Source organism: Leopardus geoffroyi, chromosome A2, assembly GCF_018350155.1.
Source record: "Leopardus geoffroyi isolate Oge1 chromosome A2, O.geoffroyi_Oge1_pat1.0, whole genome shotgun sequence".
Taxonomy (NCBI): Eukaryota; Metazoa; Chordata; class Mammalia; order Carnivora; family Felidae; genus Leopardus; species Leopardus geoffroyi.
The window spans coordinates 55,584,866-55,645,813 of record NC_059331.1 but is presented as its reverse complement, the minus strand read 5'-3'; the positions used below and the strand labels follow the sequence as shown (position 1 = coordinate 55,645,813).

The window sequence follows — 60,948 nt, the reverse complement described above, 5'->3', positions numbered from 1 at the left end:
AGAGAAGTCTGATTCCAGGGCTAGTGCCAGGAAAGTGCAAGATAGGCCTGAAATACCTAGTGCCAGAAAGCAAGGGTATTCTTGAAGGATGATGGGACATGTCAGAAAGACAAAGGGGTCAGTTTAAAAGGCCTCCCACGGGCCAAATCTGAGAAGAATCTGATAATAGTGGATTATAACCCGTTGAATAAAATAAAAACTGATGAGTTTGTTAGATTATCATATAAATAAGCGAGAGAGAAAGAAAAGTCTTCCTTGCAATAGAATGTTAGCTAATAAGTAGAAAAGGAAAGATGGAGTAAGAAAATCATGCATGAATGCTAAAACTAATGGGTGAAAGTTTGAGGAGCAGAATGTTTATGCCTTAAAAGTAACCTCCCCACAAATGACATACAGAAGGGAAGATAGTAACTTTATATGGAGAAACCTGGCAGAGACCACCTTCACCCAACAGTCAAAGTTAACATCACCCATATCGAGACAGTCTGGCACCACATGCTTCCTGCAACAATGCACAGAGGAGGACATGACATTACTTCTGTGGCATTCCTGCCAAAAAGGCATTACCTCAGTCAACTCCTCGAGAATCACTAGGAACCCCAAGAGGAGCGTTCTACAAAATAGCTGGCCTGCACTCATAAGGAATGTCAAAGTCAAGAAAGACAGCAGCTAAGGAATTGTTCCAGATTAAAGGAGACTAAAGAGACATGAGAACTACATGCAGCATGTGATCCTGGACCCAGAAAAATGTATGTAATTTCAAAAGGTTGGAGCGACCAACAAGATTTATACGGATGGTGGTTATGTAAGAGAATGTTCTTATTTCAGGAAATACACACTGAAGTATAGGGTAATGGGGCAGTATGTTTGCATTATGTACTCTCAAACAGTTCTGAAAAAGTATGTGTGTATGTGTAAAAGTATGTGTATATATTATATATTTATATAGAGAGAGGAGAGAGAGTGGGACAAACATAAATAATTGGTGAATCTAGAAGATGAGAGTTCCTTGCACTATTTTGGAATTTCTCTGCAAGTTTGAAATTATGTCAAAAATAAAAGTCCTCCCCCCCCCTTGAAAAAAGACCTGGGGGGGGGGGGTGGGCAGACACCAAAATAAACCAAGGAAGAAGCAGTGTTCCAGAACACTTGCTTCCAAATTTAGTACGACTCTGTCCTTCCTGTCATTCAGGTCTCTGCTCCTCCATTACCTCATCAGAGAGGCCCCAGCTGGTCACCTCATCTAACATAGCCCCCTGCCCCCCCCCCACTGTCAGACCCTGTCTATCACAGTACCTGCTTTCTTATTCTCATAGCATTTTGTTAGCTGTATAATTATCCCAGTTTATGGATTTGTCCTCTCCTTTACTGTCTCCTCCCACTAGAATGTAAATTTTGTAAGTGTAGAGATTTTTTTTTTGGTCTTGATACATCCCCCAGTACAGTGCCTAACATCTACAGGCACCTGGGGGGGCTTGTGTTACACGCATGAACAAGTAAACAGATCTATATATGAGTCCCAGTTTTCACATCTGTAGGGCAAGGGACTCTACAATTCAACACCCAGACTCCTTTCCAGCCCTGACACTCAGAGTCTGGCAATGTAAGAGCTACTGTTTAAGGAGCATCCAAAATGTCCTAGCTTTTATTTACAGTCTCTCATTTAATCTCCACAATAATCCGGCAGCACTGGTGACGGTACCCTTGTTCCATCCATTCATTTAGCGGATGCGGACTGAGTGCCAGGTGTCTACAAGGCACAGAGAAAACACTAACACGTCAGTAACCGCCCCTACTCCCAGTGGAGCTTGCTGCATTAGCAAGAGCTGACTGAGAAAACCAAGGTTCAGAGAGGTTGCCCAAGCTGCTGCCGTCACACAGCCAGCACTGACAGCTGGGAAGGTGAACCAACGTCTCAGTGCAAAGCCCAAGCTCTCACATCGCTGCTGACGAGCTGCCTCAAGGGTGGGAAGCCGCTGTGAGTCCGTCCACTCCTCAAGTGGTTCCCTCAGAGCTGTCACACCGCCTGTGTCCCGTGACCTCGACACTAGTTCTCCCGTTCACCAGCATGGAAACAGAGCGTGCTATATCTCAGTTATTTCTGATTACGTTTTTGATTATTCCATGGCCTCCTGGTCCCATTTACTTCCGATAAGCTAGAGCCGGTTCTGCCTCAACGGGCAAAAGTCAAGTTAAATTCAGCCTGAGAAATAATCTAAGTCTGAGATGTGATCAAATAACCTTGCCAGAAAAATAACTGAAAAAGCAAAAACTGAGAATCAAAATGAAAACCCACTTCAAAAAATGTTTATTGAAGAGACTGAGCATGAAGAATTAAAACAATGTAAGGGAGTTGGGAAAACTTCCTAAAGGATGTTTAATTTTTCCTCAGCTCATTGATCCTTTCCCCCTTGAAAGCTTTCTCTGCCAATTAATCACTCAACTTATTACCAAGGCCTGTTTCCCTGTTTATGATTTTGAGCCTCAAGAATCCCTCTGTAAGACCACAGTAAATTTCCCTGGTTAGCAAGACAAACATTTATCTTAGGGGATCAATTACTATGCTGGGAGGTCTCAGATTCCTGGGATTTAGTGCATGCCTTTGCCCTTGATTTGTTGGGTGACCTTCGCTTCTCTGCCTTGGTTTCTGAAGCTATACAAGGAAAACAATGTTACCCCCTGAGTTGTGTCCTAAAATTGCTCTGGGTTCCCTATTGGAAAGTAGAAGAGGATATTTGGCCAAGGATATGCCCATAAATGCTTCTCCTTCTTCTGGAAGTTAGCTAATTATGTTGAGAATTGAAAATACATTCTCTGTGGGCATCTAAAGTAGATTCCTTACGGGAATGTCTAGCGGGTGGGTGAACAAAAGAGACACATTAACAGACTTTTGTTATTCTAGAGGAAAATGTCATATCTCCACTTTTTTGTGGCCACAAAGTTCAGAGTTGGGGACAGGGGTGGACAAGAAAACAGTATTGTTCTTTGGAACTACGACTCACAAATTGCTTACCCATGAGAAGCTTTTTTGTTGCTGTTGAGTGACCTTTTTTTCTAGTGAGCCAGGCGGCTAATTGACCAGTGGGTGGATGATAAAATTACCCACTTTTGCATTTAGTGAGTTCCCCGTCATTGGAGGCAAGTAAGAATAGACTGGATGTACTCTCAGCAAAGGGTAGGGTGGAGAAATTTCAAGCACCAGAAGAGAGCTTCAACTAAGTAACATTCATTCCCCTCCAACTCTGAGACTCAGGGATTCTGGTTCTCGTCCATGCCACATGCTCTTCTGAATAGACAGTCAGAGCTGTGCAGCAGCACATGGGGACGAAGGTGGTGACAGGTGAGCTAATGGGTAAGTTTCAGGCTCAAATCACGCAAAGAAAGGGTGGCTTTATACTCGCTGAAAAGCAAGAACCAGAATTAGGATCCCAGGAGAAGAGGGTAAGTAGGGTACTGTGTATTTGAGGACACACCTTTCAATAGGGAACACTGCATGGACCATGGACTCCAGCCTAAGAGGAATTTGGTGTGGCCACTGAGCTCCCTCTGGATGTAGCTTTCAGCCATAGAGGCCCCATCACTGATTAAAGATAGGAGGAACCCCGGCATCAAAGACCTAGAGAGGGTGAGCACAGGGGTGGAAATTAGGGGCAGTATCAGCTTTTAATCAGGCACTTATTTGTAGAGTAAATAACATCCACAGTAACAATAAGAGCTGTCAATTATTGATCATCTGCAATGTGCAGGCATGATGCATGGTTTGCCTCACCCGTACAATTCTTCAAGCTAGATGCTATATGCCTGTTTTACAGATGAGGAAACTGAGGCATCTAGAGAGAGAGGAAGTGCCTTGCCTTGCAGATGGCAGTGCCAGTGTTCAAACTCAAGCCTGTCTGACTCAAGATTCATGTTCTTTCTGTTGTGTCCACAGCCTTGATTTAAAGGTAGGAATTATTAACCCCATTTTTGCTGATAGAAAAACAGTTCAGAAAGTGGAGGTAATGTTGGACAATCTGAAGCTTGGTTGGCTCCAAATCTCTGCCAGATGTCCTATGAGAGGAATAGTTGTACTTTGTAGAATGCCAAAACTGGGGGACTGCCCAGGGTTGCCTGATCTCATCCCGTCAGTATGTGAAGGAGAACCTGACTCAGAGGTAGGAAATGAGCAGCTCAGGAGCACGAGGGAAGACAGGCAGGCAGGACAAAGAACCCCTGTCTCCAGACTCCTGGGACGTGCTGAGTGAATTGCTTTCAGGTAGATCTGTGCTGACCACCCTCTGGATGTCTTTGGGCCTGGTAGGGTTGCCCTGCCCCAAGGCTGGGATAGAGGCACGCGTGTTACCTCGGAGGATATCCAAGGGGCTAGAGTAGTGGGGGCTGAATGTCTGACAGGGAATCTGGCTCCCTGTGTGAGGATGTAGACCAGCAGGCAGGGCCCTCGGGTCAAGGTCACCAGCCTAGTAGCTGCCCACACCGGTGAAGCTGGGAAGTCTTGGGGGAATCGGGTGATGGGCAGGCAAAAAAGCAAGACTTTATTTGGGAAGGTGAGCCACTATTCTCAGATGCTCCTGCTCATCCTGCACCTTCTTTAAAGCCTCTGCCTGTAGAATGAAGCCTCCCTGAATCTAACTGAACTCCCTTCTCCCCTTCTGGCTGCAAGAGCCATAATACTGACTGCTCTGTCTAGAAGCCACTTAAGCACCAGACCCTAGGCTTGATGCTCTCCCTGAAAAATCTGACGTTTAGTTTTTCAGCAAGCCTGGAATTATGTGCAATCCTGTGATCATTTTGTCATGAGCTGAGGCTCAGAGAGGTTACGAGACTTGGCCAAGCAGACACAGCTGATAAGTAACAGAGACAGGATGGCAGCACTATTAGGATAGAGATTTCTGACTCCTTTGTTTGCTGCTGTATTCCCAATGCTTGGCACATAGTGGCCACCCAATACACATTCATTGACTAAATGTCTAACTCCAATGTCACATACCTCACTTCCTGTTGAAAACCCTCATGATGGGAAACTTCAGTATGAGTGAAAATAGATTTGGAGGATTTCAGTCAAGAATGAATCCTTGAGGGGGCGCCTGGGTGGCTCAGTCGGTTGAGCGTCCGACTTCGGCTCAGGTCATGATCTCATAGCTCATAAGTTCGAGCCCCAAATCGGGCTCTGTGCTGACAGCTTAGAGCCTGGAGCCTGCTTCAGATTCTGTGTCTCTCTCTCTCTCTCTACCCCTCCCCCACTGTACCATGTCTCTCTCTGTCCATCAAAAATAAATAAACATTAAAAAAAAATTTTTAGGAGCACCTGGGTGGCTCAGTCAGTTGAGCGTCCGATTTCGGCTCAGGTCATGATCTCAAGGTTCGTGGGTTTGAGCCCCATGTTGGGCTCTGTGCTGACAGCTCAGAGACTGGAGCCTGTTTCAGATTCTGTGTCTCCCTCTTTCTCTCTGCCCCTCCCCTTCTCATGCTCTGTCTCTCAAAATAAATACACACACACACACACACACACACACACACACACATACACACACAAAGAATCCACGAAGTCCTTTTCTATGGGTACTTTTTATACTCACCAAAATATGAAAATAAAGAAAGCTCCCTGAAGAGAATGTCAATTGCATTGTGCACAGTTTTAAAATTGCTAATAAGGGCTGTCATGGAATCCATTTCTTCTCCAGGCAGGTTCAGCGAGTTGCTTGTTTGCTCATTTTTATTTGCTTTCCTGCAGACAACATACATGCACACCACCAAACATTTGGTTTTCCTCTCTCCAAAAGTTCAAAGCCATTTTGGTTTTACAACTCAGAGTCTCTAGGTCACTGTCCTCCAGCCATGAAGTTTATGACTTTATATCCAACCCAGAATTTGGTGGTACAGAAATGGTAATCTGTGCATCCTGGAATTTCTAAAAAGGAAACTCATAGCAGGATCTGCTTTCAATATAGCTCCCTCTATTGCCCAGCCTGGTCCAAGTTCATGAATGTTCTGTTTATTGGGTCATTACCATCCATTCCACTCACAAAGTCTCATTTTCAGCAACTGGAATTCTACAAATTACAGCAGAACTCCATCTAGGCTTGACTGACCATAATTGTTTGTTTGTTTGTTTGTTTGTTTTGCTTTCCATGATTCAGGGTGTAGTTTAGCATCCCACAGAGCCCTAAGTCAAAATAATGAATTTTGAATTACAACTTCTCAAAGCTGAAAGAGAATCTTCAGATCCCCTAATCTAACTTTCCTCAAATTCTGTTTCACAAAACAACTCCACCACAAAATAGTGCACCCAGAAAAAATTCCTTCATTAAGTAAATTTGGGAGTTCTGGTGCTCTACCTCCCTGTTTGGGAGAAGTTGCAAGGCACAGGAGCAGAGTGAAGTTTCTGAGAAGTCCTGTGGTAAATATGCTTTTGTTTAAGTTTGTCCTATCCAGTGTTCCCCAAATTCCTGGACCAGGGAAGGGTTGGAGGTGGTGTCTCCTTTTCATAACTTCTGAAAAATAACTACTAGAAAACACTTTGGGATCTATCACTCTAGTCAGACACCCCCTAACACACTTACCCATTTTGTAGGTGTGGAAGGTAAGGTTAAGAGAGGGGTTGAAAATAACCTGAAGTTGTACATAGTTAGGCCTGGAGCCCCTCCATCTCTTCACTCCTAGGCTCACAGTTCTTGTCAGCCACAGTGCCCAGGTTGGACCGGCAAATGGCTGGAACAGAAATAGCCAGGTAATAACGTATGGATTGACCTAGCTCCTATTGTACCAAATAAACTGGTTCTGAAGCTTCATGTATTGAAATAGATAACTAGGGAACAAGACAGCTTCGAGTCCATCCTAAGTGACTCTCTCCATCTGGAAGTCCTAACATGGCTACTTTACCTCTCATCCAACTGTAGATTACTTTTTAAAAGTTTGTTTGTTTGTTTGTTTGTTTGTTTATGTATTTTGAGAGAGGGAGAGAGCAGGGAGGGGCAGAGAGTGAGGAAGAGGGAGAATCCCAAGCAGGCTCCGTGCTGTCAATGCAGAGTCTGATGCAGGGCTTGAACTCACAAATAGTGAGATCATGACCTGAGCCAAAATAAAGAGTGTGACACTCAACTGACTAAGCCACCCACACACCTCCAGCTATAGATTACTTTTTTTTTATAAAATTTTTTTTTTTCCAACGTTTATTTATTTTTGGGACAGAGAGAGACAGAGCATGAACAGGGGAGGGGCAGAGAGAGAGGGAGACACAGAATCGGAAACAGGCTCCAGGCTCTGAGCCATCAGCCCAGAGCCCGACGCGGGGCTCGAACTCACGGACCGCGAGATCGTGACCTGGCTGAAGTCGGACGCTTAACCGACTGCGCCACCCAGGCGCCCCTAGATTACTTTTTATAAAGCAAATTTGGGGCAATTGGAAGATGGGGAAGGGCCAGTGATCAGGGATAAGAAAGCCATCAGGTCATCAGCCTTGTTGGAGTTGATTGTTATTGCTAATAACAGCAATCATGGCCACTTACTGGATGCAGACAGTCTACTTCAGTGTAGACAGTGAGCTGAGGAGCCACATGCCCTGGATTTGAATCCATCATGGATTAACTGTGTGATCTTGGACAAGAAACTTAATCTTTCAGGGTCCCTGTTTCTCACCGTGAAAAGGAGATAATAATAGCACCTACATTTTCCTGGCACTGTACTCAGAGGATTTTATGTCATGATTTCTTCACAGGGAACATTAGGTAACAAACACAATAGTTCCTGTCTTAGAAAAAGAGGTTTTTCCAAAAGACGCACAGAGGCTTGCCTGGCAGCCAATCTCTCATAAACCCTGGAGGAGTTTGAGCAGGTAGCCCAGAAAGTGCCTGTAGGTTGGCATGCAGCATTAATAGTGGGGAGAGGGGTAAATAAATTAGAGCAAAGATAAGTGAAGAGATGCTTAATCTTCATAGAAGATTAAGGACATATTTTAAAATGATAACTGAGGCAGAGAGCAGTTATAGAAAACAAATAGATTATGCTAACCAGGATTTTTTCATTGGAAACTAGCAAAAGAAAAAAAAAGCCACAACTCCCACTGGCTTAGGGGAAAAAATGAGCAGGGAAATGACTGTAGATATGGTTACATCCAGGAGCTCAAGTGATAGCACCCAGAATCTGCCCTGTCCATCCCTGGCTCTGCTTTACTTACTGTTCACTCTGCTCTCAGCCAGGTGCTCCTTTCATGGCAACAAAATGGCCACAGAAGCACCAAGTGGACATTCTACAGTTTAGCTGTCCTGCCTCTTTCCCAAAACTTCAACCCAACTCCCTGGGCCTGGCCCAGCTCATGTGCTCCTTTCAGTTACCGGGCCTGCATGGAATGTGTAGATTGCTTTGGTTAGTATAGATGTTTTAACAATAGTTGCTCTTCCAATGCATGAGCATGGAATGGAATGTTTTTCTATTTCTTTGTGTCTTCTTCAATTTCTTTCATAAGTGTTCTATAGTTTTCACTATACAGATCTTTTACCTATTTGGTTAGGTTTATTCCTTGGCAAGTTATGATTTTGGGTGCAATTGTAAATGGGATTGATTTCTTGGTTTCTCTTTCTGCTGCTTTATTATTGATGTATTGAAATGCAACAGATTTCTGTACATTGATTTTATATCCTGCCATTTTGCTGAATTCATGTGTCAGTGCTAGCAATTTTTTGGTGGAGTCTTTCAGGTTTTCTACATAGAATATCATGTCATCTGCAAAAAGTGAGTTTGACTTCTTCCTTACCGAGTTGGATGCCTTTATTTCTTTTTGTTGTCTGATTGCCGAGGCTAGGACTTCCCAACATTTATAAGCAGCACTATCAACAATAGACAAATTATGGCAAGAGCCCAAATGTCCATTGGCTGATGAATGGATAAGGATGATGTGGTACACACACACACACACACACACACACACACACACACACTGGAATATTACTTACTCATCAAAAAGAATGAAATCTTGCCATTTGCAATGATGTGGATGGAGCTAAAGCATATTCTGCTAAGTGAAATAAGTCAGTCAGAGAAAGAAAAATGGATTTCACTCACATGTGGAATTTAAGAGACAAAACAGATGAACATAGAGGAACATAGGGGCAGGGAAAGAAAACATAAGATAAAAACAGGGAGGCAAGCCATAGGAGACTTAAATACAGAGAACAAACTGAGGATTTCTGGAGGGGAGGTGGGTGGGGAGATGGGCTAAATGAGTGACAGGCACTAAGGAGGGCGCTTGTTGGGATGAGCACTGGGTGTTATATGTAAGTGACGAATTGCTGGGTTCTACTCTTGGAAACAATAATACACTATATGTTAACTTACTTGAATTTAAAGAAAATCTTGGAAAAAAATTACTGGGCCTGACTGGCCAGGCCTGAGTCATTTGCTTCATTCTGGAAGTGAAGCAGATATGGGGCTGGGACCTCGGACATATGCCTTCAGTTCCTCCAATTTCTTTCAGTTTCTTGACCCTTGTCTCTGTCTTCAATTGGTGCCCAGCTTCCCAGTTTCACATCTCGTTCTGGCCCCCCCCCCCCAGGTAAGAAATGGCCACGTTGTCTAGAACAGTCTTCTGGATTGACTTGGACCTCAATGCTGGCTCAAAGTAGACCTCAAAACTGGCTCAGGAGATGCGAGTTCAGATAGAGGGAGTCAGTGTGGTGTGTGATGCTAGGATGACAATGGAGTTTTTATCTTATTTGCCAATTATGATTGAGAATGACTGTCTTGCAGAGGATGGTAAAGCTGAATCCAGACTCAGAGGGAAAGGAAGCCATGATTGATTAATAATGTCTGCCAGGAGCACTAAAATAGGTAATTGTGGTAGACATGTCATGTATTTGCCAAGCCTCATTAAAGAAACATCATGAATCACAGAGTGCAACAGCCCTGTTCACGGTCACCTTTACCTCTTAGTCCTGTGATCACAGTGCAGTGACTTAGCCTTTTAGGCAATAATTCCCACGTTTGCACAGTGAGGATGTTTATCTTGAAGAGCCTCCAAAAGAATCAATGGAGACAGCATACATAAGGTGCTAACCATGTTGCACCACAAATGGAAGCTTTGGTTTTTAACAAAGGCAGAAAGTCATCTCATTTTTCCAGGGATCCCCCCTGTAAAGTGCTAGCATTGCCTAGAGCATCTCAGGAAGATTTTCATGAGTTTGAACTTCTTTTCGGAAAGACGCACTCTTGGTTCCTCATCCTTATCTCAGTAGGCCTTGATAATTCATTGTATGCAGGCACAACTTCTAGCAGCCAGCATCTGCTTCTCATTGACTTTCCTGCCAACAATGCCTCAGTCAGCACCACCGTATGAGATCTTACAAAGGGTCTGACTTATCTTCCTAAGATCCCACATTGTCTTATACCAAGGGACCCACTTGATGGCAAAGGAGGTATGACAGGGGCACCTGGGTGGCTCAGTTGGTCAGGCAGCCGACTCTTGATTTCAGCTCAGGTCATGATCTCATGGTCTGTGAGACTGAGCCCTGCATTAGGCTCAGTGTGGAGCACAAAGCCTGCTTGGGATTCTCTCTCTCCCTCTGTCTCTCTCTCTCTCTCTCTCTCTCTGCCCTTCTCCTGTTTATGCTCTCTACCTCTAAAAATAAATGAATAAACTTAAAAAAAAGATGTATGACAATGGGCACATGATCACAGGACCCATTGATCTTCCCATGGAATGCATCACCAGAAGCTACTATTGGCCTGCTAGAATGTTGGAAGGGTGTCTTAAAAGCAAAGTTAAAATGCCAGCCTAAGAGTGATATCCTGTAGGATTTGGTTGCTGTATTTTTTTATTGAGGTAAATATCACATAACATAAAATTCACCATTTTAGCCTTTTTAAAGTTATAATTCAGTGGTTTTTAGTACATTCATAATACTATGCAGCCATCACCACTATCTAATTCCTGAACATTTTCGTAACCCCCAGAAGAAACCTTGTACCCATTCAACAGTCAGTCCTCATTCTTCTCTTACCCCAGCCCCTAACATCTAATTTGCTATCTGTCTCTGTGTTCATCTATTCTGGATATTACATGTAAATGAAATAACAATAAGACATGTTTTTTTGTGTGTCTGGCTTCTTTCACTTAGCATAATGTTTTCAACATTCATCCGTGTTGAAATGAGGTCAGTGTTTCATTACTTTTTATGGCCAAATAGTATTCCATCGTATGGATATACAACATTTTGTTTATCCATTTACCCTCTGATGAATACTGAGTTGTTACTGCCTTTTAGCTATTGTGAATAGTGCTGCTAAGAAATCTTTGTAGAAGTTTTTGTTTGAACATCTGTTTTCAGTTCTTTTGGGTATATACCTAAGAGATTAGAATTGCTGAATCACATGGTAATTTTATATTTAACTCTTAGAGGAACAGTCAAACTCTTTCCCAGCAGTTACCCTGTTTTACATTCTCATCAGCAATGTATAATAAGAGTTCCAATGTCCTGATGTCTTTTCCAACATTTATTATTTTACATTTTTTAAAATTATAGCAATCCTAGTGGGTGTGAAGTGGTATCTTATTGTGGTTTGGATTAATATTTCTCTAATGACTAATGATGATGAGCATCTTTTCATGTGCTTATTGGCCATTTCTATATCTTCTTTGAAGAAATGTCTATTCAAGTCTTTTGCCCATTTTTTAAATTGAGTTGTTTTGTTATTGTTGTTCTTTACATATGCTAGATATTAATGTCTTATCAGATACGTGGTTTGCAAGTACTCCCATTCCATATGTTGGAATCCACTTTATTTCTTGTACTCTTTGATACACAAAAGTTTTTATTTTGATGAAGTTCAATTTATCTGTCTTTCTTTTGTTGCTCATGCTTTGGTGCCATGTCTAAGAACTTATTGCCAAATCCAAAGTCATGAAGATTAACCCCTGTGTTTCCTTCTAATAATTTTATAGTTTTAGCTCTTATATTTAGGTCTTGGATCCATTTTGAGTTAATTTTGAATATTATCTAACTTCATTCTTTGCATGTGGTTATCTAGTTGCTCCATTGCCACTTGTTGAAAAGACTATTCTTTCTGGAACTAGGGTCTTGGAACCCATGCTGAATATCAGTTGACTGTGGATATATGGATTTATTTCTAGATTCCCAGTTATATTCCATTGGTCTATCCTTATGCCAGTAGGATACTATTTTGATTAATATAGCATTGTATTAAGCTTTAAAATTGAGAAGTGTGAATTCATTAACTTTGTACTTTTCTCAAGATTGTCTTAGCTATTCAGAGTCCCTTGCAATTATATATGATTTCTCTAAATCAGCCATATGGAATTTGGATAGAGATTGCACTGAATCTGTTGATCACTTTGGGGAGTATTGCCATGTTTGGATACCTTTTTTTTCTTGAACAATTGCCCCAGATCGAACTTCCAATACAATGTTGAAAAGAAGTACTGAGTAGACATCCTTGTGTTGTTCATGATTTTAGGGAGAAAGCATCCAGTCTTTCCCCATTAAGTATGATGCTAATGGGTTTTTCATAGATGCCCTTTATTATCTCTTTATAATGTTGAGGTATTTCCCTTCTATTCCTAGTTTGTTGAGTATTTTTTATCATGAAGGTGTGTTGGGTTTTGTCATATTCCTTCTCTGCATCAACTGAAATGATGGCAGTTTTTGTTTTTTCATTCTATGTGGAACTACTCTCCTAATCTTGGGACAAATTCAACTTGTTTGGTATACAATCCTCTGTATATGCTGCTCAAATATTTTTACTGGTATTTTGTTGATGACTTTTTGCATCTATATTCATAGTGATACTGGTCTATAGTTTTCTTTTCCTTGATGTCTGTGTCTGGCTTTGCTATCAGAAGAAGGCTGGCTTCATAAAATGAGTTAAGAAGTGTTTCCTCTTTGGTTGTTTGGAAGAGTTGAGAAGAATTGGTGTTAATTCTTCTTTAAACACTTGGTAGAATTCACCAGTGAAGCCATCTGGTCCTGAGCTTTTCTTTGTTGAAAGCTTTTAATTATGGATTTAATTTTTTATTTGTTATGGCTCTGTTGAGAGTTTCTGTTTCTTCTTGAGTCAGTTTTGGTAGTTTATGTGTTTCTAGGGGTATATAGCATATAGCATATAGCATATAGCATATAGTTAGGAGTGTGTCCATTTAATTTAGATTACCTACTTTGTTGGCATGTAAATGTTCCCAATTTTCCCTTATCATCCTTTTTTCTTTTTTTAATCTCTGTAAAGTTGTTAGTAATGTCCCTACTTTCATTTTGCTTTTGGCAGTCTGGCTCCACAGTCCAGACTCTTAACCACCATGCTATGTTTGTTGTCTCCACCTGCTTTTGGAAATTTGTCTCTCTCTTTCTGTCTCTCTCTCTGTGCTTAGTCTTACTAAAGTTTTGCCATTTTTAAATTTTTTCAAGGAACCTACTTTTGATTTCATTGATTCTATTTTTCTATTCTTGAGTTCATGCATCTCTGCCCTTCATTATTCTTTTCCTTCTTCTTGCTTTGGTTTAGTTTCTCTTCTTTTTCTAGCTGGTTTATAGTATTGTTCAAGTCTTCTATTTCTTTTTTATATTTTCTCTAGTAGTTCTATCCATTATAGAAAGTGAAGTATTGAACTCTCCAATTGTGTAACAGTCTACTTTTCCCTTTACTTCTGTCAGTTTCTCCTTCCTATATTTTGGAGTTCTGTTGTTAGGTGCATATATGTTTATATTGTTTTATATTTTTAATATATTGTCTCTTTTATCATCATATAATTTTCTTCTTTGTCTCTAGTTACAATTTATGTCTTAAAGTCTATTTTGTCCAATATCAGTATAGCCATTCCAACTCTCTTTTGGTTACTGTTTACATACAGTTTTCCATCCTTTCACTTTCAACCTATTTATATCTTTGGATCTAAAGTGGGTCTTTCATAGACATCATATAGTTAGATCATTTTTAAAAATCCACTATGCCAAAGTGTGTCTTTTAATTGTAGAGTTTAAACCATTTACATTTATTGTAATAACTCTTGAGGACAGCCTTACTTAGCCAGTTGTTGAGCCAGTTTGCTATTTTTTTATATGTCATATCTTTTTTATTCCTCAAATTCCTCCATTGCATTACTGCCTTCTTTTATGGTAGATATTTTCTACTGTACCATTTTGATTCTTTTCTTATTTATCTTACTATCTGTATTTTTTAGTTACTGTCTTGGTGGTTGCCTGGGAATGACAACTGACAGCCTATTTCATAACGATCTATGAGTTAATACTAATTTCAATAGTATACTTAACATTGCTCTTATATAGCTCTGCCCTCCTCCCCCACTGATGTTGTTATTGTCACAAATTACATCTTTTTACGTTGTGTGCCCGTTGATATAAGACTTATAACTGTTGTTTTATATATTTGATCTTTAAATTATATAGGAAAAAAGAGGAGTTACAAACCACGAATACCTTAATACTGACTTTTATATTTATCTGTGTAATTACCTTTATTTTTTCATGTTGATGCAAGTAACTATTTAGTGTTTTCTCATTTCAACCTGAAGTATCTCAGTGAGCATTTCTTGTAGAGTGGGTCTACTAGCAAAAATTCTCTGTTTTTGTTTATATGAGAAAGTCTTAATTTCTCTTTGACTTTTGAAGTACAGATTTCTTGGATATAGACTTCTTGGTTGACCATTGTATTCTTTTAGTTCTTAGAATATGTCATGTCACTACCTTCCAGTCTACATGGTTTCTGAGGAGAAAATTATCAGTTAATCTTATTGAGGATGGTTTGTATGTGAAAAGTCATCTCTCTGTTGCTACTTGTGGGATTCTACCTTTGGCTTTCAGCAGGTTGATTATAATGTCTCTCAGTGAGGATCCTGAGGTTTATTAAGATTCTTGAACATGTATATTCATGTTTTGCATCAAATTTGGGAAGTTTTTGGTCATTATTCAAATATTTTTTTCTGTTCATTTCTCTCTGCTTTCTTTCTGGGACTCCCATTATACATATGTTGGTATATTTGATGCTATACCACAGGTCTCTTAGGCTCTGTTCATTGTTGTTTAGTTTTTTCTTTCTGCTCCTTAGACTGAGAAACCTCAATTGACCTATTTTCAAGTTTGCTGATTCTTTCTCCTGGCTGCTCAAATATCCTGTTTATTTTTTCATGAATTTTTCATTTTAGTAATTATACTTTTCAACTTCTCTATCTGTGTATTGATCTGGGTATTGATCTCTTCTTGTTGATCCATCATTCTCATGATTTCCTTTAGCTCTTTGAGGATATTTTAAATAGCTGGTTTATAGACTTTTTTTAGTAAGTACAATGAGTAGTGACACAAGGAAATGATGAACACCAATTGTAACCTTGGAAACAATTGCAGAAGTGGGGCCTGTAGCTTGTCCTGCAAACCCTTTTGTGTTTTTTGTAGAAAATGTAACTGGCAACCACCTCAAAGAATAAGTATCAACAAGGAGTGGAACTTAATGTAGGGCATCAGTGCTTCACCCATACATACCTCTCCAGGTCTTACCATTTTAGTGCAAGCTTCCTTGACTTCCATCTGCCAGCTCCTGCATCTCTACCTGGGGGCTTTTTCTGGCTGCTGGAGACTGCTGTAATCACAAGCATGGTAGTCTAGAAAGTATGAGAGTATAAATACCCTACCCCTAATATCAGCCCGCAGCCAATTCCCCTCCTTGGGTAGGATATCACAGAAGATATCAGGATATCACTGTACTCTATGCTGGCTCCCAGACTCCCTAGTGGAATTAACCTCCAGTTTCCCACAGTGGTAACTTGTGTGGTACCTACTTTATTGGCTCCTTCCCTCTCTATCTCAGTTCCTACTTCCATAGAAGTGCTTCCTGTCATGAAATAAACTACTTGCACTCAAATCCTTGGCTCAAGATCTGCTTCTTGGGGAACCCAGGCTAAGACACACCATGTCTGTCCTTCCCTCAATGAAGCTTAGTATCTTCCTTCTGACTGCTTTCCTTCCCTTTCAAGCATAAAAGTAGTTGGCATTTAGATGGACATGATGTTTTGTTCATTGAGTGGCTGCCCATTGCACTTGGAATAAAAAACCAAAACCAAAAGCCTCTTTAACATAGTCCACAGGACCCCACCACAATCTGACCTTAGCCTCCTTCTAGTCCCTCTTAGGCCTCTGTTCCCCTCACTCACTGGACCCAGCCCCACAGGCCTTCTTCTAGTTTTATAATATGCTCTGCCATGTCCCACCTCAGATTCTTTGCACGTATTATTCTACCTGCAATGATCTTTCCATCATTTGCCGTTTGGTGAATCATTACTTATCCTTCAGATTTTATCTTTAAAGCCACTTTTTTAAAAAAGGCTTTCTCCAAACTCGTAAAATAAGCCATTTCCCTCCATTATTCTCTTTCAGAGGGCATTTTGTCTTTCTATATTCTGCTTGTATTAAATCGTCTTGTATATTTTTGGTGTATTTATCTGATTAATATCTTTCTTTTAACCAAAGCACACAGAACTGTTGAGATGCGCCCTAAAAGTCTCCAAAGCAGATGGGTGGCAGTGATGAGGCTCTGAGTGTTCAGGAGGAGGGAGGGGGATCTGTCAGGGGAACACAGAGCTCTGGGGCATGGCCTTTACTCCCGGTGATGGGGACATTGGGGTGAGGGTAGGATCATCATTTCCAAAAACTTTGTGAGGTATCTTCTGTCTTGACCCTACAACACCCCCCCCCCCCAGCTTGTGCCTCATTTCTCTCATTTCTCTGTTCCTCTTGACGGAAAAAGTCTTCAAAGTAATTTTCTTCACCTCCTGTCTCCAATTGCTCTCCTCTCAGTCTCAAAATAAGGCTTTTGTACCCATTACTTCACTGAAAATGCCCATCAAGGCCAGCAATGACTTCCAAGTTGCTAAATCCCATGGCCAGTGGTCACTACTCAATCTTTCTTGGCTGATCAGCAGCAATGGACAATGTTGTTAACTCCCTCTTTCCTGAAGCACTCTCTTCCTCTTACAAAGCACTCCTCCTTCTCTGACCATGCTTAATACCTCCTCCTGCCTCTTGTAGATTTAAAATGCTTTTTGTAGGGTTCCCAGGTGGCTCAGTCACTAAAGTGTCCAATTCTTGGTTTTGGCTCAGGTCATGATCTCATGGTTTGCGAGTTCAAGCCCCACATCGGGCTCTGTGCTGACAGCACCAAGCCTGCTTGGGAGTCTCTCCCTCCTTCTGTCTCTCTGCCCCTCCCCTGTTCATTCTCTATCTCTCAAAATAAATAAATAAAATAAAAAAATAGAATAGAATAAAATAAAATAAAATAAAATGCTTCTTGTAGGCTGACAACTCCCAAATCACTATCACTATCACTACCTTGGGGCTCCTCCCTTGGGACTCCACACTCCATGTTCAGCTGCCTGCTTGCCATCCCACCTGGATAATTGTAAATGTGTCAACTTCAACATGTCCCAAACCAAACTTACAATTCTCTCTCTACCCTAGCCTGCTCATCCTGTATTTTCTCCACTTCAGCAAATGGCAACCCCATCTGTCCACTCAGATTGGCTCAGGCCAATTCTTGGGGTCCCTCTTGACTTCTCCCTATATCCAGTCCATCAGCACTGTAAGAGTTGCTCCTGCTCTTGCCTTTCTACAGTCCATTCTCAACCATGAAGCCTGAGTGACCTTTAAAAAGGTGAGTCCAGTCATGTCAGTTCTTGGCTCAAAAACTCCAGCTACTCCCATCTACTCAGAATAAATCCAAAGTCCCAACAAGCGTGTACAAGGCCCTGCGTGATCTGCCCCCATCTCTCTCCCTCATCTCCTACCCCTCTTCACCTCTCTCCCTTGGCTCCAGCCCCACTGGTTTCCCTGATGGTCCTAATATATAGCAAGCTCACTCCTGCCTCAGGGTTTTGCACTGTTTCTTTCCTGCCTGTAGTCCTCCCCACAGATACTCCCAAGGCATGCTCCTTTATTTCTTCAGATTTCTGCCCAAATTCGAGCTTCTCTGCAACACCTTCCTCAACAACCTGATCTCAACAGCAACCCCATGTCCTCAGAACTTCCAATGCCTTTAATCTACTTTATTTTTTTAAAGCACTTATCACCATTTAACATTTTCTATATTCAATATTCTATTTTCTCTATATTCAATTAAGTTCTAGGTTCTCTACATGCTGTATTCCTCTTTATTATCCATCCCCCTTGCTGAGTAGAATAGGAGTTCCATGAAAGTGAAAGCTAGATGTCTGGTTCACCTCTGTGGCCCTCTGGAACAGGGCCTGCTAAAGGAGTGAATGAGGCCACAAATATTTATAGAGTAAGTCAACGAGTAAGTGGATTTTTCGTCATTCCCGTGTGGACCTCAGGAATGTATTAAGGAACTCATCTAGTAATTAGAGTTGTGAACTGGGATTCTTTTTTTTTTTATCATTTGTTTTGTCATGAAAATATTTTGTGTTTCATATGTAGCACAGCAGCTCCCTCACACTGATCTATTGAAAGTCAGTCCTCAACACAAGGGTTTGTAAAAGAAAGAAAGAGAGAGGAAGGAAGGAAGGAAGGAAGGAAGGAAGGAAGGAAGGAAGGAAAAGAGAGAAAGAGAGAGAAAAAATGTTTTATCACTCTAACTATGGGGATGTACAAACTTTCGTATATTTACTATTGCAGGTGGTTTTGCAGACAACTATGAAGTATGTGTGTGCCACAATTAATTCTAAGTACATTTTTCTTTAGGATTTTTACTTTACTTATTTTTGTTTAGTAAGAACATGGTTTTATCATGGTGCTGTGCTCCAATTAAAATTTTCACCTGAAAAAGAAATGATGTTTTCTTTAAGAGTTGAATTTTAAACCAAATTTACAATGGCTTCACAAAAATGTTGGACATCGTACCTTTGGCAGAATGAACTTCAATGAGTTGGATTTTCAAAAACCAACATTATTGGAACCAAAGACTTTTCTATTTGAATCATTAATGCCATTAATATAAAACTATCATCATATTGATAGTTCACAATGTTTCTTTTTTTTAAAAGAAGTTTTTGAAAGTAATCTCTATATCCAACGTGGGACTCAAACTCAGAACCCTGAGATCAAGAGTTACACACTCCACCAACTGAGCCAGCTAGGCTTCCCACAATGTTCTTTTTCTCATGGAACCAATAGCAATCATTGTCATTTTCTTTTTCATGTGTACATACATACAAAAAAAAAAACGCTAAAGCTGAAAATGAGTGAATTGTTTTTAAAAATACAGACATATGATGTAAATAACAAGTCATGTTTCAGCTGGGATTCTAAAGAAATAGCTCATCTCTGGCTCCTTGCTTGCCCCTTTTATATGTTTTAAAGGCAGAAAAGCAAAACATTCACATCCTTGAAGATTTTACTCCTCCTCGAAGCCTGTTTTTTTTTTGGGGGGGGGTTGTTTTTTTTTTTTTGTTTTTGTTTTGTTTTTGGTTTTTTTTTTGCAGAGGGCAAAGGGGCCCTTGTTTTTCTTGTAGACCTGAGTCTCTGACACTGTCTCCCTGTAGGATCCTGGGCAAGTGCTGTCCTCTTGCTGGGTCTCGTTTTCTCCCTCTGCAAAGCCTCCAAGGTCTCCCAGCTCTGGTGCTCTATGGTTTCCGCCTGGGAAGATGGCCATGGCACTGATATTTGACCTCACTGGGAAAATATGTCAGATAAGGAGGCCCTGCTATCTCAGCAACCTTCATTTTCACCTCCATTCCGTCACACAAAACCCAATGCCAGAGTTTTGGGACAGCCTCCCTCATTGATAAAGTGTCCCGAAACTTCTCAATGAGCCCACACACTGTAACTGCAATGATAATGGGCTATATCTGGCTCGCCCGGAATCATGCCCATGTTCCACAGAGTGCTATGGCTATCGGTTATCTGCTGAGCATGAATGACCAGAGGCAGAAAAAGCACAAGGAGCCCGTGCTGTCGAGAAGTGGAAGTGATTAATTTATGTCGCATGCTCCAGGGCTGGTCTTAGCAAGTGATAGGCAGAATGTATGTTGACAGCTGCCTTGGAGTTCACACCACACCGTCAGCACTCTGCAGGAAACAGATGACTTTAGGGCAGCTCTCAAGCTTGTTGACAGCTCAAGCTTTCTGATAAGGTTGTCAGAAAATGAAAAGGACAGTCCTAGGAAGTTGAGAGCTTCCTGGCCATGGATGGGATGTAGAAGAGGTTACAGATGCACTGAGTGGAGAGACCGTGTCTGTCTTGTTCTCCATGATGTCACCATAACCTAGCACAGCACCTCTCCTCCCTGCTCAGGGATTTGGGGCCAAGGCTTATCTACCAGGCATCAGTTAGGGCCACAGGAGGCAGAGGAACAAAGAGGAGCTAGGCTAACCCTTAGAAGGAGAGCCAGGACCCAAGTGTCAGAGGAGCGGCCAAATCCAGAGATGATCAGAAAGAGGGAGGAATTCGGGGCAGAAAGAGAAGAATTCACAATAGAGGAGATGAGATACAGTGAAAACAAGTCAAGATCAAGTAAGATTGGAGGACAGAGATACTAGCTGGTCACTTTTATAAGCCTGACAGGATGTGATGCCTGGTGCATTAGCCTGGCTTTAAAAATGCCCAGAAGTGGAGTGCTTACTGTGTCTTGCTATTCACACTGCCCTGTAAGAGCACCAGTGAACGCACCTGTTCAGGAAGGCCAGTTCATAAAAACACAGATGCTTAAAGGTCATGCCCCCTACCACCACCACCACACATACAGAAAATTAAAGTACCTCTGTTAACATCCATGAAAAAAAAAATGAATATTCTTCTAACCTCATTTACCTACTTCATACAACATCAACTGGAGGATCAGAACTACTTTTAGCCACTTTGGTGTTACTCTTTAGGCCCATTTGAGAAGAAGCCATAAAGTGTCGGCTCTCCAATCCTTCATCTCAATATAGCCCAAGCAATAAGGTATATCAGGCCCATGTAGGCCATCCACGTGATCCTGTCTTTCCTGTAGAATTTCAGGTAGTTGAATTGCAGCAGTGAAGAAAGCCTTGTAAACTGTCTGGTTGTGTAAGGAGTCCACAACTCCAATACTGCCCACTCAGCTTGCATATTCTCTTGATGGCTCCGCCCCTAATCTTTTTACTTTGATTTGAATATAGTTTTCAGTCAGGCCAGAAAGAGCACTAAAAGCTCTATGTTCCCCAGTCTTCCCCCACCCCGCCCAAAAGCTCGAGGCCCATTGGGCTTTGGCATCAGTCTGAAAAGATCACGTTCTCTCTTTCTACCCGGAGTGCGACACAGGAGGGAGGCTGACCTGGGTGGGGTGATTTGAGGAAACTGGATGACTTCCCAGCCTCTCATGAGTCAGGTGTTCATGGCCTCATTCTTTTGTTCAAAGTGAATTCCTGGAACATAACCCGTTTTGTGATATCAATGCAAAAACACCTTCAGTGCCAAATGATGTCTTTTGGGGTCACATCAGTGGACCCTCCAGGCAGCCTGTTCTTCACAATGGGAGAGGTGGGTGAGCAAAGGCAGCCGGGAGTCTGTTTTTGCAGGGTCTCCGGGGCAATAGTGAGGAGTGTGGATTTTGAGCAATGGGAAGTTATTAGGGAGTTTAAAGCAGTGACAGGCCATGATCTGGGTACTCATTTTTAGAAGGTGTTTCAGTCAGCTGAGTGGCTAAGGGACTGGAGGGAATGAGCAGATGAGGGAGCCTGGCAAGGAGGCGATTCATTCATTCTCTAAGTCTGTGCTGCACTCCAGCTTTATGGGTGGAAGGCCGTGGGAATAAGGCTCTCTATCCTCCTGGAGCTCAAGGGGCAGAAGGAAAACAAACAAACAAACAAAAGTAAGCACTCAAAAGAGATCAGTTCAAACCGGGATAAATGCTGTGCAGAAAATAAAACACATGCTATGATAGAGTGACTAAGGGGGGAGGTGGTGGTCATGTTGGGGGGTTGCAGGGATGGCCTTTCTGAGGAAGTGCCATTCTCACCAACACCTAAATAAGGGGAATGAGCGAGTCATGTGAAAATGTGAAGTGGGGATGGGGGTGGGGTGTTCTAGGCAGAGGAAACCATGAGTACAAAGACCCATGTGCAACTGGGGGATGGTGAGTGAGGACTGGGGCCCAAACAAGGGTAGAGAGGTAGGCAGGATCCAGCCAGCCCAGGCAGCTCCTTGACACCCGTGGTTAGGAGTTTGAGCTTTGGGGCGCCTGGGTGGCGCAGTCGGTTAAGCGTCCGACTTCAGCCAGGTCACGATCTCGCGGTCCGTGAGTTCGAGCCCCGCGTCAGGCTCTGGGCTGATGGCTCAGAGCCTGGAGCCTGTTTCCGATTCTGTGTCTCCCTCTCTCTCTGCCCCTCCCCCGTTCATGCTCTGTCTCTCTCTGTCCCAAAAATAAAAATAAACGTTGAAAAAAAAAAAAATTTAAAAGGAGTTTGAGCTTTATTCAGTGGCGATGAGGAGCCATTATAGGCTTTCAAACAGAGGCACCAAGGAGCAACAAACTACAGCCCATGGGCCAAATCCAGACTGCTGCCTGTTTTTTTGTAAATAAAGTTTTATTGGAACCCAGTCTCACCGATTTATTTCCATATGGTCCATTGCTGCTTTCATGCTACAAAGGCAGAGCTGTATTGGGGACAGATGGTAAAATCCTGGCCCACAAATAGTAAAATACTTATTCTCTGGCCCTTAACAGAGTAGTTCGCTGACTCCTGATCTAATTGATATTTTAGAAGGTAAATCTGGCTGCCCTCTGAGGTCGTGCCATGGAGTAAGGTTATGAGGACGTGCTGCAGGACACAGAGGAAGGTGGGGGCTTTTCTTAGCATCCGTCCTTGTTGGCTGATGTTCTCTCCGCCATCGGAGAGAGGGAGGATGGTGGACTCCTCTCTCGGGGCGCGCATTGCTCTGAATACAGAGACAATGTCTGTGCAGGGGATGCTGCCTGCCGTACTGTGACCAGCCGAGCAGACTCTGCCTCGCCCGGTGAACTTGGCAAGAGAAGTTAATCACTGCTTGTGGGGCCTCCACCCAAACCATAACCGCCTGTCTTTTGTCTGCGGCACCTCGTCACCAATTTGGGGCTTAGAGACAGCGCAGGCCAAGCAGCTGTTTCCCATTACCTGCTTGTCCCATTTCAGCAGCCCGTCGTGACTGCCAGGCATGCCCACACCACTCCCAACAGAGAGCAAGAGACACTGTGAGAAACGGATCTCGTTTCCAAATTTTAGGGCAGATTGGTTTTGTTTTGTTTCTTGAGAAAAACATCAAATAAGTAAAATAGTTGAGCATTGTGTTAGAAAACTAACCCCAAACATCTGGGTTCTCTGTACCATGGGAGCTTATTTTCATTCCTTTGGTTGTAACTGATAAATATTCACAGGATAATTGAGTTAGTACATTTTTTAGAAGGAAAACCATCCATGTTATATAAAGAAATGGTGGAGATGAAGGCAGGGATAAGAGAAGATTCTGGGTGACAGCAGCAGTCCCTAAGTAGCTCACTATAGGTGGGGTGGGAGGTCAGAATGTACGTCACATTTATTTCAACAAACATTTATTTATTTTTATTTTTTTAAGTTTATTTGCTTACTTTGAGAGACAGAAAGAGAGAGAGAGAGGGAAAGGGGCAGAGAAAGAGGGAGAGAGAATCCCAAGCAGGCTCCACGCTGTCAGCACAGAGCACGATTCAGGGCTTGATCCCACCATTGGAGATCACGACCCAAGCTGTTAGTCTGTTGCTCAACCGACTGAGCCACCCAGGTGCCCCTCAACAAGTGTTTATCGAGCACCTACTCTTTGCCAACCACTGTCAAGTGCTGGGGAATCTGGGTTAAATAAAATGAGGTTCCTGCTGTCCGGGGCCTCACAATCTGGTAACGAATAAAACAGCAGCAATATGATAAGATAACAAAAACAAAGCACTTGTAATAGCTCTTTCATCCCTACAACATCCCTGTCACATGGATATCATCATTCCAATTAAAAATTTTTTTTATGTTTATTATTTATTTTTGAGAGAGAGAGAGTGTGTGTGAACAGGCGAGGGGCAGAGAGAGAGGGAGACACAGAATCGGAAGCAGGCTCTAGGCTCTGAGCTTTCAGTACAGAGCCCAACGCGGGGCTCAAACCCACGAACCGCGAGATCATGACCTGAGCCGAAGTCGGACATTCAACCGACTGAGCCGCCCAGGCGCCCCAATTTTAAATTGAGATTTGAAGGGTAAATGTTGGAGTTGGGATTGGAAACCATATCTGTCTGCCATTAGAGCCTTTTGCTGCCCCTCCGATTGGTAGAACTAGACCAGTCAGTGTAAGTTCAGAAAAGGGAGGTTTCAGTTTAGGAACAAAAGGGGCTACTTTGGAAGGTGATGAGCTGTGTGTGAAGAGTAGTGTGTAAATAGAAGCATATGGAGGCATGGCTGGATCCAGAGTCTCAAAGGATATTGTCAGAAATTAGTCTTTCTCCATATTTTGACTCCACTTTCCCCTAGTTTGGCTTCCATATCCAGTGGGTCCTTCCTCATGGAGTGGCCAGGGTGCCCCCAGCAGCTCCAGGCTAACATTCTATCTGCTGAGAAGCCTCAACAGAAAGAGGGCAATTTTTCCCAATAGTTCCAGCAAAAGTCCCAGGATTAACTCTGGCCTGGCTTGAGTCACATGCCCATCTCTGAGCCAATCCTTATAGCCATGAATGTAGGTGTCTTACTGAGTAAACTTATCCAACCATATGGACTGAGGACAGTCCCCAACCCCATGTTCTGAGGTCCCCCAGTGCAGTTCCTCTCAATGATACAAAGGCACTGGCTCTTTGGGACCTTCATATGGGAGGTCATGGTAGTTCAACAGGCTTGGTTAATCAATCACTCACTGTGTGACTTTGAGTAAATACCATCCTCTCTCTGAGCCTCATCCATAAGCTGGGTATTCATCACATCTTCCTTGCTGGCTGAAGGCATGCTCACCACAGTGCCTGGCCCAGGAGATGATGCCCAACAACCCCAGGGAGGGACTTATGTGAGAAGAGGTGGGGTGGGTTGGGACAAGATAATCTCAGGACCAGGATGCAGGGATGGGTAATATATGGGTGGATGGCCAGTGATTTGGCCAAGTGGACAGTCGTTAGGCCATGTCTGAATGCATGACAGATGCTGAGTTTCCATATTGAGCTCCTGGAATAGAAGCCACTCCGACAAGGGCTGTTTGTAAAGGCCAAGCCAAGCTTGCTTCCCTCTTCGGCTTCTTAAGCTCCAGCCAGATCACCAGAAAGCAGCATTCCCAGAATGAATTGGCTCAGCTCCTTACAGAAATGCTGCCAGAAAAGGACAATTAGCTATGGGCCTTTGGCTTTTATAGGGGTCTGCATTAGACACAGCTGGAGTGGGAGGAAATGCACATTCAGGGTCTTGTTTGTGGCCCCCTTAGAGGAAAGGTGGGGCTGTGTGGCAGAGCAAGCATGAGACTGCAGCCAGCCTGCCTGCACTGAATCCTGGCTCTGCCCATAGCAAGCCATGTGATCCTGGGCAGGACCTCAATTTTCTCATCTGTAGTTTAGGGGAGACAATGATAAAAATCGTAGCTGCCTCAAAGGTTTGTTGTAAGGATCCCACATAATAATTCAAGCCATTTTTACAGGTCAAAAAAATGTTGCTGTCAGCAATTTCTTATGGGTCAACCTGAAATTCTTGACCCAGAGTATGTGTTAACCATTGACATACGCTATCCACAGCCCTCCCAACGATCTTACGATGAGGGTACTGCCAGGCCTGCATTACAGGCCAGAGAGCAGAAGAGCAGCATAGCCACCATCCTGAAGCCTGTACTCTGTGCCAGCCAGTAGGAAAATCAAACGTCAGAGAGGCAGAGTTCTCCACCAGGGGTCGTGCAGACAGAGCTGGGCCTACAACCAGGGGTTGACAAGTTTTCTTTGCTTATAAATTTCTGGCTCCTGCAGCAGGATTGTTTCTAGAAGACATGATCCTTCATTCTATCAGAGTCCCTTATATGAGGATCTAGGTGATAAATTTCTCTCAGAAGTCAGTAGCAAGGAAAACAAACTTGTCCCTTCTGGTGAACTGGTATGTTTCCTTTAATCAGAGAAACCTATGAGAACAGGGCAAGATACCTGGGTTGGGTTTCCAGAGCAGGTGAATTTTTATTATCTTTATTGTGGGGCATTTAATACATAATTGCATAAAGTGCATCACATGAACAATCCCCTTGCTACTCAAAATGTGATCCATGGACCAGCTGCAAAGGCATCACCTGGGAGCATATCAGAAATGTAGAATCTCCAGCTCCTCTTGAGACCTGCTGAATCCAAATCCGCATTTTAACAAGTTGGTCAGGTAACTTGTAGGCACATTTCATATTGAGGCATCCTGCACCGTAGCATTTAATTTCCACCACATCCAGTGAGATAAAGACTATTTTCCCCATTTTACGAATAAGTAGTCTGTTTATTGAGGTGAAGCCACCTGACTCAGGCCACACAACTAGGATTCTGACTGATTCTGGAGCCTGCACTGTTACCACTGCCCAGCCCCTGGAAAGTAGGAGGAAGTGTCGTGAGCAAAGGCCTAGGGGAAGAGTGAGAACCTTGGGACAGATTATTGACAGTGTTTCTTGGCCAACTTAAAGCTCTGGGCAGCTTTCCCAGAGATTCAAGGAACTTAGACCTGGCAGAACTCCTAGATGCCCAAGTTCAGGTGACAGTCTACAGCCTTGGAATCAAGTGCTATTGTAGAGGTGAAGAGGAGAGGCTTTGGGGTCAAATCAAAACCCACCAGGTGAGCATCCTCAGGCCTGCTGATATAACCTTGCTGAGTCTCAGTTTCCTCACTTGTAAATAGGGCCAAGGGTATCCACTGTGTCAAATTCCTGGGAGGATAAAACAATCTTATGACATTAAATTCCTTCATCCAGTGCATGACAAACAGCATAATAAATGTTAACTGGAATTAACAAATGAGCACGCACACACACACACACACACACACACACACAAGGGAACCCTCTTATTCATAACATGGAGTTACCAAACTAGTCACAAGTAATTTGAAACTGATGTAATGTGCTGAATCTTCCTCCATGAAGTGGAAACTGGGCAGCCAAATGGTCAGGTGAAAAATATGACTCTGCTCTTGAAGTTGCTTGTGGATGGAGTCCAACCCCATGGGGCTCCTGCTCTTCCCAGGACATTTTTGTACTGTCTTTGCCTGGTTTGGCATCAGGGTCATACTAGTTTTAAAAAATGAATTGAGAAGAGTTACCTCTTTGTGATGATCAGTTTTATGTGTTAGCTTGGTTAGGCTGCAGTACCTAGTTGTTTGAACATTAGGTGTTCCTGTGAAGATATTGTTTTAAGTTTATTTATTTTGAGAGAAAGAGAGTTCAAGAGCTTGGGGGAGGGGGGGGTACAGAAAGAGGGAGAGAAAGACAATCCCACGCAGGCTCCATGCCATCAGCTCAGAGCCTGATGCAGGCCTTGAACTCATGAACTGTTCTGATCTGAGCTGACATCAAGAGTCGGATGCTTAACTGACTGATCCACCCAGGTGCCCCATGCTGTGAAGAAATTTTGTGGATCTGATTAACATTCATAATCCGATGACTTTAAGTAAAGGAGATGATCCTAGATCATCTTTCGCATCCTGTTTCAATCAGTTGAAAGGCCTTAAAAGCCAAGCTGAGGTGTCTTCGAAGGAGAGGAAATTCTGCCGGGGACTGCAGCTTCAGTTTGTGCCCAAATCCTGACAGCCTGACCTACAGATTCCAGATTTGCCTAGACAGCCTCCACAGATGTGTGAGCCAATTCCTTGCACTAAACCCATATGCATTCATACAGAAAGACATAAATGTATGGTTCTGTTTCTCTGGTTGAACCCTAACCGAAACAGACTTTGGTACCAGAAGTAGTTCTGGGAAAATACAATCTGAAGGAAGAGTTTTTTGAATTGGTTCTGGGTTTTCCAAAGTTGGTTCTCTGATGTGATTACAGTTAAGAACACTAATGAGTATTTTCAGTGGTAGAGGATGCTGGTAGACCATGGTATAATGTGGCACTACAGGTATACAAAATATGGCCATTGCATAATACAAGGAAAAGTATGTCTGGAATACAAGAGATCCATTAGGCTGTCTCCTAATACTGCCATATCATGTAATTAAAGTAAATGGAAAATGACAACAATCCAATTCAGGCAGAACTATCAGTGGCCCAGACCATTCAGGAATGAAGGTTTGGGTCACCCAAACCTTGATAAAGAAACATGACCAGCCAGCCGAGGGCAAATGGACTATGGAATGGGTAGTAGAAGTACATAGTTATGAACACCAACTACAATCAGCTGACCAGTTGTGGAAATGGGGGATATAATAGTTATGAGTATTTCTTCATTATTTTGTTATGAATATGTTTGTATAGATCTTAAGCAAATATTTTTGTTTCAGCATGGGTCCACCTCCTTTGTCCACTTATCATCTAACATAAGATGTATTAATAATAGTTAACTTTATATTACAGTATTTAAGTTACAGGGTATCAAGGGGGAGAAAACATCACTCAATGACTTTGTATTTTCTTCGGGGGAAACAGTGTATTTTCAGTTGTATACGAAACAGTTATATCAGGGCACCTGGTGGCTCTGTCCACCAGTGTCTGACTCTTGATTTCGGCTCAGAGTATGATCTCATGGTTGTGAGATTGAGCCCTGTGTTGGGCTCTGCACTGACAGCATGGAGCCTGCTTAGGATTCTCTCTCTCCCTCTCTCTTTCTCTGCCCCTCCCCAGTTTGTATGTGCATGCTCTCTCTCTCAAAATAAATAAATAAACATTTTAATTTTTTTCTTTTAACTTGTTTTATTTTTTATTTTTTTAAATTTACATCTAAATTAGTTAGCATATAGTGCAACAATGATTTCAGGAGAAGATTCCTTAGTGCTCCTTACCTATTTAGCCCATCCCCCCTCCCACAACCCCTCCCATAAGCCTCAGTTTGTTCTCCATATTTATGAGTCTCTTCTGTTTTGTCCCCCTTCCCTGTTTTTATATTATTTTTGTTTCCCTTCCCTTATGTTCATCTGTTTTGTCTCTTAAAGTCCTCATATGAGTGAAGTCATATGATTTTTGTCTTTCTCTGACTGACTAATTTCAGTTAGCATAATACCCTCCAGTTCCATCCATGTAGTTGCAAATAGCAAGATTTCATTCTTTTTGATTGCCAAGTAATACTCCATTGTATATATATACCACATCTTCTTTATCCGTTCATCCATTGATGGACATTTGGGCTCTTTCCGTATTTTGGCTATTGTTGATAGTGCTGCTATAAACATTGGGGTGAATGTGGCCCTTCGAAACAGCATAGCTGTATCCCTTGGATAAATGCCTAGTAGTGCAATTGCTGGGTCGTAGGGTAGTTCTATTTTTAGTTTCTTGAGGAACCTCCATACTGTTTTCCAGAGTGCCTGCACCAGCCTGCATTCCAAATTAAATAAACATTTCTTAAAAAGAATAGTTATATCATGTTATGTGAAGCTATGATGTAGCTCTTCTTTTTTTGGAGATTGTATATGGTTTAAGGAAATATGTATGGGTGCCAAGTTGACAAGGCATGACTGCGATGGTCAGTCTTATCTGTCAGCTTGGCTAGACTTTAGTCCCCAGTTATTCCATTAAACACAATCTAAGTGTTGCTGTGGAGGTATTTTATAGATTGATTATCATTCATAATTCATTCAGTTGACTTTAAGCAAAGGAGATTATTTTAGATTATCTGGGTAGGCCTAATTCAATCAACTGACTGTTTATAGAAGCAGAACCAGTGGTTTCCCTGAAATTCTGCCTGTGGACTGCAGCATCATGTCATGGCCAAGAGTTCCAGCCTGCCCTTACTGGCTGCCACCCTCTGGGTGTTGGAGTGCCTAGCCAGCCACCACAGCAGCATAGGCCAATTCCTTGCAATAAATCTATATATTTGTTGGATTCTATTTCACTGATTGAATTCTGACTGATACACACCTCTTGTATTTTCAGGGAGATTATGTAGAATTGGTATTGATTCTTCTTTGAATGTTTAGTAGTTTCTCCAATAAAATTATCTGAGCCTGGAGTTTTCTTTTTTTTTTTTTTTTTGAGACTTTAAAAAATTATATATTGGATTTCCTTAATAGTTATAGGGCTATTGAAATTATTTCATATTGAATGAGTTGTAGTAGTTTGTGTTTTACAAGAAATTGGTCCATGGTCTAACTTATGTATGTAAATTGTACTATTCCCTTATTCTTTTGATGAGGGTGGGGAATGTCGTATTATCCTCGGTTTCCTAATGTTGATAATTTGTGTCTATTTTTCCTCTGTCAGTCTTGCTGGAGACTTGGCAATTTTATTTATCTTATTCAAAGAACCAGGTCCTTGTTTCACTGATTTTCTCTATTTTTAAATGTTTCCCCCTGCCCTGAGTTTTATTGAGATATAATTGACATATAACATTATGTAAGTTTGAGGTGTTCAACATAATGATATAATGTATGGATATATAGTAAAATGACCCCCACGATAAGTTTCGTTAATGCCCATCATCTCACATAGTTTTAATTTTTTTCTTGTGATAAGAACTTTAAGATCTACCCTCTTAGCAATTTTCAAACAAACAAACAATACAGTAATGTTAACTATAGTCACCATGCTGTATATTACATCCCCAGAACTTATCTTAGAACTGGAAGTTTGTACTTTTTGACCATCTTCACCCATTTCCCTACTCCCTATGGTGGCAACTACCAATGTGTTCTCTGTTTCTATGGGTTTGGTTTTTTATAAGTTCCAAATTCCACATACAAGTGAAATCATATGATATTTTTCTCTCTGTCTGACTTATTTCACATAGCATAATTCCCTCAAAGTCCATCTATGTTGTTGCAAATGGCAGTATTTCCTTCTTTTTTATAGCTAAACAATATTCCATTGTATGTGGGTGTATATCACATTTTATACATATATATACATATATACTGTGCGTGTGTATGTGTCTGTATGTGTGTGTGTGTGTGTGTGTGTGTATAAACCACGTGTTCTTTGTCCATTCATCCATTGACAGACACTTGGTTATCTTCATATCTTGGCTGTTGTGTATAATACTGTAATGAACATGGGAGTGCATATATCTCTTTGAGAATGGTTTCATTTCCTTCAGATATATACTCAGAAGTGGAATTGCTGGATCACATTGTAGTTGTATTTTTAATTTTTTGAAGAACCTCCATACTGTTTTCCACAGTGGCTGCACCAATTTACATTCCCACCTACAGTGCATGAGGGTTCCCTTTTCTCCACATCCTCGCCAACACTTGTTACTTCTTGTCTTTTTGATTCTAACTGTTCTGACGGGTGGGAAGTGACATCTCACTGTAGTTTTGATTTGCATTTCCTTGGTCATTAGTAATGTTGAGCACCTTTTCATGTGTCTGTTGGTCATTTGTATGTCTTCTTTGGAAAAATGTCTGTCTATTCAGGTCTTCTTCCTATTTTGAAATCTGATTGCTTTTTTTGCTATTGACTTGTGTGAGTTCTTTGTTTATTTTGGATATGAACCCCTTATCAGATAATATGATTTGCAATTTTTTTTTCTCCCATTTGATAGGTTGCCTTTCTACTTTTTGATGGTTTCCTGTGCTGTGCAGAAGCTTTTTAGTGTGAGGTAGCTCCACTAGTTTATCTTTGCTTTTGGTGTCAAATATAAAACGTCATTGCCAAGACTGATGCCAAGGAGCTTACCCCCTATGTTTTTTTTTTCTATGAATTTTATAGTTTTAAGTCTTACACTCAAGTCTTTCATTCATTTTGTGTTGATTTTTGTCCATGATATAAAATGGGGGTCCTGATTCACTCTTTTGCATGTGGCTGTCCAGTTTTCCCAACCCCATTTATTGAAGAGAGTGTCCTTTCCTCATTGTATATCCTTGGCTCTTTTGTCATAAATTAATTGACCATATATACATGGGTTTATTCCCTGGCTTTCTGTTTTGTTCCATTGACATATGTGTCTGTTTTAATGCTTACACCATACTGTTTTGACACTGTAATTTTGTAATAGTGTTTGACATCAAGAAATGTGATATCAATTTTCTCTATTTTTAATCTCTTTGATGTCTGCTACTTACTAATTTATTCTTTCTGGTTTGCTTTGCTTTGCTCTTTTTCCTAAGTTCTTGACATGGAAGCTTAGATTATTGATTGGAGATTTTCCCTCTTTTATAAGTGATGCATTTAATTCTACGAATTTCCTTCTCAGCACTGTGTTAACTCTTTCCCATAAATTTTGATATGTCGTGTTTTTTTTCATTCAGGTCAATGTACTTTTATTACCCTAGAGACTTCTCTTTAACCCATGGATTGCCTGGGAATGTGATTTTTAGTTTCCAAGTGTCTGGAGCTGTTCATGTTATTTTTCTGTTACAGATTTGTAGTTGATTCCATTGCGGTCAGGGAATATATTCTGTATGATGTCAATTCTTTTAAATTTGTTGAGTTTTTTATGGCCCAGGATATAATCTATCTTGATATATGTTCCATGGGTACCTGAAAATAATGTGTATTCTGCTGGTGGTGGCAGAGTGTTGGTTGGTGTGATGTAGCATTCTTCTACATCCTTGCTGATTTTCTGTTTAGCTGTCTAGCCATCATTGAAAGAGGGCTGTTGAAAACTCCAACTATAATTATGAATTTGTCTATTTCTCTTTTCAGTTCTATCATTTTTTGCTTTACATATTTTGCAGCTCTCATTTGGTATGTACACATTTAGGGTTGCTGTGCCTTCTAGGTGGATTGATTCTTTTATCATTATATAATGTCCCACTCTGTTTCTGGTAATTTCCTTTCTCCTGGAGTCTACTTTACGAGACATCAATATAGACACTCCTGCGTTGGTTTAAGTAATGTTTTCATGTTGTATCTTTTTCCACTCTTGCTTTCAACTTGACTATACCATTATATTTGAAGTGAATTTCTTATAGACAGCATAGAGTTGGTTTCTGTTTTTTTTTTTTTTAATTTTTTTTTTCAACGTTTATTTATTTTTTTTTTTTTTGGGACAGAGAGAGACAGAGCATGAACGGGGGAGGGGCAGAGAGAGAGGGAGACACAGAATCGGAAACAGGCTCCAGGCTCTGAGCCATCAGCCCAGAGCCCGACGCGGGACTCGAACTCACGGGCCGCGAGATCGTGACTTGGCTGAAGTCCGACGCTCAACCGACTGCGCCACCCAGGCGCCCTGGTTTCTGTTTTTTAATCTACTCTGCCAGTCTCTGTCTGTTAATTTGTATAGTTAGGTCATTTAAATTTAATGTAAATGATGATATTATAGGGCTTAGGTCTGCCATTTTATTTTTTGTTTATTTTCTGTTTTCAATTTATTTGTTTACTGTTTCTTAAAAATTTTTTTTAACATTTATTTATTATTGAGAGACAGAGAAAGACAGAGCATGAGCAGGGGAGGGGCAGAGAGAGAGGGAGACACAGAATCCGAGGCAGGCCCCAGGCTCTGAGCTGTCAGCACAGAGCCCGACACGGAGCTCGAACTCACGAACCGTGAGATCATGACCTGAGCCAAAGTCGGACGCTTAACTGACTGAACCACCCAGGCGCCCCTTGTTTGCTCTTTGTTACCTGCCGGTGGCTTACTTGAACATTTTTTTAGAATTCCATATTGATTTATCAATAGTGTTTCTGAGTATATCCCTGTATAGATTTTTTTTATTGGTTGTTGTAAGTGTTGAATTGTACACACAAAACTTATCAGTCTATTGATGTCATCATTTTACTAGTTGAAGTATATAAACCTTAGTGCCCTTTATGTCTCTTCGCCCCATTTATTTATAATATAAATATTATATAATATATATATAACATAACTGTCTAAGATGTTTCTTCTGTATACATGTAGGACCATAGCAACCAGTGTTATAATTTATGCTTCACCCACCAGACATAATTTGGGAAACTCCAGAGAAGAAGGAAAGCCTATTTTATTTACTCATGTTTCTGCTTACTGTGTTCTTTCTTTTTTTTTCCTGATGTTTCAAAGTGATTTTTATTACTATTCTTGTTACCTTTCTGTTTAGAGGACTTCTTTTAGCCATTCTCTTAAGGTAAATATGCTGGTAACAGATCTCTTAGTTTCCCTTCATCTGAGAATTACTCGAAATCCTCTTTATTCCTAAAGAATACTTTTACTGGTTACAGGGTTCTGGGTTGATGGTTGTTTTCTTTCAGCTCTTGAAAAATACTACCCTGTTTGCCTGACTTCCATTGTTTCTGATGAGAAAACTGCTGTCTTCGAATTCCTTCTTCTTTATAGGTAAAGTATAGTTTTTCTCTGATGGTTTTAAGATGTTTTTCTTTGTTTTTAGTTTTCATAAGTTTAATTGTGATGTATCTTATTGTGGATTTCTTTGGATTTATCTTATTTGACATAGCCTAAGCTTTTTAAATCTGTAGGCTTACTTCTCTTGACAAACTTGTGAAGTTTTCAGCTGTTATTTCTTTTCTTTCTTTCCACTTTATTTAGGCATGATTGATATACAAAAACCCTGCACATAATTAACGTGTACAATTTGGTGAGTTTGGACATATGTATACACTCACATTACCATCACCCTAATCAAGGTAATAAACATATTGATCACTTCTAAAAATTTCCCTAATGTCCCTTTGTGTTGATTTGTTTGTCTACCTGTTTGTTTTGTGGTAAGAACACATAACGTGGGACCTGCCCTCTTAACAAATGTTTAAGTTCATAATGTCCCCTCATTTCTTCTAGTGCTTATTGAGCCCCATGCCCTTGCTCCGCCCCTTCTGGCACTCTGATGACACAAAGGTTGGATCTTTTGTTATAGTCCCACAGAGCCCTGATGCTCTGTCCTCTTTTCTTTTCCTGTTTGTTTTCTCTCTGCTGTTCAAATTGGGTAATTTCTATGGTTCTATCTTCCGGTTCACTGATTCTTTCCTCTGTCCCCTCCATTCTCTGCCGAGTCCACCTTCTGAGCTTTTATTTAGGTTATTTTATTGTGTTTAGGACTTAAATTTCTAAAATTTCCATTGGGTTTCCTTTATATTCTCTATTGCTTTGTTGAGGCTTTCTATTTATTTCAGTTATTTCAAGTTTATTCATAATTGCTTGTTGAAGCATTTTTAATGATGGCTGTTTTCAGACTTTTGTCAGATAATTCTAACATCTGTCTCATCTTCGTGTTAGCATCTACTGATTTTTTTTTTATTCATTCAGTCTGAAATCATCCTGTCTCTTGGTATAATGGGTGATTTCCTATTGAAACCTGGATATTTTTGTATTATTTAAACCTCCTGTTTAGCTGGGTTTCTTTGACACCATTTCCACAGGAGAAGGGGTGGGGGGTGGCAAATCCTCATTACTGACAATAGGAGCTAGAAGTCTGGGTTTCCCACTCAGCCTCTATTGAAACTCAAGGGGGGAGGTTCCTCATTACTGCTGGGTTGAGCTGAGAATCCTGGCTCCCCATGGGTCTCTATTGACACTCTCCATTACTGCTGGGAGATGGTGAAAGCCTTGACTCCCACTAGAAGTCCTTTGACACCACCCCAGTGGGGAGTGGGAGGAATACCTTATTAGTCCAAGATGGAGGTAGAATTCCAGGCTCCCTACTGCAGTGGCAGCAGGGAGGCATTAATGGCCAGCAGAGATGAAAGTCCCAGATCCCTGCTTGCCCTTCTCTGACACCACCCCAGCAGGGATGTTGGGATGCCTTGTTACAGCCTCGCAAATGTCAAAGTCTAGCTCCCTTTTACCCTTTTCTGGTATGGTTTCTGTGTTGTTTAACTAGGGTAGAGCAGTAATTGTCTAAAAGTTTTCTGTCTTGCTAAGCTTCCCTTTCCCTGGTCATTGGTCTAGAGAGAGTAGGCTTTGTTGTTGGGGCTTTTTTGTTTGTCCCCATTGGTGTTTCCTAGTCACCAGCTTCTTCTGCTCTAAGTTTCTTTCTAGGACATTTTGATTCCTGTCTGAGCTTGGGTCATCTGTGCCCACATCACATGGGGCTGTTGTAACAGCACTGTGAGGTCCCCTGGAAGATCACGTGGGTACTGTCTGCCCCAAGGGGCCTCCTGAACATGGACAGAGACAACCATGGTTTACAGACAGGAACACAACATGGATAATGGGGGGCAGGGAGGCAGGGAGGCAGGGAATGAGTCATTTGTTCTTTCTTCAGGGAGTGTTTTTGGTGTTTGAAGAGTGATTTTTTCGTCATGTGTCCAACCTTTATTATTTCTTTTGTTGTTGTCATTATGAAGAGTTCACAACTATTCTAGGAAAAATGAGAAACTAATGTTGAGGAAAAAGAAGAAGCTAACCTAAATCTCACCACCAGAGAAAAGAACTATTAACTTTTTGGTTTATATCTTGTAGTCTTTTATTTTGAATATATTATATGCACATGTGTAAATATATGTGCATCTGATTTTAAAGTAAAATAGAATAACATTAAACATAGTTTTTTCAGTTTTATATTTTATTTTTTAAATGTTTATTTATTTATTTTGAGAGAGAGAGCACAAGCAGGGAAAGGGGCAGAGAGAGAGAGAGAGAGAGAGAATCCCAAGCAGGTTCTGTGCTATCAGTGGGGAGCCCGACTCCAGCTAGAACCCATGAACCATGGGATCATGACCTGAGCGGAAATCAAGAGTTGGGTGCTTAACCAACTGAGCCATCCAGGCACCCTCAGTTTTATATTTTAAAGTAATTTCATACTAACAAAAAGTTGCAAGAATAGTAACAAGGAACTCCCATATTCCCTTCACCAGATTCACCAAATGTTTCCATGTTGCCCTATTTCTTTCATCCCTTTCTCTCGTTCTCCCAGTCTCTTTACTCTGTACTCCTAAATATTTCAGTGTCTATTTTCTAAGAACAAGAGCATTCTTTTGCATAACCACAGTACAATTAACATTGTTTCAATAATATTATCCAATCTACAAACCATTGTGCAAATATTGCCAATTGTCCCAATAATATTTGTTTTTCTGGTCCAGTATTCATTCTGGAATCATAAATTGTATTTAGTTTTCATGTCTCTTTAGTTTTCTGTAATCTGGAGCCATTCCTCAGCCTTTATTTGTCTTTCCTGATTTTAAAATTGTTAAACAGTACAGGCCAAGGTGTTTTACAAAATGTCCCCCAATCTGAGTTTGTCTGATCTTTCCTCCTGATCAGACTCAGATAATGCTTTTTAACAGGAATATCACCAAAGTGATATTGTGTCCCTCTCTATGCATCTTATCAAGAGGCACTTAATGATAGTTTGTTCTATTGTCGGCAATGTTAACTTTTATTTCTTGGTTAAAATGGTGTGTTCCAGGTTTCTCTTCTGTAAAGTTACTATCTTCTCTTTTGTATTAGTAGATAATTTTTGGAGTGATACTTTCAGACGATATAAATATCCTCTACCTCACCAAATATTCACCCATAAGTTTTAGCATCCATTGCCTGAATCACTTGCTACTGTGATGCTTGCAAAAAGGTTATTTTCTCATTTCAACAATGTATTTTACATCTATCAGTTGGCATTCTATTATAAGGATGTGGTTTCTTTCTACGTCCTTTTTTTCACTGAGAAATTTTAATGCCTTTTGCGATGTCACAATGCTCTTCTGGTACTAACTACCTAGAGTTTATCACAGACTCCACAGGTTAAGGGCACAGCCTCCAATGAGACTGTCCTCACTTCAGATGGTCCCCCCAGTCATCCATTATTTTGACCAACTAGCTGCAAATTTGGGAGGTTCACATGACCCCCTGAGGTTTGATCATTTGCTAGGATGACTCCCAGAATTCCAGAAGGTGCTACCCTTATGATTACGGTTGTGCTAGGAAGGCTGTAGATCAGGACCAAACAAACAAAGAGACACACAGAGTGAGATCCGGCAGCACTTCTTCCCTACAAATCTTTGATGTTATCTTCCCAGTGCCAGGTCTCACGCTGAGTTAGGCGATGGAGGCACAAGTCAGATATGGGGAGCAGACCTGCTGCCGGCTGATGAGAGGGAGGGAAGACCACCCAGGTAGAGGGAATAGCATTGCAAAGATGCAGAGGCATGTAGTGGAATTCTTTGGCATGATCAGAACATTGGTTGGAACATTATATATAATGCTGAGTGAGAGTGTTGTGGAGAATGAAGCTATGCACTGAAGTTTGCACCTTGTCCTATGGGCCCGGGAGGAGCAGAGTCTGTGAAAGGAAATGAGGAGGGTAGTGACAGGATCATAGCTATGTGACATAAGTAGCTCTCTGCACATTATGGAGGATGGATTGCAAGGAGAGGACACTCAGAGACCGCTGGAGATTTGTAGAAAAAAGGCAGGAGGTGATGAAGAGTACAAGCTAAGGTGGGAGCCATGGGCATGGAGAGCAGGGGTGAGTCAAGGTGAGGGTAGGTGTTCCAGGAGGGTCATCAAGGAGACCACGCTGGGATGTGTGAGCTCTCCCCCTGGTCCTGAACCCCTCTAGTTAGAAACCTTCTCATTATCATCTGTCTTAGAGGCCAGTGTGCCTCTTTTTCCCATTTTATGTGGTTGATAATTTCCCCAAACAGGATAAGCCTGAAGAAATCTGCACAAAGACTCACTGTAATTAAATTTCTGAAAACCAAAGATAAAAATCTGGAAACTAGGTCAGATGCAGTATAGCTGATTTACAGAGTTAATAATAACTCCACAAGTGTGCACAGAGCAGCAAACTCTTCATTAATGTGCTATTTTTGCCAGGTTTTTGGTATCAAAGTTATGCTGGTTTCATAAAAGGAACTTGGAAGCTTTCCTTTTTTCTCTGTGCACTGAAATGCTTTAAATAGCACTGAAGTTATCGTTTCTCTAAGGATTTGGTTGAGTTCACTTATGGGGCTGGTAATTTCTTTTTTTTTTTTTTCTTTTTACATCTTTATTAAGATGTGCCTATGAAACTGTCACCCCAATCAACATGACCTTAGATCTTACCCAAGAGACTTGTCCAGGATCATATATCAGGTGGGTGACACCCCCCTCCCAAAATTTCCTTGTGCCCCTTTGCAGTCCACCGCTCCTCCACTCTTGTCCCCAGGCAACCCTGACCTGCTTTCTCCTATTATAGATTAGTTTGCATGTTCTAGAATTTATGTAAATGGAATCAAACAGTATGTACTCTTTCTCCGTTTGGCTTCTTTCACTCAGCCTACTTGTTTTGAAATACACCCATGTTATATGTATCAATAGTTCATTCATTTTTATTGCTGAGTAGAATTCCATTGTATGAATACACCACAATTTGTCTATATATTTACCAGTTGAGTGACATTTGGGTTGTTTTTAGTTGGGGACTATTTAAATACAGGTGCTCTAAACATTCATATAGAAGTCTTTGTGTGGACATATGTAACTTAGGAATATATTAGGTCACATAAGTGTATATTTACCTTTTTTTTTTTTAGAAATTCTGTTTGTTTTCTTTTTTTTGTAAGTCTATTTATTTATTTTGAGAGAGAGAGAGAGAGAGAGAGAGCATGAGCAGGGGAGGGGCAGAGAGAGAGGGAGAAAGTGAGAATCCCAAGCAGGCTCTGCACCATCAGCACAGAGCCCAATGCGGGGCTTGAACTCACAAACCATGAGATTGTGACCTGAGCCAAAATTAAGAGTCAGACTCTTAACCGACTGAGCCACCCAGGTGCCACATAGGTGTGTATTTAACTTTTTAAGAAACTGCCAAACTATTCTCTAGTGGTTGTTCCACTTTACATTTCCACCAGCATCGTCCAAGAGTCCCAGTGACTCTGTATCCTCACCAACACCAGTTATGAGTTTTGAGTGGTTGTGATTTGGCAACTTTCTCTATTTCTTCTCTTCATTTTAGGCTTGGGTTGCCCAGACAAAAGAGGTGGAGGCATAACTTAGCTACTGATGTTTCATTGCAGGGTAGGGGTGGGGAATACAGATTGAGGAAAAACTGGAAGGAAAGCATGGAAGGAGAGAAAACAAACACAAGGTGGTACATTGCAAAGCTAGTCACGGGCACAAGAAAACACAGGAGGCCACTCAGCCATGGAATGTCTCTGGAGAAGCCATATGGAACTGGAACATCTTGGCAGGGTATGCGATTAAGGAAGGGAGAGGAATTTATCCACTGATGGCTTTCCATCTCTTGTCTTTCTTGGTTCAAATTTACCCCCATGGAACCTTAACTCCCCTGAGTGTGTTGTGTGGCCCCTTTGGACAGCTGCTGGGGAAACCAGATCTGACACCCCAGAGCATAGCATGGGCATCCCAGGGCACGGTTCTTCATCTGAGTCTAGAAACAAGAGCCTCTGGTTGCCCAGTTAGGTTGGACCAGAACATCTAGGGCATGTGTTTCTTGCAGTGAAGGTGAGGGGAGGCTGTGCTGAAGCCTAGACAGGACTCTGTGGGAGGCTGAGCCCACAGCAGTTGGGAGATGAACTGGCAGTGGGGCCAGCACTGAGCACTGGAGTGGTGCCACAGCCAATGCAGTGGAGCAAAACTGGAGAGATCTGTAAGTTGAGTTGGGTACAATCTTTTGAGATACTTTATGTCTATTAGCCCCTCTAATCTTTGACATAGCCTTGGAATGCAGGCAGGGATTTATAGCCCTGCATTTCAGATGAAGAAAGGTAGGTCTTGCCTAAGCGACTTGCCCGGGATCGTACATCAGGCGGGTGAGACACTTGGGCCTCTGTCTGGACCCAGTGCTCTTTCCACATGCTATACAGATGCCAGATATTCTAAGATGTACATTTTGGAGACTGTGTCTGGTTTGGGACACCGTCAAGAAGACAGAAAAACACATCCCAAATCTCGCGTTGGGTTTTTTTTTGGGGGGGTGGGTTTTGGCTACTTTGGGGGAGTCAGGCAGCAGGAGGTCCAGATAATGAGACTGCCATGGGAAGAAAGTTGGGGAATCTGGGAGTCTAGTACTAATTTGTGTGACCTTGGGCCAATGATTGTTCCCCTTGGACCTCTAAATCAGCAAACATTTGGTGAGAATGTATGCACTATGTGCCATACATTGTACCAATTGTGGGGAATATCAAAATGAGAACAATAGTCCTTGTCCTAATGAAATTTCTAATCTAGACCCTCCCCTACGTTCATTCGTCCTGTCAAGTGGGGGAGTCTCTTTCTCCTTTGCCTTGAATCTGGGGATATTGATCTTGAGCTTGAAGAAGCTCAAGAATAATGAGAGATGTGGGATTGGCCATCCCTATCAGCCCAGCTGGCAGTCAGTCAATCCCTAGAAGCAGAGCCAGCCTGCTGGTCTGCAGTTAAGCACAGACACACACAGATCCAGTCAATACTAGAAGAACTGCCTAACTGAGCCCAGCCTATACTACCAGCCCACAGAATTGTGAGCTAAATAAATGATTGTGGTTATAAGTCACTGATTTTAAGCTGTTTTATTATAAAGCAACAGCTATCCAATACAACATGCAAAATGCTTAGCACAGTAACCACAGTTTAACTAATGGAGATGATGATGATGATGGTCGTGGTGGTGGGCAGTATCCATGCTCAGGCCACTGTTGGGAATAGAAGAAAAGGTGGCTTCATGACTCCCAAAGCAGCTCGTGGCATGACATTATTCACAAGAAGAAAAGGCAACAATGACTTCCAGTGAATTTCTACTCACTTATTTATTCTTCAAGGTCTTGACCAATTATAAAGACCTTAAGCCTGGCTAAGGAGATTTGACTTCATGTCCACTATGAAGATCCACTGACAGATTCTAGGCTGAGAGTGTGGGATAATGACTATTTTAGAAAGATAGTGCAGTGGTCAGAAAGGGTCAGGGAGAGAGACGGCCTGAGGGAGGGAGGAGGACAATGTCAGCCACCTCCTTATGCCTTTTATAGCACCCATAAATAGAGAATAACTCTGACTCCTCAGACTCCACAGGGTCTGAGGTGCGATTGACCTCTATCTACTTGAATCTTTCTCCCTCGTTCTCACTCTGCTCCACCCACCAGTTTCTCTTAGTCCCTTGGACATGCCCTAATTCATCTTCCCTCAGTGCCTTTGTACATGCTATGCTGTTGCCTTCCTTTCCTTCCTGTGTCACTTGTACTCGTCCTTCAAATTTCTGTAACTCAGATGTCTCTGAATCCTTAATCTAAACCAGGTCACCCTGAAGTACCCACCAAAAACGCTATGCTTTTCTTCTGTGGCAGTTGCCATGGTTTATACTTGCGTGTGTAATATAGGAGTCATGATTCGAAGGGTATCTGTCTCCTCCACCAGACTGTGAGCTCTGCTGGGTCTGTCTTGCTCATTGTTGTGCCCAGAGCCTGGCCCAATGCCTGGTGTGTATCAGGCATAAACAAAACGAATATAAAATGAATGGATGCCCTTAAGTGAAAACCCCTTGGGGCAGAATATCCATGCTTACTTAGAATCTCTCTGTCCTGAAATGACAAAAGAGAAAGGAGAGAGAGACCACAATCCTTAGAGCTCTTCTTGGGGACAAATTGGTCTTGCCCTGGAAGTGTCACTCAGGACTCTGGCTCCTGTTTTATAGCCAGAGGACACATTTAATCCAGACAATAAATAATCCATCCCACCGGCCCTCATGGCTGGGCGGAAGGTCCTTAAGGAAAGACCAACACTGATGTGGAACATTGAGTTCCCCAACCTCAAGGACACAGAATTTTCCTGCAGGGTTTTAATCATCTATTTGAACAAGGAATGTTTCCCCAAGCCTTGCTTCATAAACAAGTCTGTGATCAGAGGCAAACAAACAGCCCCTGTGTGGACATCTGACGTCTGGAAGATTTCATCTGGGCAGCAGCAGAGAGACTTCACAGAGAAGCCCACAGAGTTGAAAGCAATGAAAACCTTTGTGGCCATATCCCAGTGTCCCCAAATAGGACAGTCATTGACATCTCTCCCCTTCCTTTTGAAGAATTCCTTTTTGTAATTGGAGCTCCTGGCTTATATACAGCTATTTGTGGATTTATGTGCCCCTATCTTTCCATTTCTCCTACTAGACCTTTTATGAGGGCAAAGGGCAAGGATAGATCTCATTCACCCATTGTTTTCCTACCCATACATTGCTCAATGCTTGGCACAGAGCTGGCCCCATAAATGTTTGCTGATTGGATAAGCAGTGGTAAAAGGTTGAGTTACAAGTGGGATGGAGAGAGGGCAAACAGTCTGAGAATGGGTTCGTGTATACAAAAAAGGTAAAGTTAAAAGCCTAGTGGAGAAATGGAGTGGAGGCTGATGAGACTGGGAGTCCCTGAATCAAGCCATGCCCGAAGATTTGACCATCAGTGGAGTTTTCAGTTATTTGTGCCAGAATATTCCCTTTGTTGACTAATCCATGTCCACAGAAAGACTTTATATAAACATTCACAACATCTGTATTCTTAACAGCTAAAAACTAGAAACAATCGAGATGTCTATCAACAGGTGAATGAATAAACCAATTGAGAGATAGCCGTAATTCATAGAACAGAATACTATTTGGCAACCCAGCAATAAAAGGATCGAACTACTGATGCAAACAGCAATGTAGGTGAATCTCATAGACATTATACTGAACCTGATAAGCCAGATTCAAAGGACTACATACTGTGTGATTCTATTTAAAGGAATTTTTGGAATGGCTTAACAAAACTATAGTGAAATGATTCAGATGAGTAGTCACCTTTGGAGAAGTGGGAATTGACTGGAAAGCGAGGTGAAGGAACTTTCTGGGGAACTGGAACTATATTTTATATCTTGATCTGGCTGGTAGTTACATGCATGTACATATATGTAAAAACCATCAAGCTGTGCATTTTAGATGCATGCATTTTACTGTATGTAAAGTATACCTAAATTTTTTTAAGCGTTGGATTAGATTCTCTCTGAAGTCCTTCTAATTCTCTTGTGTTTAGGGTTCTGGGATAGAGTATGGGTAATTTTTCCCCGTTTCTGAGTTCCTTTGGTGTCCTGTAGCTAGAAGGGCACTAGCATAGGAGTGCAGAGATCTGGGCACTGGCCAGGCAGAGTCGTAGGGGTAGAGACTGAGTAAAAGCAGAGGAAGCCAGTGGGTGGCAGGAAGAAGAAGCAGATGCACAAAAAGAAGGGAGAGAGAGAGGAAAAGAGAAATGAGAGACAGATAAAGGGAGGCAAAGAGAAGGCAAGGAGACAAAGATTTAGAGAGTAAGACAGAGAGAGGGTCACAGAAAGACAGAGTGACAGCAGGAGACTAAGAGAGAGACTGACAGACTAGAAGGAGTGCCAGAGACCCAGAAAGGGGGAAAGGGGGAAGGAAGGAGAGAAGAGGAGAGGGAAAGAGAGAGGGAGAGAGAGAGAGAGAGAGAGAGAGAGAGAGAGAGAGAGAGACCGACCCAGGGGGAGATAAGGAAAGGAACGTAGATTACCATATGTGGCCCTAGTGAGGTAGCCATTTTGCCTTTTGCTGGATTTCACCACTCACTGCCTCCTCCCTGTAGGGACCACTGGCTGCCACACTTGTCCTTGAACCTCTGCAACCTCCAGCTGTGCCTGCTGACAATGAAGACCTGCTGCCTTTGTGCTGACTTCCTTGTACAGCTCTGAAAGTCCCCCAAAAGCTGTGTGATTATTCTTTCTTTGTGTGCCAGCCTCACCCCAAGGACGGGAGTGTCCAGAGGGCAGGGACTTGCTGTCATTATGAGCATCCTCCAGTCTTCCACACTTGTGCCCAACAGGCATGAGTCAACTGGGCACGTTGATGCATCAGTTCATTTTTCCTACCGGGAAGCATTCAGGGGTGTTGCAAGATGCTTATACCTTTCAGTTTTGTTTGGGACAGTGGCCCCAGCCCCTGAGCCAACCCCATTAGGTTCTGGTTGTAGGGCTGGCAGAAACTGGTAGGGGCACTGGCTGCCCCCTGGGGAATTGTGCTGTTATACAGGACAGTAGGAGTGGTGAAATCAGGAAGCCCAGGTCAGAAAGCAATGAAATGCTGGCCAGAACACATGGTCCTAAAAGGGAAAATCAATCACACAGTGGGCTCAGAAGATTTCAGAAAGTGGAGCTTGAGGGGAACCTGGGTGGCTCAGTTGGTTAAGCGTTTGACTCTTGATTTCAGCTCAGGTCATGACCTCATGGTTGTGAGGTGGAGCTCTGTGTTGGACTCTGTGCTGACAGCATGGAGCTTGCTCGGGATTCTCTCTGTCCCTCTCTTTCTGTCCCTCCCTTGATCGTGCTCTCTCTCTGTCTCAAAATAAATAAAAATTTAAAAGAAGAAGAAAGAAAACGGAGCTTGCTTGGGCAAGAGGTACAGGGCTAAGACTGAATTAAGCAAAGGTGTAGGAGGGTCTCTTGAGGTTGGTGTGCTGGAAAGACCCGTGGGCGGACATGGTGTGTGTCTGTTACATAATTTCCCAATGGTCATTGAACTTGGGCGGAGCACCAAGACCAAGATCCTCCTTCCTCCCCCTTCCTTCCAGGCAGCCAGAAAGCCCAGGGTCTCAGCTGAGTGGATTAACTACTAAATCATCACATAAGAAGCCCAACTTAAGACTTAGGGGATGGCACCAAGTCTGGATTTTGCTAGAACTTCTCTCATCCACTGCCAAGACAGCTTCCTTTGAGGACGGCCCTAACCACATGTCGGCCATGCCTCACTTTGGTGTCAGGATGGCTGTGCCTGCAGCCCCTTCTATGGACTGACACTTGCCTGACAGTCCAGCTCTGAGATCTGGGATTTTCCATCTTTTTGTTCCCAGATGGCCCCATCTGAGGCCCTAGACCTTTAGGAATGTGTTTTGCCTAGGTCCCAGGGGTGACACTAATGAGTTCTGAGTTCCCTTCCGTTCGCTCTGGCTGGGATGTGGTTCTGAGTGTGGGTGGAGGAATGCTTGAGTGTGGTTCTTGTTTGCATCTTTGGAAATCCTTTGGCAGGAAAGGAGGCCAGGACTCAGTGTCTATTCTAACAGGAGCTGCTTTGGGGGTTCTAGTCGACAGGGAGGTGGGTCTTTGAAGAACTGGGGAGGAAGAAGAGTTGGTTTTTGTTTCTACTCCAACCCCTACTTTTGTTTCATGCCATTGCATTGCCTCTCTTAGGGGTAGTTAAAATCTTATTTTTAAGCAGGTTTCTGGTCCACCACACATTTATTGTGTGGCCTGGGGCCACCTACTGTGCCTCAGATACCTCACCTGGCTGTGCTGCTTCCAGCTTAGTGATTCGAAGCTTCTCTGAGCTCTAAACCTGCCAGTCTCTGAAAAGAAACCATAATTATCCTCACTTTCCAAAAACAAAGGACAAGAGCCGATGTGCAATTGGTTATCCCTTCTTCCCCAGCGGTGAGCATGGTTTCTCAGCAGGCAGAATTAGCATGATGGTCTCCCAGGCTGTAGAGAGGAAGAAATACAGTAAGAAGCTTGAAAGGATTTGCAAACTGAAATAAGCAATGCAAATATTTGCATTAATACCTGCCCCCAACCTCTCCCAAGTATCACATGCTGTATCTTATTTTTTTTTATGGTTTTGCTCTGTGTGTGTATGTTGGTGTGTGTGTTTGGCACATGTGTATTGGTGTGGCTGTGTTGTGTGTGTGTGTCAATGTGTGTCTGTAGGTGGAGTCAGTGAGCTACTGCATGTAAAGCCCGGGTCCTAGAACATAGTATATTCTCAGTAAATGTGAGTCGTTATGAAAGCTTGGAACTTCTGTTTTCCTTTGTTTTTAACCCTTTTTTTTTTTTTTTATCAAGGTATAACACTCGGTAAAGGCACAGATCTTAGCTGTAGAGCATGATGGATTTTTGCATGTGTATACATCCATGTGGCCACCACCCAGATCAAAAAATGGGGTACTGCCAGCTCCCAGCAGCTTCCCTGCAGCATCAGTGTCCACTTTCCTTTATTTAAAGTTTCCTTATTTATTTTGAGAAAGCGAGAGAGAAAGAGAGAGCGCACGAGCACATGCTCGTGCAGGGGAGGGGCAGAGAGAGAGGGAGAGAAAGAATCCAGAGCAGGCTCCTACTGTCAGCGCAGAGCCCAACACGGGGCTCGAACTCACAAACCACAAGATCATGACCTGAGCCGAAGTCAGATGCTTAACTGACTGAGCTGCCCAGGCACCCCCAGTGTCCACTCTCCTGACTTCTATCATCTTAGATTGGTTGTCCAATCTAATTGGTTTCAGACTTCACATAAATGGAGCCATACAGTATACACTCTTCAGGTCTGGCTTCTTCAGTTCAACATAGTGCCTATGAGATTCATCCATATTTAGCAGAGCTTTTTTCTTTTAACTTCCAGTGTCGTGTGGCATTGTCCAGACTTAGCATGTACTCATCCATTCTCCTGTTGGTGACCGTCCCGTCCGTTTCCAGTTTGGGCTGTCATGAGTAAAGCTTCTGCAAGCAAGGCTTTCGTGGACATAAGCACTGATTTTGGTTGGGTATCTACCCAGAAGAGAATTTCCTAGGTCATAGGGTATCTGCATCTTTGCTTTTAATAGATGCTGCCAAACAGTTTTCTGAAGTGCTTTTAGGTTACTCTCCAAACAGCAATAATCGAGAGTTCCAGTTGCTTCATATCCATCTACATCCTCACTGTCACAGTTGGCTTCTCCAGAGGCAGGTGCTGTGATGGAGTCAGGGTTGCAAGGTATCTGTTAGGGCTCAGCACCTGTGAAAAGAAAGGGGAGGAGCAGAATTGGACAGAGGGAGAGAAGCTGATCTGCGGTGCGGGCCAACAGAGCCCCAGTCAACCCAGCAGGGAGCCCCGGGGTGAGCACTGCCCACCCCAGTGACTACTTTGGTGGAAACAGCAGACCTAGAACCCTGCCTCACTCAGTCCCTGGATGTGGACTGCTGCGGGAGGGCCATGGCCCCAGGCAAGGCAGTTCTCCAGAGCAGAAGCAGGTGTTGAAGGAGCTGACAGCACTCCCTATGACCGGTCCCCAACCCTCCCTCGAAGGGAGATCTCTCTGAGTCCAGCACATACACACTAGTCATGGGGGAGAGAGGGCGGTGATAGTGTCCTACTGAGATTTTAATCAGCATTTCCATGATGACTCATGTTGCTGTTGCACTTGTTGGCCTTTCGGATATCGTCTTTTGTACAGTGCCTATGCAAATTTTTGCCCATTAAAAAAAATTGAGGTGTTTGCTTTTTCTTATTAATTTATAAAAGTTCTGGATACGAGTTACTTTTCATACATATACTGCAAACATCTTTTGTCAATCTGTTTTGTTTAGGAAATCTTTTCCTATCCTATAGGGTCATGAAGATATTCCTGTCTTTTTCTTTTTCTAGAAGATTTATCATTTTTAGATCTACGATCCATCTCAAATTCATATTTGTATTTGGTATGAGTTAGGTTTTTTTCCCCCCATATGGAAATCCAATTGGGCTAATGCTACTCAATGAAAAGATCATCTTTCCCCCACCGAATTGTAGTACATCTTTACTGTAAATCAGCTAAAGGAATATGTGTTTGTCTCTTTCAGGGCTCCTTATTCTGGCCCATTTGACGGGATTATGCTGTGCCACAGTCTTACTGCCTGTGGATTTATAAAAACTCTTAACATCTGGTGGTGTTAAGTCCCCCAACTTTTTTTTTTTTTTGAGATTGTCCTTACCTATTCTAGGTCCTTTGAATCTCCATATAGATTTTAAAATCAACATGCGTTTCCTCAAAAATACCTGCTGAGATATTGATCTACATTGGGCTTACATTGACTGTACACATCTATTTGGGGAGAATTGATATCTTAACATTAAGTTGGCCAATCAGTGACTATCGTGTAATTCTCCACTTAGACCTTCTTCAGTTTATCTGCAAAGTTCTGTAGTTTTTAGCATAGAGATCTTATACCTCTTTCATTAGATTTACTCATAAATATTAGATGATTTTAATATTATTATAAGTGATATTTAAAGTTTTTCATTTTCTGGTTATTGCTAGCATATAGAAATTCAATCGATTTTTACATGTTGATTATATTCAGCAACCTTACTAAATATACTCATTCTAATAGTTTGCAGATTATTTGGATTTTTCCATATACAACATTGTCATCTGAAATAATACAGTTTGTAAGTTTCCTTTCCAATCATGTTTTATTTTTATTTTTATTGCCTTATTGAAATGACTGGGTCCTGCCATACAATTTGGATAGAAAAGTTAGTGGTGGACATCCTTTTCTCGATCCTATACTTAGGAGAAAAGCATTTTTTTTTTCGTTTATTTATTTTTGGGACAGAGAGAGACAGAGCATGAGTGGGGGAAGGGCAGAGAGAGAGGGAGACACAGAATCAGAAACAGGCTCCAGGCTCTGAGCCATCAGCCCAGAGCCTGACGCGGGGCTCGAACTCACGGACCGCGAGATCGTGACCTGGCTGAAGTCGGACGCTTAACCGACTGCGCCACCCAGGCGCCCCGGGAGAAAAGCATTTAATATTTCACCATTAATGATGATGTTAGGTGTGTGTGTGTGTGTCTGTGTCTGTCTGTCTGCCTGTCTCTGTGTGTATCTGTATGTTTGGCAGATTCCCTTTATCAGATTAAGGAAATTCTATCTGATACTCTTTTCTGAGAGTTTTTGTCATGAAAAGGCACTGAATTTTAATAAATACTTTTCTGTATTGATTTTAGCTCACATCTACAGATGCAGCTTTCAAACGCTGGAAAGTGGTTTGTGACTGATGTCAGGCCAGAGGGTTTCTGAGGGAGCTGGGCCCCTGTGGGGGCTGGATGAGATGGCTGCAGGAGGGCAGGAGTGTGAGGTGCCCTGAAGAGACAAGTCAGTGACATGTGTGATCACCCATCTTAGCCCTGATGGACTCCTGCTCTGCTCGTTCCCAGCAAGCACTTGGGGTCTTTTTCTGAATGGAAACTAGACCCTTTTATAGGACCCTGTGCCAGGCACTATGTGAGGCGTCACGGGGGAACACATGACCCAGGTGCTCCAGGGCCTTCGGGTTTTGCCACATGTCATGTCTTCATGCAGTTCTTAGGAGGAACTAGATTCGGACTAGAACCAGGGGGCCTGTGTCTCTCTCCTTTCTTCCGCAGCATCTCCCTGCCAGACACCAAAGGCTCTTGGGAGCAGCTGGACTGTGTACAAGCGGGGAAAGAGCAACGGAAAATGCATCAGATGATCCCCACCCTCACCCATTTCGTCCCCTGCCTAGTTGTCTTGTGGATATTTGGCCTTCCCAGTGCGGTCTGGGAAGACTTAGAAAGTTTCCTTCCAGAGCCCCAGGAGGCCAAGAACGGGAGCTGCCCCAGGCCATTTCTGTCCCTGGGTCTCCTTTCAAAGGATTTCTGGATAGATGAGAGAGATTGTGGCTTGTGGGCAGTCAGGAGGGAAGGCCTATCGTTTCAGATTTCTGGCTTGGCTCAAAGATTCAAACTCTAATTCTCAGACTAAATGCCTCAGTCCACTGGGAATAAAGGTCTTCCCTTCAAAGAATGATCACCATATTTGTTGCTTCTGCTGCCTTTGCTCAGGTACCTTCTTTCCATGCCAAGTCTCTGTTTCAGCCAAACTCATGTGGAAATTAGGACTCTTTGGGTTGCAAGTGACAGAAACAGATGGCAAACTAGCCTAACCCTTGAACTCTTTTGAAGGAGGTGAAATTTATTGCTTCACAGATCTGAAAAGTCTAGGGTGGAAATCCAGGTGCTCAAACACTGTCGTGAGGAATGGGACTGTCTCCATTTTTGGCTCTGGTTTCTGCTGCACAGGCTTTATTCTCAGGCAAACTCTTCCTTTACAATGGCAAAGAAGATCCGGCAGACATCCTCCCAGCTTGGTAACTACAGTGGAAATACAACACCCTTTTTCAGTAGATGAGGCAAAAATACCAGGAAAGGCTCTCATTGGCCCAGGTTAATTCACACACCCATATTGAGAATCAGCCCCACTGGAAACACATGGTCTGAGAATGGGGGAAAGGTGGATCCTGAGAGGAAAAAACGTTTTTCAACTAGAATTAAATGTGCCAGGCAGGCAAAATCACTCAGCACCACCTCCTCCAGCTGCCCCTGCCCACATCCATGCCTTTGTTCACATATTTCCCTTTCTGGAATGTTGTCCTCCTTCCTCAGCTTAATGTCCCTTCCTCCAATCCTCACCTCCCCTGGAAACCTTCCCCAGCCTTCCAGCCCACACAGATCTCCCCCTTCTTTGAACTCCCTGTGTGCCAGTGGTCTATATGTTTGATTTTACTTTAAAGCAAATATAGCTCGATTGCTTTCTTCTGATTATATCATACGAATACTTGTTCCCCAGGCAAATCAAAATACAGAGATGAAATCCCATTACCCACAGAGGCTTCTCAGGGGAGGTGACGCTGTGCCCAGGTCTGAGGTTTGAGTAGAAGTGAGGCAGGCGTGGATGGAACAGAGCCAGGGGTGTTTCGGGGTCGGGAGCCAGCCCAGGCAAAGTCTCCAGGTATGAGGAAGTGACAGCAGCTCGGCGGGCAGGAGTGGAGTGGAGAGGTTTAGAGAGGAGACTGGCACATGGGGGCCACGGCAAGGAGGTGGCTTTTATTCTACATGAGGTGGGAAGCTGCTGGGGAATTTTGATCGGGAGGCAGGTGTTAATCAGAGAGAGCTTTCTTGGCTATGGCATGGAGAAGGCAGTGCGACAAGTTTGTACTTGGGAGGCCAATGTGGTCACCCAGGCTAGAGATGATGCTGGTTCTGCCCAGGGTGGTAGCTGTGGAGAGGGAGAGAAGTGGGTGGATTGGGGTAGGGGAGAGGGTTGAGTAATTTCTAGGTTTCTGGCTTGAGCAGCTATGTGAATGGGGTTCATTTACTGCCATGGGGAAGATGGGAAGGTAACATTCTCTCTAAATGGACACCCAAAGTAGATTTATACTCACACTTTAAATAAGTTGCATGGAATTGCTTTGATTAGTGTTTTTTTTTTTTTCTCAACTGAGCATCTTTTCCATATCAATAATATTTCTTTATAGCATCCTTGGCAATGCCTGCATATTATACCATATGATGTACTATAGTTCTTTTAAAGTCATCCAGGGAGGGACACTTAAATTGTCTCTGTACTGCCCGTTTAGAACTTGATTAGCCATCAAATTGCTTTGTTTCTCAAGTCATCTGTCCCTTTACCTCACCTGCAACTTTCCCAGGTCCAGGCACCCTCTCTCTGCTCCTTCCTTCTGTGTCTGGCGTTTTGGCCACTAGATGGTGGTATAGATGCATAATATCTCCCCGTGGATCTTGCGCACTCCCGTCTCTGTGCTGGGAGCTCAGGAGAAGGGCACCCAGCCTCCAAACATGAGCAGTGGCTTCTGAAATGTGGTATAGAAATTGCTGATGGTGCCTGATATGGTTCGAGGGGGTGCCAGGACCTACATTACCAAAGCTTATTTGGTATGTTTTTGGGGAAATAGTAGTTTGTCCCTCAAATTCACGATTTCACAGATATTGTTATTATTTAGAATGAGGTTAAGTTAAAAGGAAACATTTTTAAATTTAAGTTTTAAATTTGAAGAAAATTCGTACTGTAGGTGGCACATGGATAAATCACTGGCTTCATTACAAATCATGGGTCTGGATGAGAAAGTACAATGGATTCATAAAAGCTTAGAATGATTGAATTTTAAAGCTTAGACCCTAAAGAACATCAAATCTTAAACTCTTGGAGCTCTGGAAGTTGAGTCTTTGAGCCGCGGTGTCTTTGATTGTATTTTCAAAAGTACCGTGGAAAGACAACATTTAATAAAACAATCATACAATTCTTAGAATCCATGAGAACTTGGGATCCTAGTGTCTTAGAAGTTAGGCTTAAGGGATCTTCGACTCCCAGAGCACGAGTGTGAAGAGGTCTCCTCTTTGGCAGAGGGGGAAATGGCAGCCCAAAAAAGAGAGACTAGTGACTTGCAGGAAGCCGTGACAAATGGTGGCCCTCAAGGCTCTCACCTTCTTACTCCCGCCTTTGTCTCTCCCTTCCCTGGCGACCTGAGATCTTCCTCTGCCCTGTGACGCTCAGGGCTTCCCATGGTGGGGCCCCACCCAGCCATTTTCAACCAGCGCTTTCTTTTCTCTTTATCAACACTTACTTACTCATCCCAGGAGTCCCTTGTCTATGCTAGCTAATCTGATGGGTTCATTAATCCATATCACTTCAGATTACCTGGCAAGGGACTAATTTATGCACACACGTGTCCTTCCTCACAAGTATCATGTGCCTCCTGAAGACTGTTGCAATCTCAGGGGTGGTGCTGATGGTGGAATCTGAAGCAGTATGGCCAGCCAGAGAGAACAGTTTCTTGAGGGTCTGGTGTCTTTGGGTGTCCTTCAAGTCATCACCCACTTCAAGCCTCAAGTTTTGCTCTACATTCCCACCCAAGAATGAAGAGACTGGATTTGGGACCGCAGATTGGACACCCAGGGAAAACTCCTTGCTGTTATGTCCTTCATGATCTTACTGCTCAGCGACTCAATTGGAGATCACACTTATTGGCTCCCAGAGTCCTGAACCTTTATAAATCCTTCCCATCTTTCAAGAGTCAGCTCAGGTGTCACCTCCTCTGGGAAGCCTTCCAGGATTATTCTCCCCATAGAGCTGAACATCTTCCAAGGGCTTCATATTGGGTTATCTCTCAGCTAAACACTCCAGACTGTGTTCACATTAATCCCCATGGAGTGATTGTTCCCCAATGCCCTTCTAATGTTTTAGAATTATAACCCACACTTTACCAACTCAAAGGTCCATAGGGGTCAGTTCAAAATGCTGGGGACTGCAGAAAACACAAGATTTACCAGAGTGATTTTTTCCTCACCCCAGCTAGTGAGGCCATCTGGGAATGAAGGCCCAATGTTACCAAATTTTATGTTTTTTAAAGTAAAATCTATCAATTAAAAATGTTGATAATAGGGGCGCCTGGGTGGCGCAGTCGGTTAAGCGTCCGACTTCAGCCAGGTCACGATCTCGCGGTCCGTGAGTTCGAGCCCTGCATCAGGCTCTGGGCTGATGGCTCAGAGCCTGGAGCCTGTTTCCGATTCTGTGTCTCCCTCTCTCTCTGCCCCTCCCCCGTTCATGCTCTGTCTCTCTCTGTCCCAAAAATAAATAAACGTTGAAAAAAAAAATTTTTTTTAAATGTTGATAATAAAGTTAGAGCATCTTGAAGCCACATTATTGAAGGCATGTTGCAGAAGTCACATGTGTCAGTTTTAAAGCATGACTCTCAAATTCTTTGACACTTCTTCCATCAAGACACAAGGTGTAACACAGACCCTCCTTCTCTTTGAATTTGGACACTTTACTTGTTTGACCAGTAGAGTAAGGCAGAAGTGACACTGTGCCACTTTCTGGGACACTGGCTCTTGGAACCCAGACACTCTGCCCTGAGGAAGTCCAAGCAGCCCATGAAGAGGCCCCTAAGACCCCACCCTCATTCCTAGCTGAGCTCAACAGCCATGTGTATGTCATCTTGGAAATGGATCTTCCAGTTGAGTGGTCCCAGCTGACACCACAAGCTGGACACCACAGAGACCAGCTTTCCCCTCTAAGCCCTGCTGGAATTGCAGATTCATGAGCAAAATAGCTTTTTTTAAAGCTACTTAGTGTTGGGGTTGTTTGTTATGTAGCAATAGATAACTGGAACATGGAGGGAACTGGGTTCAAGCCCTGGCTCCCTTGGTCACCAACTCTAGGATGTCAGATCTTTTTCCTCCTTGCATCTCACTTTCCTCATTTAAGAAGTGAGGCTTTGGTCTACCCTCAAGCGTTAGTGAAACATGAATCCCTCATGTGCAGCTGTGGGGCTACAGAGTAGCATCACCACCCCAGGACGCAGAAGGGCATCGCCTAGGGAAGCCAAGGTGCTCAGACCCTGCGCCCAGCCATCGCGCCCCTGGATCAACATTTGCGTGCAGGACAGCTGATCTGTGAGGGCAAACTATTGGAAACAGCCTAGCCTTCCATCAGTAGGAGAAGGGCTCATGAACTGCCGTTTATTTAGACACTGTTAGTGAATGGATTCGAGCTCTGTGGAACAGGGCAGAACAACCTTGCTAACTTGAGGCTAAGTCAAAACCACAAGTTGCAGGGTGTCTCACAGGATAGCCCCATTTATATAAAGTTTGATAGTAAGCAGACACGGGTAATGTTTACGGATGCAGATGTATGTGTGAAAGCAAATGAGGGAAGGATACACTCCAGATTCAGGGGGTGATTTCTCATGGGAGGGAGGAAGAGAAGTGCATCTGTGAGGGGTACCTGAGGGCTCCTACTGTATCCCTAATGTGATCTTTGAAGACGGAGGAGGAGCGGGAGGAAGAAGAGGAGCAAGAGCCAACACGCTAGAATTTATGACGAGGAATCCGTGGGCATTTGCTACATTATTTTCTGCACTTTTCTGTATGTTGGAAGTATTCCATAATTTAAAAGAGCAGTATTCATAATGAAGGGCTGAGGTCGATGATGAATGAAGGCTCTTCCAATTCTCTGAGTCACTCAGGAGCTTATGGCAGTCATGGATGGGACGTCTGTGTCCCCCACTCTGTCCCGCATGCATTGGCTCTGTATTACATCTCCCAACCCTAGAACTGAGTAACTAGTAGGGGATTCCGACCATGGCTACTTCTAGGGTGTGAGTGTGTGAGTGGGAGTGTGTTTACGTGCCCCAGGGAGTTTCTGGTCCTTCCACCCACCTCCCAGTCACGAGCCCCACCCCCCTTCCCTCTGCATATTCCCAGGGCCATGCAAGAAACTGCCCATGTGACAACACTGGTTCAGTGGACTGAGGAGCCTGGATCCCTGTGTGGTTCCCCTGGCTCCCTTGCCTAGTTGCTGTGTGACCTTGGCTTTTGGATTCCTCATTTGCAAAGTATGTATACGGCCATAATTCTCAAGTTTCCTTCTGGGCTCTGGCATCCTACTAATCTCTAAGCCCTAGACAGCCACCCCCACCAATGAGATACTGATATAACAATTGCAGCCACTGTTTATTGAGCACCTGATATGTGGTTATCTCACTGAATCCCTATGATGGACCTCTGACAGCTCTGACAGATGAGGAAGCTGAAGGTCAAAGAGGCCATGTATCTCTCCCAGGAAATGTCCTGGAGATGCAGTGGAACTGGGGCCTTTAGGAGTGAAGAACAGAGGGCTGCCTTTGCACTGGCCTCTGCCCACCCAGCCTTCCAGTCACCCTGACCACAGTTCCTCCCACTCAGCCCCCAGGCTCCGGATCCCCACTAATACCTGAATCCTCCTCCAGGAACGTTTGGCTGGATAGGGCTCTGGCCAGATGCACTCTGGCTGGCCAGGAGAACTAGGAGCAAGGCCTGGGGAGGCTGGGGGCGGCCAGTGGAGGCCCTGAGTTCCCACACATGCCAGACCCCTCAACTGCCGGTAATCTTGCTTCAGAGGTAGGGACACTGAGTGGAAGAGGCTGCATGCTGCACAAACTACCTCGCCCATTTCCTCCCCTGTAACATGACAGTACAGCTCACATCCATCTGTTCCATACCAGGAGCCAGCACCCCTATGGGAATCTTGTCCATAGTAATTAACTTCATCCTCTCAGCGTTCCTACCAGTCAGTTCTCTATGGTTACCCCCATTTTACAGATGAGCAACTTGAGGCACAGAGAGGTTAGGTAACCTCCACAGACCATACATCCAGGGAACTACAGAGGCAGAATTTAATTCCAAGAATTCTGGCCTGGAGTCCACACCCTAAGTTACATGATACAGCCCTGTCCTAACAGCAGCCTGGCTGGAAAGGCCGGACTCTGACCATTCTCCTGATGCAGATGAAGAGGCTGAGGCTGAGAGTTTCTGCTCAAGGCTCAAGTTTCATTGCTGGTCATGAATGGAGTCTGGACAGGAAGCCCAGCTAGCCCAGCTACTAAAAGGGTGTGGGGGAAGAGAAGGAGCAGCCAGAGGGCAGGGGTACTGGGGTAAAGGAGTGGTTCTGTCCTCTGGGGGAGCCCTCCCTCACTGCAGTGCTCCCCAGGTCCTCCTACCTGCCATCCCCACTCCCTCCACACAAGTAGAGAGAGCCTGGAGGTGATAGCTAACCTGGGACGAGGCTGAGAAATCTGCTTTGTAAGACCACTGCTCCCCGTAGGGTCCTACTTCAATATCCCAGCTCTTGCCTTGGCAGCCACTTTAAGGCAGAGTATCCCAGAAGAGAGAGAACTCAAATCCTGACCTCACCATTTGCTGGCCGTGTGACCTTAGGCAAACTGCCTGGCCTCTCTGAGCCCTAGTTTGCTCCTTCATGAAGTAGAACTGACCTCTCTGAGTCACTGGGCCCAGCAGAAAGCCTTTTGAGATTGTCAGGGAAACAGCTGGCTAGATGGGGCTTTGCCTTATCTCAGCTGAGGCTGTAAAGCTGAGAATAACAGGGGACAAGCACCCCCACATTCTAAGGAGAGGTGGGAGAGAACATTTTATAAAGTGGGCCATCCTCCACCTACAGTCTCAGATCAAGGAGAGAGCTTGGAAGAGTCAGGTTGGAGGGAGCAAGTTGGAGCATCCCCCATCTCACACCAAGCTGGGCAACATCCCCTGGTTTCAGGATCTCCAGGGGACCAGGGGAGTGCATGGGTAGACATCTCCAGGAGAACATGACCAGTTCCCCCCTGGTGCATGAGGGGAACAAGGCTGGGTACGAGCCCCTGCCGAGACCAGTCCAAAGGGATCCAAAGTCTACCAGCACAGACAGAGTAGAGAGAGGCAGTTTGTAGGCAGATGGGTTAAGAGGGGGTGGGAATATGACTATGCTGGGTTTATCTTCAGGGACCCATCCAAAGAGAATTGGGATGAAGGGACATTAGTAGAAGTGGATTGTGTGGGGAGTCCAATAAAGGCAGGTGGCAAGGGGCCTCAGGAGTGCCCATGCCAGGGTGGGGTGGGAGTTCCTAAGAACACACAAAGCACCCCTGAGAGTGAACACTGATGTAGAGGCGGCTGTCCCAGAGAGAGCCAGATGCCAGATGACAGCAGCACTGGCCAACGGGCCCTTTCTGCCCCCTTTCTGGTGTGTGGGGGGGTGCCTACCTGCCCCCAAGGTGGGCACACCCCACCTACAAGGAGCCAGGTGGCCTCCAGGACTCACCATCAGGCCCCACCCAGCTGGGCAGTGACACAGGTCTCCATTTGGATACAAACTCTAAATGCTGATTTAACTTTGACCAGCTGGACTTCTTAAAATACCTACAGGGAGACCTCTGCTGATCCCCAGAAGTGACCAGAAAGGCCATAAGGTCTGCCAGTTGTTGTTGAGGGGTGGGGAAGCACCTCTATCACACCTCATTTGAAAACCCTGAGAACAGAGAAGAATAACTTCAGCTCGCCCGCCCTGCCCGCCACCCAGGCCTCCTTCAGCTCCCTGGCCTGTCACGTGAAGTCACTGCCTGGCATCATGGCACCCGCTGTGAGCAGCAGGCTTCCCCCGGCCTGGGGGAACTCTTAGTCCCTGCCAGGGACTATGCATGAGAAACTCGTGTCCCGCCCATTCCCACGGTGGCCTCCCAGGAAGTGATGAGAACGTTGACACCTTCATAGCCATGAGATGCCCTGTCTGTCGCCTGACCTTACCACACCCTCAGCAGATACAGGCACTGGTTACCTCCAGTCACCAGGTGAGGAGACCCAAGCTCAGTGAGGTCCATCTCAGGTCACCTTTCCAGTCCACTTAGAGGCCAGTCCACAGTCCTTTGGTTTGCTTACTTGTTTGCTTTTAACTACGTGAAAATACACATAACATAAAATTTACCATCTTAACCATTTTTAAGCATGCAGTTTTCAGTGACTTAAGTACATTCCCACTGTCGTGAACCCATCACTACCATCCATCTCCAGAACTTTTCATCTTCCCGAACTAAAACTCTTGCCATTAAACACTAACTCCCCATTCCCCTCCCTCAGTCCCTGGGTGCCATCCTACTTTCTGTCCCTGGGCATTTGACTATGTTAAGTACATTCCATAAGTGGAATCCGAAAGTATTTGTCCTTTTGTGACTGGCTTGTTTCACTGAGCGCCATGTCCTCAGGGTTCATCCATGTAGCCTGTGTCAGAATTGCCTCCCTTTTTAAGGCTGAATGATATCCCATCGTATGTAATGCCACATTGCGTTGATCCATTCATCCATCAGTGGATACTTGGGTCGCTTCCACCTTTTGCCTACTGTGAATCATGCTGCTGTGGACAAGGGTGTACAAATATCTCTCTGAGACGCTGCTTTGAATTCTTTTGGGTATCTACCCAGAAGTGGGATTGCTGGATCATATGATAATTCTATTTTTAGTTTCTTGAGGAACAGCCATACTGTTTTGCACAGCAGCTGCCCCATTTTACATTCCCGCCAGCAGTGCACATGGCTTCCAATTTCTCCACATCCTTCCCACACTTGTTTTGTTTTTGATAGTAGCCATGCTCAGGTCTATGAAGTGGTATCTCAGTATGGTTGTGGTTTGTACTTCCCTGATGATCAGTGATGTTGAGCATCTTTTCAAATACTTCCTGGTTATTTCTTGGAGGCCTATCTATTTGCTTATTTTTTAACGTGGCTGGCTTTTGTGGTAGTGGTAGTTGTTGCTGTTGAGCTGTAGGAGTTCTTTCTGTATTCTGGATATTAATCCCCTATCATATGTGATTCACAAATACTTTCTCCCATTCTGTAGGTTGCCTTCCTTTAGTTTTTTTTTTAACAAACCTTTTTTATTAAAGTATAACATACATACACGAAAATGCTCAAAACACAAGGGTACAGCTTGATGAGTTGTCACAAAATGAGCACACCTGTGTGACCGAAAGTCCCTTCCTTTCATCCCCCTCCCAGTCCCTTCCCTGCCCTTTTCCCCAGACCCCAGAGATCACCATGATCCCGACTTCTAATACCATAGATTAGTTTTGCTTATTTTATTTATTTTATTTTTTTTCAATATATGAAATTTATTGTCAAATTGGTTTCCATACAACACCCAGTGCTCATCCCAAAAGGTGCCCTCCTCAATACCCATCACCCACCCTCCCCTCCCTCCCACCCCCCATCAGCCCTCAGTTTGTTCTCAGTTTTTAAGGTCTCTTATGCTTTGGCTCTCTCCTACTCTAACCTCTTTTTTTTTTCTTCCCCTCCCCCATGGGTTTCTGTTAAGTTTCTCAGGATCCACATAAGAGTGAAAACATATGGTATCTGTCTTTCTCTGTATGGCTCATTTCACTTAGCATCACACTCTCCAGTTCCATCCACGTTGCTACAAAGGGCCATATTTCGTTCTTTCTCATTGCCATGTAGTACTCCATTGTGTATATAAACCACAATTTCTTTATCCATTCATCAGTTGATGGACATGTAGGCTCTTTCCATAATTTGGCTATTGTTGAGAGTGCTGCTATACACATTGGGGTACAAGTGCCCCTATGCATCAGTACTCCTGTATCCCTTGGATAAATTCCTAGCAGTGCTATTGCTGGGTCATAGGGTAGGTCTATTTTTAATTTTCTGAGGAACCTCCACACTGTTTTCCAGAGTGGCCGCACCAGTTTGCATTCCCACCAACAGTGCAAGAGGGTTCCCATTTCTCCACATCCTCTCCAGCATCTATAGTCTCCTGATTTGTTCATTTTGGCCACTCTGACTGGCATGAGGTGATATCTGAGTGTGGTTTTGATTTGTATTTCCCTGATGAGGAGCGACGTTGAGCATCTTTTCATGTGCCTGTTGGCCATCTGGATGTCTTCTTTAGAGAAGTGTCTATTCATGTTTTCTGCCCATTTCTTCACTGGGTTATTTGTTTTTCGGGTGTGGAGTTTGGTGAGCTCTTTATAGATTTTGGATACTAGCACTTTGTCTGATATGTCATTTTAGTTTTGCTTATTTTAAAATGCTAATGGGGGCACCTGGGTGGCTCAGTCAGTTAAGTGTCTGACTTCAGGTCATGATCTTGCGGTTCCTGAGTTCCAGCCCCACGTCGGGCTCTGTGCTGATGGCTCAGAGCCTGAAGCCTGC

At 43.2% G+C, this 60,948-nt stretch overlaps 1 long non-coding RNA gene across 1 annotated transcript; it reads left to right on the top strand.

The window, feature by feature from the left end:
- The first annotated feature begins 3,765 nt into the window (after positions 1-3,765).
- LOC123606024 lies at positions 3,766-45,095 on the top strand. The gene is made up of 3 exons (XR_006716050.1): positions 3,766-3,944; positions 38,931-39,008; positions 44,465-45,095. It is a non-coding gene; the product is annotated as an uncharacterized LOC123606024 (long non-coding RNA).
- The last annotated feature ends 15,853 nt before the right edge of the window (positions 45,096-60,948 follow it).